General features: G+C 41.0%; 2 protein-coding genes and 1 pseudogene across 4 annotated transcripts; all 3 read right to left on the minus strand.

Moving 5' to 3' along the window:
* Positions 1–18640: 18640 nt before the first annotated feature.
* Positions 18641–19493, minus strand: LOC307054731 (nucleophosmin-like; annotated as a pseudogene). The gene has a single exon. The product of its transcript is annotated as a nucleophosmin-like (transcript).
* A 10471-nt stretch (positions 19494–29964) lies between these two features.
* Positions 29965–41870, minus strand: TRMO (tRNA methyltransferase O; the record flags this gene model as incomplete). The annotated part of the gene is made up of 5 exons (XM_079707100.1): positions 29965–30280; positions 31540–32193; positions 35583–35740; positions 36557–36731; positions 41795–41870. 5 exons carry the CDS (start codon positions 41868–41870, stop codon positions 30021–30023), a joined length of 1323 nt encoding a protein of 440 aa, XP_079563226.1. The 3' UTR covers positions 29965–30020.
* A 7523-nt stretch (positions 41871–49393) lies between these two features.
* HEMGN (hemogen) lies at positions 49394–56504 on the minus strand (the record flags this gene model as incomplete). Of its 2 annotated transcripts, none has more annotated exons than XM_079706352.1 (3): positions 56379–56504; positions 54538–54631; positions 49394–50453 (listed from the first exon to the last, which is right to left on the minus strand). In XM_079706352.1, the coding sequence occupies exons 1-3, from the start codon at positions 56455–56457 to the stop codon at positions 49394–49396; spliced, it is 1233 nt and encodes a 410-aa protein (XP_079562478.1). In that variant the 5' UTR covers positions 56458–56504. The 2 variants fall into 2 exon arrangements, with proteins under 2 accessions (XP_079562478.1, XP_079562479.1); XM_079706353.1 differs by having other exon boundaries at positions 49394–50451; positions 54533–54631; positions 56379–56484.
* Positions 56505–60948: the final 4444 nt, after the last annotated feature.

Raw genomic sequence — 60948 nt, forward strand, 5'->3', positions numbered from 1 at the left:
TTAAGTTAAGAATCTTGAAATGGGGAGATTATCTTGGATTTTCCAGGTAGGTCCTAAACGTAATCACCAATGTCCTTATAAGAGAAGGGGAGAGGGAGATTTAACACAGAAATAGGAGATGTGACGAGAGCATGAGATCGGAATGATGTGGCCATGAGCCAAGGAATACTAGCAGCCTCTAGAAGTTGGAAGAGACAAAGAACAGATTCTCTCCTGGAGTCTCAAGAAGGTGCTAGCCTTGCCAACACCTTGATTTTAGCCCAGTGAAACTGATTTTGGACTTCTGACCTCCAGAACTGTGAGAGAATAAATATGTGGTGTTTTAGGTCAGCAAGTTTGTGGTAATTTGGTTTAGCAGCTATAGGAAGTTAATATAGCTATCTATCAGAAACTTACTTCTAATATAGCAATATAGGCAAGTTGAAAGTAAAAAGATCAAAAATATATATCATAACAACATTAATCAAACAAAACAGGAGGGTTATATTAATATCAGGTAAAGTAGACTTCAGAACAAAGAAAATTCCTAGGAACAGAGAAGGACTTTACCTAATGACAAAAGGGTAAACCCACCAACAACACTTAGCAATTCTAAATGTGTATGCACCAAACAACCGAGCTACAAAATATGTGAAGAAAACTGATAGAACTGAAATGAGAAAGAAACAAATTCACAATTATAATTGGAGACTTCAACAACCCTCTCTCAATAATTGATAGAACAAGTAGACAGAAAATTGGCAAAGATATAGAACAACTCAGTGATACCATCATACAAGAGGATGTAGTCAATATTTGTAGAACACTCCACCCAATAACAGCAGAATACACATGCTTTTCAAATGCCTATGGAAGATGTGCCAGAATAGACCATCTCCTGGGCCATAAAAACAAACCTCAATAAATTTTTTTTTTTTTTTTTTTTTTAATTAATTAATTAATTTATTTGTTTTTGGCTGTGTTGGGTCTTCGTTTCTGTGCGAGGGCTTTCTCTAGTTGTGGCAAGCAGGGGTCGCTCTTCATCGCGGTGCGCGGGCCTCTCACTATCGTGGCCTCTCTTGTTGCGGAGCACAGGCTCCAGACGCGCAGGCTCAGTAATTGTGGCTCACGGGCCTAGTTGCTCCGTGGCATGTGGGATGTTCCCAGACCAGGGCTCGAACCCGTGTCCCCTGCATTGGCAGGCAGATTCTCAACCACTGCGCCACCAGGGAAGCCCCAAACCTCAATAAATTTAAGAGAATTGATATCATACAGAGTTAGCTCTCCAAAGTTCTCTGAGAGAGATAACAAGAAGATCTCCAAATACTTGGAAACTACACAGCACATTTCTAAATAGTCCATGGGTAAAAGAGAAAGTCTCAGGGAAAAAAAAAATTTAACAATGGAAGTGAATGAAAATGAAAATACAACATGTCAAAACTTGTGGGAAATAGCAAAAGAACTGCTAAGAGGGAAATTTATATCACTAAAGGCATACATTAGAAAAAAGGAAAAATCTCAAATCAATGACCTAAGCTTCCACCTCAAGAAAACAGAAAAAAATAATATCATCAATAATATTATAACTCTGTATGGTGACAGATGGTAACTAGTCTTATCATGGTCATCATTTTGCAATACATAGAAATATCAAATCACTATGCTATACGCCTGGAACTAACATACTGTTGCAGGTCAATCATAGTGTAAGGAAGGAACGAAGGAAGGCAGGCAGGGAGGGAGGGAATAATAAAGAACTGAAATAATTGAAACTGAAAACAGGAAAACAATAGAGGAAGTCAAGGAAATAAAGAGCTGGTTCTTTGAAAGGATGAATAATATGAACAAACTTCTAGCAAAACTGATCAAGGAAAAAAGAGAGAAGACACAAATCACCAATATCAGGGATGAAACGGAAGATATCACTATTTACCCTACAGACACCAAAGGATAATAAGAGAATTCTATAAACAGCTAAAAACACATAAATCTGACAACTTAGATAAAATAGACCAATTCCTCAAAAAACAAAAAATACCACAACTTACCCATTATGAAGTAGATAATTTGAATAGCCTTATAAGTATGAAGGAAATCGAATTCATAATTTTTTAAAACTCCCAAAAAGAAATGTCCAGGCCCAGATGATTTCCCTGGAAAATACTACCAGTATTTTAAAGAATTAAAACCAATGACACAATCTCTTAGAAAAAATAGAAGAGGAAGGAATATGTTTAATTCATTTTATGAAGCTAGTATTACTCTGATGACAAAATCAGATAAAGGCCACACGAAACAACAACAACCATAAACCAGTATTCCTCATAAATATAGACAGAAAAGTCTTTAATAAAATATTAGTGAATAGAATTCAGCAATATTTGAAAATAATTATACAACATGACCAACCAGAGTTTATTTCAGAGATGTGAGGCTAGTTCAATAGTCAAAAATTAATCATTGTAATCCACCATATTGACAGGCTAAAGAAGAAAAAAATCACATAATCATATCAATCAATGCATAAAAAGAATTTGACAAAATTAACACCTATTCATGACAAAAACTCTTAAAAATATAGAAACAGAGGGGATCTTCCTCAATGAGACAAGGAATATCTACCAAAAATCTACAGCTAACATTATACTTAAGACTGAATATTTTTCCCAAAGATAAGCTCAAGGCAAGGATGTCCACTCTCATCACTCTTATTCAACATAGTACTGGAAGTTCTACCCAGTACAAAAAAAAAAAAAAGGCAAGAAAATAAGAGGCATACAGAATGGAAAAGAAGAAATAAAACTGTCCCTATTTTCAGATGACATGATTATCTACATTGAAAATCCCAAAGACTCTACAGAAAAAAAAAAAAAACTCCTAGAACTAATAAGTGAGTCCAGCAAGGTCTACAGGCTACAAGACAAGCATACCAAAAAATTATACTTCTATGTACTAACAATGAAATTGTGTACATCAAAATTAAAAATACAATAGCATTTACAGTCACTCAAAAAAAAGACTTAGGTGGTAAATCTAACAAAACATGTACAGAACTTGTATGCTGAAAAGTATAAAATACTGATCAAAGAAATCCAAGAAAGTCTAAATAAACAGAGAAACAGACCATATTCATGGTTGGTAAGCTCAACATATGAAGATGTCAATTCTCCCCAAAGTGACATACAGGTTTAATGTAATTCCTATCAAAATCCCAGCAAGAGTTTTTGTTGATACGGACAAGATTACTCTAAAACTTATGTAAAGGCAATGGAACTAGAGTAGTTAAAACAAGTTTGAAAAAAGAATAAAGTACATTTCAGTCAGTTTGGGCTGCTATAACAAAATATCATAGACTTGGGGGCTTATAAACAATAAAAATTTATTTCTCACAATTCTAGAAACTAGAAATCTGAGATCAGGGTGCCAGCATGGCCAAGTTCTGGTGAGAGCCCTCTTCCAGATGCAGACTTCCGACTTTTTGTATTCTCACATGGTGGAAAGAGGACAAGAGAGTTCCCTGGGGTCCTTTTATAAGGACACTAATTTCATTCATGAGGGCTCTACCCTCATGACCTAATTACCTCCCAAAGGCTCTATCTCCTAATACTCTCACATTGGGAATTAGGATTTCAACATCTGAATTTTGAAGGGACACAAACATTTAGTCCATTGCAGTGAGGGGAATCATTTACCCAATTTTGAGACTTCTTATATATACTATAGTAATCAAGACAGTATGGTATTGGTAGAGGGACAGACACACAGATCCATAAGAAAGAACAGAGAACCCCAAAATAGACCCACACATAAATAACCAACTAATTTTTGACAAAGGTGCAAAAGCAATCCAACAGAGGAAAGATACCCTTTTCAACAAATGGTGCTGGAGCAACTGGACATCCACAGTCAAAAAACAAAACAAAACAAAAAACAAACAAAAAAATCCCTCAACCTAAACCTCATACTTCATGCAAAAATTAACTTTAAATGGATAATGGACTTAAACATAAAATGTAAAACTACAGAATTTTTAGAAAAAAAAACATGGGAGAAAATCTTTGGGATGTAGGACTAGGCAAGCAAAAAGTTCTTAGACTTGACATCAAAGCACAATGCATAAGAGAAAAAAATTGCTAAATAGGACTTTGTTAAAGTTAAAAACATTTGTCTAGGAAAGATCCTGTTAAAAGGAAGAAAAGACAAGCCACAAACCAGAAGAAAATATTTTCAAATCACATATTTGACAAAAGATTCATATATAGAATATATAGACAGTTAACTCTCAAACTCAACAGTAAAAAAACAAACAATCCAACTAGAAAATGGACAAAAGAGATATTGCACCAAAGAGGATACATAGATGGCAAATAAACACATGAAAAGATGTTCAACATCATTAGTCATTAGGGAAATGCAAATTAAAACCACAATAAAGTATCACTGCATACCTATAACAACAACTATAATAAAAAAAAAAACAGGGCTTCCCTGGTGGCGCAGTGGTTGAGAGTCCGCCTGCCAATGCAGGGGACACGGGTTCGTGCCCCGGTCCGGGAGGATCCCACATGCCGCGGAGCAGCTGGGCCCGTGAGCCATGGCCGCTGAGCCTGCGTGTCTGGAGCCTGTGCTCTGCAACGGGAGAGGCCACAACAGTGAGAGGCCCACGTACCGCAAAAAAACAAACAAACAAAAAAAAACCCAGCGACAACACCAAATGCTGGCAAGGAGTCAAAGAAACTGGATCATTCATAAAATGCTGACAGGAAAGTAAAATAGTACTGCCACTCTAGAAAACAGTTTGGCAGTTTCTTTTTTTTTTTTTTTTTTTTTTTTTTTTTTTTTTTGCATTACGTGGGCTTCTCACTGCTGTGGCCTCTCCCGTTGCGGAGCACAGGCTCCGGACGCACAGGCCCAGCAGCCATGGCTCACGGGCCCAGCCGCTCCGCGGCATGTGGGATCCTCCCAGACCGGGGCACGAACCCGTGTCCCCTGCATCGGCAGGCGGACTCTCAACCACTGCGCCACCAGGGAAGCCCCGGCAGTTTCTTATAAAGCTAAACAAGTAACAACCATGTGACTCAGCAATTGCATTCCTGGGCATTTATTCCAGAGAAATAAAGATTATGTTCACACTAAAACCTGTACATTAATGTTTATAGCAGCTTATTTGTAATAGCGAAACTTCTGGAAAAAAAAAAACAGATGTCTTTCAATGGGTAAATAGTTAAACTTTGGTACACCTGTATCGTGGAATAATACCTAGCAATAAAAAGGAATAAATTACCAATACACACAACAACTTGGAATAACCTCCAGAGAATTATGCTGAGTGAAAAAAGCCAATTCCAATAGGTAACATGCTTTATGATTCCATTTATATAACATTCTTGAAATGAAAAAATTATAGTAATGGAGAACAACAGGTCAGAGATTGCCAAGGGTTAAGGAGAGGGTGCAGTTGGGAGTGAAGTGGGTGTGAATATAAAAGGAAACAGGAGAGATCCTCATGGTGATTGGAATGTTCTGTATCTTGAGTATAAGAACATTGCTATCCTAGTTGTGTTATTATACTATTGTTTTATAAGATGTTACTATTGAGGGAAATTGAGTAAAGGGTACATAGGATCTCTCTTATTTCTTTTTTCTTTGTCTTTTTTTTTTTTTTTTTTGGCTGTGCCATGCGCCTTGTGGGATCTTAGTTCCCCAACCAGGGAATTCTGTATTTCTTAAAAGTGAATCTACAATTATTTAGAAGTATTAAGTTTTGACATAAAAATAAATCAGGTTAGGGAGTTCTCTGGTGGTCCAGTGGTTAGGACTCCATGCTTTCACTGCCATGGCCCCAGGTTCAATCCCTGGTTGGGGAACTAATATCCCATAAGCCACAGTGAGAGACAAAAAAAAAAAATCAGGTTAATAAAATAAATGCTGTGTAGCTGTGATAATATCAGACAAAATCTTTTATGGCCCAAAACAAACAAACAAACAAACCAAACCTCACTAGAGATAACGTGGGTCACTTTATAATTATAATAATAACACTTTCAGTTCACCAAGAACATAATAACATTCTATACTTGTCTGCACCTAACAACTTCGTTTTAAAATATACAGAGCAAGGAATCCAAATTGGAAAAGAAGAAGTAAAACTGTCACTGTTTGCAGATGACATGATACTATACATAGTAAATCCTGAAGATGTCACCAGAAAACTACTAGAGCTAATCAATGAATTTAGTAAAGTTGCAGTATACAAAATTAATACACAGAAATCTTTTGCATTCCTATATACTAGCAATGAAAGATCAGAAAGGGAAATTAAGGAAACAACCCCATTTACCATTGCAACAAAAAGAGTAAAATACCTAGGAATAAACCCACCTATGGAGTCAAAAGAAAGTTTTCTGTATCCAGAAAACTATAAAGAACTGACGAAAGAAATCAAAGACGACAGAAATCAAAGACGACACATAGAGTTGGAGAGATATACCATGTTCTTGGATTAGCGGAATCAATACTGTGAAAATGACTATTCTATCCAAAGCAATCTACAGATTCAATGCAATCCCTATCAAATTACCAATGGCATTTTTCACAGAATTAGAATAAAAAGTTTTACAATTTGTATGGAAACACAAAAGACGCTGAATAGCCAAAGCAATCTTGAGAAAGAAAAACGGAGCTGGAGGAATCAGGCTCCCTGACTTCAGACTATACTACAAAGCTACAGTAATCAAGACAGTATGGTACTGGCACAAAAACAGAAATATAGATCAATGGAACAGCATAGAAAGCCCAGAGATAAACCCATGCACCTATGGTCAACTAATCTATGACAAAGGAGGCAAGGATATACAATGGAGAAAAGACAGCCTCTTCAATGAATGGTGATGGGAAAACTGGACAGCTACTTGTAAAAGAATGAAATTAGAACACTCCCTAACACCATACACAAAAATAAACTCAAAATGGATTAAAGACCTAAATGTAAGGCCAGACACTATAAAACTCTTCGAGGAAAACATAGGCAGAACACTCTTTGACATAAATCGCAGCAAGATCTTTTTTGACCCACCTCCTAGAGTAATGAAAATAAAAACAAAAATAAACAAATGGGACCTGATGAAATTTAAAAGTTTTTGCACAGCAAAGGAAACCATAAACAAGATGAAAAGACAACCCTCAGAATGGGAGAAAATATTTGTAAATGAAGCAACTGACAAGGGATTAATCTCCAAAATACACAAACAGCTCATGCAGCTCAATGTCAAAAAAAAAAAAAACCAACCCAACCCAAAAATGGGCAGGAGACGTAAATAGACACTTCTCCAAAGAAGACATACAGATGGCCAAGAGGCACATGAAAAGATGCTCAACATCACTAATTATTAGAAAAATGCAAATCAAAACTACAATGAGGTATCACCTCACACCAGTCATAATGGCCATCATCAAAAAAATCTACAAACAATTAATGCTGGAGAGGGTGTATAGAAAAGGGAACCCTCTTACACTGTTGGTGGGAATGTAAATTGATACAGCCACTATGGAGAACAGTATGGAGGTTCCTTAAAAAACTAAAAATAGAACTATCATATGACCCAGCAATTCCACTACTGGTCATTCACCCAGAGAAAACCATAATTTAAAAAGATATATGCACCCCAATGTTCATTGCAGCTCTGTTTACAATAGCCAGGACATGGAAGCAACCTAAATGTCCATCAACAGAGGAATGGATAAAGAAGATGTAGTACATATATACAATGGTATATTACTCAGCCATAAAAAGGAATGAACTTTTGTCATTTGCAGAGACATGGATAGACCTAGGTACTGTCATACAGAGTGAAGTCAGAAAGAGAAAAACAAATATCATATATTAACGCATATATGTGGAATCTAGAAAAATGGTATAGATTATCTTATTTGCAAAGCAGAAATAGAGACACAGACATAGAGAACAAACGTATGGATACCAAGGGGGAAAGGGCAGGGGTGGGATGAATTGGGAGATTGTGATTGACATATATACACTAGTATGTATAAAATAGATAACTAATGAGAACTTACTGTATAGCACAGGGAACTCTACTCCGTGCTCTGTGGTGACCTAAATAGGAAGGAAATCCAAAAAAGAGGGGATATATGTATACATATGGCTGATTCACTTTGCTGTATAGCAGAAACTGACACAGCAGTGCAAAGCAACTATACTCCTATAAAAAAATATATATACAGAATAAAAGTTGGCAGAATTAAAATACACCATCAGAACCCTCCTACACTGTTGGTGGGAATGTCAGTTGGTGCAGCCACTGTGGAAAACAGTATGGCGGTTCCTCAGAAAACTAAAAATAGAATTACCCTATGATTCAGCAATCCCACTCCTGGGTATATATCCAGACAAAACTATAATTCAAAAAGATACATGTACTCCAATGTTCATAGCAGCATTATTCACAATAGCCAAGACATGAAAACAACCTAAATGTCCATCGACAGATGAATGGATGAAGAAGATGTAGTATGTATATATATATATATACACACACACACACACACACACAACGGAACATTTCTCAGCCATAAAAAACAACGAAATGATGCTATTTGAAGCAACATGGATGCAACTAGAGGTTATCACACTAAGCGAAGTAAGTCAGGAAGAGAAAGACAAATACCATATGATATCATGTATATGTGGAATCTAAAGTATGACACAAATGAAACTATCTATGAAACAAACAGAATCAGGGACATAGAGAATAGACTGGTGATTGCCAAGGGGGAGGGGGTGGGAAAGGGTTGGATAGGGAATTTGGAATTAGCAGACGCAAACTTGTTTATATAGAATGGATAAACAACACTGTCCTACTGTATAGCACAGGGAACTATACTCAATATCCTGTGATAAACCATAATGGAAAAGAATATTAAAATGAATGTGTGTGTATATATATATATATATATGTATAACTGAGTCACTTTGCTGTACAGCAGTAATTAACACAGCATTGTAATTCAACTATACTTCGATAATAAATAAATAAATAATAAAATAAAATACACCATCACAGTAAACACATCTCTCTCAACAATAATAGATCAAACAAAAATATCAATAAGCATAGGGAATATTTGAACAGCTCAATTAACAAGCCTAAGGTCATTCAAGGAATAGGGAACCCAGCAATAGAAGAAAACATTCTTTGTTAGCACACATGGAACATCTGTAAGTATTGACCAGGTGCTAACCCATAAAACAAGCCTGAAAAGATTGGTGTCAGACCATAAACTCTGACCATGCACTTAAGTCAACAATAACAACAACAACAAAAATAACTAAAGATAAAAAAAAGAAAACTAAAGAACCCTACATGTTTGGAAAATTTAAAACAATTCTAAACAACTCAAAGAAGAAGTCTTAATAGAAATAGTAAGATATTTAAGATCAAACCATAAATAAAATATGGGATATCAAACCAGAGGGAGAGAGCTAAAGTGCTATTTAGAGGGAAAATTATAGCCTTAATATTTACCTTAAAAAGAACATTTTCAAAATTAATTAGCTAAGCAATCTAACATAAGAAATTAGAAATTGTAACAATAATAAATCCAAAGAAAGGAGAAGATAATAAAGATAAGAGAAAGAATTAATAAAGCATAAAAATACAATATAGAGATATCAACAAAGTAAAATCTGTATTTTTGAAAAGCTTAATAAAATAGACAAACTTCTGATGAGATTAACCAAAAGGGAAAGAGATTGAGAGAGAAGGCTCAAATAAATACAATTAATTATGGAAAAAGAGGACATAAACATAGATGCAGCACATCTTGCCATTGTACACCAGAAGATATGTACAAGAATTTTCACAACAGTGTGTTCATAATTGTAAATAACTGAAAAAAACCCCACAAATGTCTATCAACATCAGAGTGCATAAATAAATTGTGTTCTATTCATACAATGCAATACTACTTGGAAGTGAAAATGAATGAACTACAGCTACAAACATCAACATGGGTGAATCTCAAAAACAAAATATTTAACATAAAAAAAAGAAAAGTCACAGAGGAATATATGCCTTATTATTTCAGTCATAGAAAGTGCTAAGTGGATGAAACTAAACAATACCTTTTTTGTTTAGGGATCTATACATATAGGAGTGATATTAGAAATATTTGCTGACTATTCAGCCAGGCACCAACCGATCAGAGTGGATGCCCAGCCAACCAAAACAGACACCAGCTGTAAACAATGGGAAATACTATACCTGAACAACTGGCTGAATGTCAGTCCTCTATACCATCACGGTGTAACTAAAGAAATACATGGGGATGATTAGCACAAAATTATGTTAGTGATTATCCTGGGTGGGGAGGAATTAGGAAGCAAAAGGGGAGAGGAACCTAAGGGGTCTATGACAATATTCTGATCTCTTAAGCTGGGTGGTGGCTTCAAGGATGCTCATTTGATGATGACAATGATGTGCAGTGCATCAATTCCTTCTTTTATATGGATGATATATTTCACCAAAAACTTTTTTTTTTTTTTTTTTTTTTGCAGTACGCGGGCCTCTCACTGTTGTGGCCTCTCCCGTTGCGGAGCACAGCCTCCGGATGCGCAGGCTCAGCGGCCATGGCTCACGGGCCTAGCCGCTCCGTGGCATGTGGGATCTTCCCAGACCAGGGCACGAACCCGTGTCCCCTGCATCAGCAGGCGGACTCTCAACCACTGCGCCACCAGGGAAGCCCAAAAAACATTTTTTAAAGATGACTGGACTTGGATTCAGAAGTCTTAGATCCACATCTATATAAATTTCTTACTAACTGAAGCTCAGAGAGATTGTGATCTAACCACCTATGGTAACAGTCTCAAAACTAGCCTCCTGACTTCTAGTCGAGTGCTCATTCCTCTACACCCAGTTCCATGGCAGAGCTTCGTTTAAGTTCCATTCTCTTGAGCATGAATTGTTTGTTAAATGTTACACGTAAAAGTTGTTGAACCCAGGGCTGTCAGGATATGCAACTCCAGGGTCACCATGCACACAATAAGATACTGTCAGCACACATCTTAGATGTCTGCTTTCACCCTCAGAACGTCCCCTTCACAGCACCCTGACATCCAGGCCAACTAACCATGCCTCTGACATAGCCAAGAAGGAGAAGAGTAGGGAGACTCTCGTCTACAATGGGTTCTCGAGTCAGCATGTCCACCCCATTCCTTCCACCCTTTGCCATTAGACAAATGGCAAAACCAAGAAAGGAGGAAGGACCTACTCAAGATTACCCACCAGGTCAGGGGCAGTACAGGACTCTGAGCTGCCTGCACTAGGCTGGCAGCAGTGGGGCCCATCCACCCACCTTCCAAGGAAGCAACCCAGGTAATTAGTACTGATGCTAATGCCCCACACTGGAGTTCCTAACACTTCGTCTTGGATCTAGGCCCTTTCAAAAGGAGCATTTCAAATAGGAGCCATCAACACTTACAGAGGGTGGGTCTTAATCCATAGAGGATCATTAGCTTCACCCAAGTGATGGGACATCCATCAGCACCTCCCATTCTTCCACCAATTATCTATCTACTAATTATCTGGGATTAAGAATTGAAAAGGAGCGACATGGTCATTAACCACATATTTGCATGGCTCATTCATGTTAGTGGGGCTGCTCAGTCTCACCGAGTCTAATTGGACACGCCCACAATGCTGCACAACACATTTACATCTGCTCGGCTGTCAGCAGCCAATAAAGGACAGCAGGATGTACTTACTTGCAAAGGGACTTGGCTCTTGGCAAAAGCTTTTTGCAGGCAAGCTGGATGTCTTGGCTTTCTGGCAGCGAGGCTTAACTCAGAGCATGCATTCAATATTCGTTAGCTCAAGCACTGTAGCAAGCACAGCACTGACTCCAGGAAATTTTACAAAGGTGAAGGAGACACTGTTCCTACTACCTCGGAGGTTTACCACCAGTCAAGGAAACACATGTAAGCAGAGAGAGCTAAGGGCCCTGAGAGAGGGAAAAGCAGCATGCTATGGGAATGCAAGCCCAGGAGAGATGTTTGGCCTGAGAAATCAAGGGAGGCCTCGCAGAGATGGCACTTGCAGCATAGGGACAGATAGAGAGAGGAATTCCAGGCTGAAGGAACTACAAAAGCAAGGGCACAGAGATGTGCAAGAAGAATGGGGCGTGACCTAGTGTAGATGGCACACATGCCATAGACGGGAAAAGAGGGACAAAGGGACCAGCCACGAGGCCACGCAATAAAACCCAGGAAAGAGATAATGAAATCAGTGGCAACAGAACTGGAATAAAAAAGGCTGATAAAAAGAGGCACTATAGGGTGGAACACATAGGCTGTGGACACAAGGGAGAAGTGGACTTGAGAGGGAGGTGGAGGAAGGTTCCTGTATGGGATGGCTGGCTCGGTGAGGGTTGTCATATTTGAAGGCAGGAGAAAACATCTTAGTTTGGGACACATCGAGTTTGAGATGTAGGACAGACGATATGAAGATGTCCAATAAATTGCTGGTTACGTGGGTCTGTTCGCTAACGGATGAGGTCAAGGCTGGAGACACAGCATTGGAATTATCATCTCAGAGGCAGGGGTTGAAGCCAAGGGTGTGGCTTCAACCAGGGGGGTTGTGTGGAATCAAGGAGAGGAGGGCTGAAGACCAGCCGCCCACCTTGAGGGGATGAGCTGAGGAAGAGGAACGAGAGACAACACTGCTTCCCTCTGAAGCGCTGGCAGGGGCTGTGAGGTGTGAGTCAGGCCCTTGAAGCCCAAGCAGCAGCCTGGGGTCCATCTCACCAGCCACGTTTTCTATTCAATGAACTTGCATCACTAACCTCAAAGCTGCATTGCAAAATCTGCATCAGACTGCATACCTCTGGCAGCATCCTAGGGACAATGGGCACCAGAGACTCATAGCATCTTGAGGGCTGGGAGCCCTCTTCCTCACCTCCACACATCTCTGCCAAGATGGTATCCAGCACCCCAGGCAGGGAACTCAAACTCCCCATGGCGGCCCATTCCACTGTTGAGCAAGTGAGGCTACAAGAAAACCTTTCCTTACAAATGCAGTCTCACGATGTTGGAAGTCAAAGGAAGAGAAAAAAGCGACCCTCCAATGGTGATGACCCTGGATAGAGTAAGATGCAAGGGCTCTGCATTCTGGAAAATCTGTTTCTACTAACGTAGCCACAAGCATCTTCCTGTTGGGGTCATGGCACTTGACCCCTCACAGGAAGTGGCAGTGATTTCACTACCGTTCGCACCCTGGCTGGGGACGTGCTCATCTGCTGCAGGCATTCCTCTGGCTTCATCAAGCAGTGAGTCCTGCCCTGGAATGTGGCCAGGCTCTCAGGACTGAGGCAGTGCATGCCACGGCACAGATCCACCAGGCTGGACACGCGGAAAGAACGAGCAGCGGCTGGCTGAGAGCGAGCCCACTGCTAGTAAGGCGGGCACGATGCCATGCGATTCAACGTCTTTTTCTAAATATTTACCTGCACCCGCCCTTTGTGGATCTCTGCAGAAGAAGAAGGAAGACAGATATGATTAAGAAATGGCTCGCCCCCACTCCCTGCCTTGGGGAGATTTGTGAAAGAAACGGGCATACAAGAAGGAAAGGTAGTAGCTGAAACTTTTTTTTTGGCTTTGTTTTTAGCAATTTCCAAAACACCCACCTATGTAGCCTCTGCATGATCTGAAATATGGAGGTTTGATATCTGGGAAAGGCATCAGAGGAAAACTGCCCTTGAGCCTCAACAGAAAGGGTCTCATCAGCCACTATTAATAATTGACATAGCATGAAACTCCGAAGTGTTAATCCTTGGATACGTGTTTGCCAACTGAAAAGACATACATCACATTCTCTGGACTACAAGTCATCCATTCCATTAGACCTCAGACTGAGGATTCTTAGGAACTTCCCAAAATTTGCAGACTTCGGAAGTAGTTAGCTTCTATCCAAGATGACAGAACAAAATTAACTTTCTGGTTCTACAGAATCCTTTTTCTTTCCCTTTGCTTTACCACTCATCTTGCCTATTATTGTACACCGACACCCTCTATTTTCTCAAGACGATTCCCATGATCTTCATCCTATTACTTTTGACCCCCTATGGTCATGAGACTTGCCCAATTCATAGGCATGGAATCCCACCAAGCACAGCATATGACCAGTAAACAAGGTATGGGAATAGCTCATGGTTGTGGGATGCACAGCTTGATATCACATAATGCACCTGGAGGCGGCCAGCCTCACAGAATGCTGAAATGCCCTTCTAAAGGCACAACCAATGTACTAGGCACTCTGTCAGAATAGAGTGCCATTCTTCAGGATGCAATGCATTTGTTAAATCTGAGACCCCCTATAGGTGTGTGTGCCGCAGCAGGAAGGACAGATGGCCTGGGAACCAAGGGGTGGAAGCAGCAGTGGCCCCACTAACCGTCAGTCCCAATGTCCACTGTATAACTTTGTGCTTCCCATCTCTGCACCTCTGGCCTCTGCAGGGTCACACCTGCTCAAGCTCATATGAATCCACCAGTATGGGAATATATACTATGGCTTATCAGTTGGACTTCTTGACTGGAACTTACTTGTTTTATAGAAAATTGGTTGATTTCCTCAACTTCTTGATTGTTGTGGTGGTTTCACTGGTATATTTATACATCAAAACTCATCAAATTGTACATTTTAAACAACTGTACCTCAGTAAAGCTGTAAAAAAATAGAGAATTTGAAAAGTTACATGAAATGCCTGATCTGAAATGAAAAAAAAATACTGAGATTTCAATAGTTTGGTAGAAATATAAAAAGTAGATAGAAAAATCAAGAAATCCTTCATAGAAGAAGTAACCATAGGCATGATTCAAAATTAATAAAGTATATTTTCATATATAACTCCAACTGCTCTCTTTAAAAGCTGGAATAGCTTAAAGAGAAGGCCTCTCCTACTCTTCAAACCAGGATGGGTTTGAATGTGCAGGTTGGGGCAGGGCTTTAGGAGAGGAGAATTGCTCTGCGTAATGAAGGAGAAGCATTATACTGCTGGGGAAAGGGGAGGCGCCTGGGAGACAGGAGAGAGGAACAAGGATCAGCAGGGTGCGACACTGCAGGGGTGAATTAGGGAGAGCTGAGAGCCCTTAGGGGCAGAGCAACACAAAAGGGACTTTGGGAGAAAAGGAATTAATCAGAGAGGATTTTTAAGTTGTTTACCATGGTGTATGCCATGGGCCTCTCTCCCTCGGGTCACTCCCACACTATCTTTTTTTTTTTTTTTTTTGCGGTATGTGGGCCTCTCACTGTTGTGGTCTCTCCCGTTGCGAAGCACAGGCTCCGGACGCGCAGGCTCAGCAGCCATGGCTCACGGGCCCAGCCGCTCCGCGGCATGTGGGATCTTCCCGGACTGGGGCACGAACCCGTGTCCCCTGCATCGGCAGGCAGACTCTCAACCACTGCGCCACCAGGGAAGCCCATCCCACGCTATCTTTTAAAAAGGCTGCATTGCTCACTAATTCTTTAATATGAAAATGGATTTTTCTGGAAATGTTGAAGGGGACAGGGATGAGTTGTATGTCCGTGTTGATGCAAGGCAAAGACAGATTATGCAGAGACGCTGGAGTTAAAGACTTCAGCGTAAATCCCTGGAAATGAACAAAAAATTACAGGAGAACTTCAGAGTTTCAAAAGCTGTGGAACTGGTGAGATTGAAGTTGAGATCTCCCAGGGGTAAAGAAGGACCCAGTTAATATCTAGGTTTTAGGTGGAAGAAACAGGAAATAGCATAAGATATATATGTGATATGATGAAAAGATGGAGTAGAGAATAAAAAAGGCCCAGAGAAGGGTAGAGGGATTTAGAAAGCATTGAGGGACCTACTAGGCTGAGAGGCTATAGTTCACCTATACTCTTTGTCCCCCCAGCCCCCCAACCACCACCCTAGAGAAACTGAAGATGAGCCCCCAGCAGTAACTGAGTTTTATTTTTTTCCTGTCCCTCTTCCCAGTTTTCTAAATTAAGTTATGTTGGCCCAGAGAGACAACTGAGATGGGAACTCTGAGGAAAGAAGAGAATATCATCTTTGTGGGCAGGGAGGGGCTAAAGCATAGCGTCTAAGGCCTTTATCCAATACCCACAGACCATCTGTTTGGTGTTGTAGCAAGGTCTGGGAAAAAAAAAAACCCAATCACGCAATTCAGGGGCCATGGATTGGATTATTAAGAGAGTTCAGAAAAACTGAAGAAGAACGGAGTCCTCAACACTGGTTCATCAGTCATTCCCCAGCCCCACCCCCCATCCAGCTGTCTTGGCCAAGCCTTTCCTCTGTGTCAGGGCTGATCTGAAGAGCAATGCTGAGCCTCTGAAAGCTTCTAATCAGATGCTGGGGCCCCAGTGCTGTCCTCAGGGAGCAGAACCTCACCTTCTGGAGCAAATCCTATCTGAGATTTTGTCCCCTTCCTCAGGAGAGGTCAGTCTACTAACTGAAGAAAATCAACTGTGGATCCCACACAGAAGACCTTTCTGTAAGGTTTTCAAGAAAATAATATTTTTATCCACTTTATAAATGAATAAAAGAGAACTGGAACTCTGTTAATGCAAAGCAGATTTATTCGTGAATTATGATCTGCCTAAAGAGAGGAGAATAAGAATTGAGGCCAAGCCCCTCATTCCTTTTTTGTTTTGCAGCATCAGTGCAGGGAAGAGGAGCAAAGAGGGAGCATTTGGTAGGTAAGGTTCTGCCTATTCAGTCCACAGCTCTCAAGGGTTAACCTTTATCTCTCCTTTCCGTAAGACCCAGGTCCACATCCACAGTCTCTAAGGATGTTAGCTGCTAGAGCTCATCCTTCTTAGAAAACAAAGCTCTCAGCAGGGAGAGTCATAGGAAGGAGTCAGAACCAAGAACACTTCTCCAGTTCCCTGCCAGGTCCATCCATGGGAATGGAAAAATGGTGGAGCGGGCCTGTGGGTCTTGCCCACTAGGTGGCAGTGTGAGACACGGTGGAACGGATATCTGGAGGCAGACCTTTCGGGTCCTGATTTGGGACAAATTGTTTAATTTTCCTAAGGCTCAGATTCCTCCTTGAGATACACTTGACCTTCATCCCTCATAGCGTGGTTATGAGGATCAGATGGGATAAAGTATAAAATGCTATTCCATCCTTGAGCCTGTCTATTGTTGTCACTGACTGTTTGACTTTGTGTACTAATGCTTGGGGCTCTTGGAGTCTAGTCTCCCAAGAGCCTCCCCCAGAGGACAGTTTTGCTCAGCCTCCTATAAGATCCTTTGCTCCTACCTTAACTGCATGTGACCAAGTCTCTTTCTTTCCCAGCTTGGAGAGTTTGCCAGAAAGGAGCACACATGGGACCTGTTGACTCTTTGAAAAAGCAGGTATTGATGAAGCTCTTCTTCTTTCCTGCCCCCTCTTCCTAGCATGGCCTCTGTGACTGCAGGGCCCCCGTGCAGCCGAGGTTGACATGAGAGGGTAATCCTATAGGGAAGGGAATGTGAAAGAAATCCCTCATTGAGGAATAAAAGAAGCATCTTGAAGTCAGTGACGTGGGGAATGTGACTTCTGCCAAGCCTCCTGGGCCCTCCTATCCTCATTCTGCTCCCAGCTGCAGCACACATCCTATCTTTTGCAGCCATCTGGGCAAGCTTCTTGATGATAACAGTTTGCGGCAAGATCCCTGCTGGGAGGATCATGATAGAGTGACTGTAGAAGCTGATTTTCTGATGTCTGGGGAGGTTGAGGAGGCTGCTGCTTCCTCTGTGTCCCTTTGTCTTCCACAGCTCCTCCGCCTGAGCCCTCCCCTCCCTCAGAGGCCTGTCTCTGGGGGACTTGGCAAGCAGGTGCGCTGAGGAGGTAGCTTCTCTTCCTCAGCCCTGATCTGCAGGAGCTCCAGGAGATCCAAGTCACAAAAAGAGTGCATTTCCAAATTATGGAGCAGAGAGAAAAGGAGGAGGGACACTTCCTAAGCAACTGAGGCAGACTACCAATGAAATCTTCTAGAACTTTTTTTACTTTATTAAAATACTGAGTTTATTTCACATGTATATTTTTGTCTCCCCACCATTTCCATTTGTCTGACCACCACTACTACTATGTCCTATCATAACATTCTAGACATACTTAAAACCAAGCAAAGGGTGGAGTTCCATCTTTAAAAACTAAACATGCATTTTGGACAACACATTCTTGGCAAAGAAACCTGGACAATATTTATCAGACATGGTAGGGAAAGTTCTCACTCTTCATTATAAAAAGGACAGCCAGATATCAACTATTTTCTATCTATCTATCTATCTATTTTTGGCTGCGTTGGGTCTTTGTTGCTGTGCGCGGGCTTTCTCTAGTTGTCATGAGCGTGGGCTACTCTTCATTGCGGAGCGTGGGTTTCTCATTGTGATGGCTTCTCTTGTTGCAGAGCATGAGCTCTAGGCGCATGGGCTTCAGTAGTTGAGGCACGCAGGCTCAGTAGTTGTGGCTAGCAGGCTCTAGAGCACAAGCTCAATAGTTGTGGCGCATGGGCTTAGTTGCTCCGCGGCATGTAGGATCTTCCCGAACCAAGGCTTGAACCCATGTCCCCTGCACTGGCAGGTGGATTCTTAACCACTGTACCACCAGGGAAGTCCCTAAACTATTTTCTTAAAGAGACTTCCTCCACTGCCAGAGATCTTGAATACCCATCCGGAAACAATTCTTCACGTAACTGATGAACTTGGCTTCCACTTTGGGAAGGGAACCACCTTTTTCTATACTTGCTTGCATTTTTGCTTTAATGTCTTCTACAGAGCTAGGTCCTTTCTGTGTTTTAGCAGTCTTTTCCTGTTTTTTGAAGGATTCTTGACCTTTTGATCTTGGTGTTGATGGTTTTGAGTCTTTTCCATTCTGGTTTGACTTTTGTGCATTTTTGGCTGGAGTATCTTGTACAGATTTCTTTACTGGAGATTTTTCTTCAGCTTCCTCATCATCAAAGTCATCATCATTGTCATCTGCATCATCATCGTCATCTTCATCAGCAGCAAGTTTTACTTTTTTCCGTGGAAACTTGCTACCACTTCCAGGGGCAGAACACTTTCCAGATATACTTAGGGGTGTCACATCCTCCTCCTCTTCATCTTCTGACTCTGCATTTTCCTCCACGGCTACTAAGTGCTGTCCACTAATAATGCACAGGCCTTGAACCACATTTCAACCGTCAGACCACAGGTGGTGTTATTTCAAAGCCCCCAAGGGAAACCATTGGCTGTACAGACATCTTTGAAGTTGCCAGTGTTACTTAAATTGGACTGCCTTCATAATTCACCGCCTCTGCTCCAACAATGTGCAATTCATCCTTTGTGCCAGCCCCTAAACTGAGCATTCTTAAAGATAACTGGTGCTCATTTTCATCATTATCCACCTTAAAGTGATAACCTTTGTTGGCCTTTAGTTCACAACCGAAAAGATAGTTCTGGGGCCTCAGGGGGCTCATGTCCATGTCCATTGAATCTTCCATGGGTTGGTGGCATGCACTTAGGTGGGAGAGAAAGCGGACGGAGATAAACGACTACTGTTCCGGAGAATAGCCGCGAAGGATGGAATCACACCAGGGCTGGGACTACTTTAGTCTCTTGCAGACACACAGGACACCGCAGGCTCCCAAGACTTGTGGAGCATCATAGACAAACCAGAGCAGCTGCAGTCCTTGGCAGTTGCCAAACCCCAAAACTTGAGGGGACTCTTTGCAGCAGAAGTGGAGCCAGCTCTTCCAGGGTGCCCCCTCTCTGCATAGTGAGTCCCTGGGGCTACTGTCCTGGTCTTGGGTGACTGACCCCCACTAGTGTCTCCCTTTGCCTTATTCAGTGGATTCCCTAATGGGCCCAGTCCATATTCAGGCTAAAATATCCCCATTGCAGCCCCAGCCCCCTCTGATCTTGAACCCTGCCCCAATCCCAGCCCCTAACTCAGGCCCACCTTCAATCTCTCTCCCATTCTGTCACCCCAGATAGGGCCTGTGGAGTGTCCTTCTCTGAACCCCAGGATGAAGTACAGTCTCTCATCCCAAAAGAAATTCAACCCTGAGACTGGCACTTATTCCAGAAGCAGCTGGAACTCTTTCCAGTCCAAAGAGCTCAGGAAACCTTTCATCCTCTAGCTCCCAACGTTCCTCAGTGCAACATGGCCTCTCTGTCCTAAGTACCAGGCTCCATCCTTGCTAGAGAATTTCCTATTATCAATGAGATCTGGCGGCAGCTGGAGCACCACCTTTGAAGGAGCTTCATCCAACACTGGGCCCACCTGGCACAGATACAGCCTCAGGGAAAACTAGTAGGGAATTCTTGGCCAAAGGGCAAACATGAACCTTCACAGCCCTCTGTGGTAGGGGCCAAAGCAGCAAGGAAGAATCTAGGCCACATGACGTTGAGGCAATCAGGAAATTTCCATGTGAAGGGACAGGCAAGGTGACCCACAAAGAGTCTGGTGCATACCCTGAGGAAGAGCCCCCAAATAACCCAGGTATTTAGAAAGCTATCCTGGGAGGAGTCTAGGGTCTGACTCTGAGGAGACAGAAAGTGACCTGGTATGTCACTCAGGGGGCTCAACAGAGAACCTAGACCAGAGGCAACTGGAAAACACCCTAAAGATTCATTTGGACAAGAACTTGGGTAGATGTCTCCAGCGGGACCCCTGTAGGTGTGTGTAGTTCATGGCTTGTTGCCACCTATACACTGTCCCCTCCTGAGGAGTCTTATGGCCACTTGGAAACTGGAAATTCAGCACCTTCAATCAATCAGGAACACCGCCTGAATACCTCTTGGAAGCTTTCCTTCCTTAATCTAGGCATTAGACAAGCACTAGAAGCCCAGATTATATGGTTTGTGGTGCAGCAAAGGTAGAGCTTACCTCTCAAGCTCCTTGAATCCATAAAACCGTTTAGCTGATAGAGACTCAATCATGGCCCCTTCCTCAGTCCACCTTCCTCTCTCAGCCACCCATGTTTCAGGGATGGCTAAGCCGAGGTTGCTTAGCTCTTTGAAAGAAACCCTTTGGCAGGTCAGGAGAGAAGCTCATCACAAAAGTTCAGTCCCCATCTTAGACAGTCCTCTTCCGGTTCCTCAGCTGTAAACAAGGAAGGCCAGACAGCCCTGAGTTGTTGGTTATTGTTCACACAGGACCTTCAGAGAAGAACAGACAAACTTTTTAGCTCCTCACACCCATCATCATGGACAAACTGTGGCAAAGTGGGAATGTATGGGGGACAAAAGAGGCAGTCCAGAGTCACTCCAAGTCAAACAATAACAGGACATGACCCAAGGGATGAGAGTGGAGTCATGTCCCAACAGACTCCAGTCACAGAGGAGCAGTACCCCAGAGGCAGAGAACAGGGAGGAGAGGGTCTGGAGGCGAGCATCTTCTTTCCACTTTAGGAAAAGGATGTTGGGATTAATTTAGGGATTCCTTCAAAGGCCAAAAAGTCCAGGGAAGAAGTTCAAGACAACTGCAGCTCCTGAGCCACAACTGGAAGATGTTCTGAGAGCCTGTGAGCTGGAAGATGCACAGAAACCAAATGGCTGTCTGAGCGCTCAAGGGGTCCAGTGACCAAGGAATCTCCCTCCCCCGCTGAGGAGTGTTGGTTGCCCAAGATCTGCAATGGCCAAGCCTTAAAGAGCAGCTTGCTCATGGACTGAGGCTCATACTGGAGGTAGAGATGCAGATCCAGCCTCAGGATTTTCCCACTGAAGTGCTCCTTGCCTCAGAGAGTCCACCTACTCCATTTCCTTAAATCTATACATCAATTTGAGGAGAGTTGACATCTTAATAACACCATGCCCTTCAATTCACAACATTGTAGATCTCTCCATGTACTTAGAGCTTCTTCAATTTCCCTTGGCAATGTTCTTTAATCTTCCTTGTACAGCTATATCTTGATAAATTTATCTTGATTTATCTTGATAAATTTATCTTGATAAATTTCTTGATAAACATATCCTGATAAATTTTATCCCTATTTCATATTTTTACATGAATGCTATTTTTAAGTTTCCAATTGTTCATTGCTAATATATAGAGATAAAATTAATTTTTGTTTTTTGACCTTATATTCCATAACTTTGTTAAACTTATTAGTTCGAGTGGCTTTTTCTGTTGACTCTTTAGGATTTTCTACATAGATGTGTCATCTGTAAATAAGGAAAATTATATGTCTCCCTTTCCAATCCATGTGCTTTTTCTTTCTTTTTCTTGCCTTACTGCATTAGCTAGTACCTCCTGTACAATATTGAATAGAAATGGTACATGTAGACATCCTTGTCTTGTTCTTGATCTTAGGTTGGAAAGTATTCAGTCTTTCACCACTAAATATGATGCTGGCTGTAGGTTTTTTTGTAGATGGCCTTTATCAGATTGAGAAAGTTCCCTTCTATTCCTGGTTTTGAGGGGTTTTTTTTATTACCAGGAATGGGTATTATATTTGGTCAAATGCTTTCTCAGCATCTATTGAAATGAACGTAGAGTTTTTCTTTTTCAGTTTGTAAATATGATGAATTATGTTGATTTATTTAATGTGAAACCAACTCCATACTCCTGGGATAAATCATACTTGGTCATGATATATTATCCTTTAATATGTTGTTGGATTAAACTTCCTAAATTTTTCTTTAGAATTTTTGCAAATAAGAGATACTGGTCTGTAGTTTTCTTTCTTGTGATATTTTTGTCTGGTTTTGGTATCATGGTAATGTTGCGATCATAAAATGAGCTAGAAAGTATTCCCTCCTTTTCAATATTTTAAGAGTTTATTTAGAATTCTTTTTTCTTCCTTGTTTGACAGAATTCACCAGGGAAGCCATTTGTACCTGAAGTTTTCTGTGAGAGAAGGTTTTTAACTACAATTCCAATTTCTTTAATAAAGGCTCTTCAAGTTATTTACTTCTTCTTTAGTGACTTCTGGTAATTTGTATATTCATATTTTTTATTCATCTAAGTTTTTAAAATTTATTGACACAAAGTTGTTCATAATATTACTTTTAAATATCAGTGTAATTAATAGAGGTATCACCTCTCTTCCCTGATACTGTTAATTTGTTTTTTCTTTTTTTCTAATCAGTCTGGCCAGAAGTTTATCAAGTTAATCTGAAATAACCAGCTTTTGGTTTTATTGATTTATTTAAAATTTTCTGTTTCATTGATTCCTGCTTTGGGTTTAATTTGCTCTTTTTGCTGCAATTTATTGGGATTTTAGCAAGCAACAGAAACAAATGCATGGTTTCACTCCATGTTTATCCAGAAATCAGAGATGTGATTTGAGGGGAACTCAGTTCCCCCTCAGTTCCCTGGTCAACTCAGTTTTAGTTCCATTTCATGGCTCTTCCATTTGAATTTATGGAATAGCCATTTGTAGGTTCTCCTAGGCTGGAAACCCCAGAGTTATTAGCGTTTAAGAATGTTGGTTCTGGGACTTCCCTGGTGGCGCAGTGGATAAGACTCCGTGCTCCCAATGCAGGGGGCCCGGGTTCAATCTCCGTCAGGGAACTAGAGCCCACATGCATGCTGCAACTAACAGTTCACATGCCACAACTAAGGAGCCTGCGAGCTGCAACTAAGGAGCCCGCCTGCAGCAATGAAGACCCAGCGCAACCAATAAATAATTTTTTTAATCCCCCTTTCTAACCATGAGAACTTGTAGAGTAATTTAATGTCCTTGATCCTCAGCTTCTTAACTGTATAATGGAAATAACAGTATCCTTCCTCATAATGAGATATTCCATGTTAATGAAAACTCTTAGCTCCGTACCTAACCTGAAATGCTTAATAAATGTTAGCTATTATTTATTACTATTTTTTCATGACTTTCATCACAAAAATCCATCCTGCCCTAAAAATCCCTTTATCATTTAAGGATTTTGTCATGTTAACCCCTCCTATTAAATAAACTCACTTTCCACTGCTCAAGAGTGTGGTAGCTAAATGTATAAGCTAGCTTTTGTTTTATAGCAAATCATCCCAAAATTAGTGGCTTAAAATAAACATTTTTTTTCCCCTCATGATTCTTTGTGTTGGCTGGTCATCTAGGCCAACACAGATATAGCTGGATGATACAGGATGGCTTCACTTATATGTCTGGTGACTGGTTCAGTGTCAGCTGAGCCATGATCTCAAGCAGGCTAACTCAGGCTTGTTTGTGTGGTAGTAGGATTCCCAAGAAGAAGAGAGGGCAAGCTCTGATGACCAAGCTCCTCCCACCTGAGGACCTAGCGGATATTTTGTGCATGGCTTCACTAATCAATCCATTTTATGTCACTTGATTTCTCCTTGCCTTGTCGTTTGCAAGCACTTCTTACTCATGTTGCCCTCCTAGATTGAAGGTATCTTTGAATGTGACCTTTTATCTTGGCAAAGATAGGATATTGGGCAAAGAACTAAGGAAGAGAAATCTCCAGCTCTGATATGAGGGGGTCCCTGACTTGAAGTCCCTGAGGACCCTGGATAACCAGCCTAACCCCTCTGGGACTCGGTCCTGCCTTGGCTCTGCCAGTTCTCTGACCGCGACTCCTCCCCAACCCAGGCAGAGCCTGAGCCTCCAATCTGTTGACAACCCTATTCCACCGCCAACGCAGGCTCAACTCTGCCACCTGCGACCGTGCCAGCCTGCCCTTCTTCCTAGTCTGCCCCACCTCAATCTCAGCACAGTCCCCTGACTCAGTGGGAATAGTCGATCCCCAGCTCCGAGCCTCTCCTTTCCTGCTGACTGAGCTCAGAGTTCCCATTGTGACAGTGGGTAAGGGCCAGCCCTGGGGATCCAGGGAGAGCAATCCCCAGCAGTCAAAAGGCCTGTGAGCTCACTAAATGCAAGCAGACAGAGAACCAGTGGGAGGAGCTGACGAGTGAAATGATCCTGCAAGCAGAGACCCATCCCTTTGTCTGGCCTGGACGAACTGCACAGGTTTGGCAAGTACGGAGCTAAGGCGCTCTCAGCAGCTCAGCCCCCTACCAGCAACACCATCCTGCACAGGCGCCTGTCTTCTGCCTGGAGGCCCAATGCCTTATCCAAAACCCTGTCTGGGAAGAACAGAAAAAGTCAGTGCATCCTCGGGGACAAGCTGCCCAGGCCCAGCCAGTTTACCTGCTCCAAACTGGCTCAGCTCCACAGCTGATGTGTGACCTGGGTGATTTCTGTTTCTGTGATCCACATGTGATGCTCCAGGAAAAAATGTCTCTAACTATATTTACCAGATTTGGGGGGGCGGGGCGCACGAGGACAAAGTTACATATTTATATAAATCGACCTTACTCAAGTTAGGACATTTAACTCTCCTTATGTTCCACCTATAAAAATAACATGTGCTCATGATTAGAAAAAAATCCACAGTATACTGAAGAGAATAAAGTGAAAAGTTCCCTTCCCCAATAAGCCCCCACCCCCAAGCAACCATTGTTAGCATACTTGTATTTATCCTTCTAGAAGTTTTCTACATATGTATAAACATGGATTTGTATATCCTCATTTGACATGTATGAATAGAACATTATAACACATACTTTACTATTTATGTTGTATTGGTGAGTTTTCTCACATGGCTACATGACTAAATCCTTTCAAAAGGATTTAGAGAGTCCATGACTTAAAAGCATGCAATAACCCAAAAACCTATTTTGTAAATAAGCTTTCTGGAACTCATAACACCTTTTCAGAGAAATAATGTTCTAAATCAGGGTCCATAAATGTCTTCTGTAAAGGGCCAGATGGTAAAATCTTCAGCTTTGCATGCCATATTCTGTCACTGGTTCAGCTTTGGGGGCTGTTTGCTTTTGTTTACAATCTTTTAAAAATATAAAGACCAATCTTAGCTCCTAGGTGACACAAAAACAGGCTGTGGGCCAAACCTGGCCTTCAGACTATAGTCTGCTGAGCCCTGTTCTAAATAGCGGTTAGGTTCCCAGCTTAGTGCCCAGAAGCAAAATCCACCCAAAATGTTGCTAAGATACCAAATGAGTCAACATATTTTAAATGGCTTTGTAAACTATAACATCTATACCGCTGTGAAGAATTATTAGACTTCTTCAGTGTTTAGCATGTGGTGATTTTTACAAATAAAATTAGTTAACACTGAATAAAAAAGTTTTACACATCTTGAACTGCATGAAGAATTAGTGAAGAATCTGAATAGACTTCTCAAGTTATCTACAAGGTAGAAAAAGTAGGAAACCCTGTATTACATCCAACCCTACCGTTTTTGTCAGCACAACATAAACATACATTGACTCAAAGTTGATTGGTCTGTGTGGCTTGAGTTCGTAGGCCAAGTACCACCCTCCATCACAAAACAGAGAGGGTACTACTGAGTTTTTGCCCCCCACCCCCTGCCGTCACTGTGGGTACTGGAAAGGCTTTTCTTGTGCTTGTCACTCACAGTCACATGCACTGACCTAAACCTTGAGTCCTCTGTGAGTCCCACTTCCTGGAACCCACAGAGGCAGAGAGGGGGCAGAGAGCAGATCAGAGAGGATGCTGGAGAGTCGTTTGGTGGCTACCCAGATGAGGAACCTTATTTTTAACAATGACCAAAAATCCCTATTATATTTCATTGAGCTTTTTTAATTCTTACAACTTGCCTCTTCTCTGTCACAGAGGTAGAACTTACCTTAATAATTTCACATCATGATTAATTCTATTTTCTTATAAAAGAAATGCAAAAAAAAAAAAAGGCTAAACAAATAAAAGAAATGCAGACTACCCTGAAATATCTGGGCTGGAATCAGGAAAGAAGGTGAGAGAGAAAGGGTACTAAAGAGGATCGTGCGTGAGAAAGGGACTGAGCTGGGGACTGTGTGCATGGGCAGTGAAGGTGGTTCCTGGTACATGTGCAACCTCAGGAGGGAAAGCGGCGGGGGGGCAGGTGGCAAAATGTCAACTGGGTCCTTAAGGTGGGGCTCTTTGTGACAGCTCCCTTAGCAAAACGTCCTGTAACTTGCTAAAAGAAGTTCTTTTTTTAAAAAAATTCTGTAATGATAATAAAACAAGACCTTCCATACACTGGATTTTAGGGACCCCTTCATTCTCCTGAGTCTGCTTGTCCAGCCAGGTAAGCCAGAGCAGAGTGACAGAGAAAGGGTGTTGATGATGACAGGCACAATAAAAAAAATGACCTAAGTTACAGACCATGGAAGAGTTTAGAAAATACTTTCCCAAGCATTATCCTTGTAACAACAACTCTGTAAGGTCACGGAGGTGGAGATGGGCTCAGTGACTCGCCCACGGGCACACAGCAAGCACAGGGCAGAGCAGAAAGAGTGCTTGAAATTTCTGAGGCCAGCCTCAGTGCTCTCCACATCTCCCATGTTGCTTCCCAGGAGGTTCCAAGCAGATCTAGTGGGAATGGACATCTCCGCCCTTATTCCTCTCCCTATTCTTCGTTTAGTGATTAGATTTCCATCAGCATCGCTCTAAGTGAAGCACGCTGTGCTTAGGAAGCATATGGAGCTGCTTCAAATAAAGCAGCGTGGTTGGCTGAGCATCTGCACCTGCACTGGGGGAGGCAGGAGCACCAAGCTAAGAAGGGAGCCAACTCTGGGACCAGGCAGGTGGGCTGAAATCCTTGATGCTTGGCTGACCAGCTCTGTGAGCCTGAACACGTCGCTTAACCTCCGGTCAATGTAGGGAGAGCATGTAGCCCAGTGCCCAGGGTGTGCTAAAAGTTCAGTAATTGATGCACATTTCATTATTACTGAGTCCTCATCTGCCTCCTTTGGGACTGTATCATAAAAAGAAAACTACCAACAAGAGCTTGACAAACACATGGCTCATGGGTTTAGCTAATGAGTCTATCTGGTTGTGCACAGCCTCCACATGTTGGAATAATTCATCCCCCTCCTTAAGCCAGGCTACAATTTTAAAATGTAATAAAGGGCACTCATCCTTCTAATCTCTTCCTATATGTGACTGACAAATATCAGTGTTTCTTGTGGAAGTTACTGTTCTGGAAAGCTGGGGCAGGTGGGCCAAAAGCCAGAATTACCTAAACAGCTTGAACTCCTGGAGTTTATCTCCAAGCTAGTGAAAATAATCAGCTATCAGGGCTCCCCAAACAGGCACCAAAAAGCAAAGGCTAAACTCTAAGGTGGATGTCATTTGTGTCCCTTTCTTTTGAAAAAGTTTCCAAGATGAAAAGGAATAGCAGATTTACTTCAAATGATTTCTCTTGCTGAGGGATGGAAGTTCATAACCCAGAGATACAAATTTCCTCACAATACGACACTTGCCTAGAGACAAAAGTTCACATGGGGGACTCAAGGATTGAGGGTGGGGTGAGGCTCAAGAATACGTTATATGAGAAACAGCTGAAGAAAACATGGGAGCCTCATCAGCTTTACCCTATGTGGCCTGGCCAGAGGATGGAGTTATCAGAGAACAGATCTGATCTCATATAAAGGAAGAACACTTTAATAACGAGCTACACAGGGCAGGCGTGAAGGGTCATCACCGAGGGGTTTAACCAGGCGGAGAGGGCCAAACACTGGGTATAATGAAAAGACTGGTGAGCTGGCAGAGAACTAAGCTGGATTATATTTAGGATTTTAGTTTTAAAATCCTGAGAATGTATATTAAAACCCCAAACAACAGAACAGTCCTCTTGCTAGAAGGCTGGTTGGTATGGTCCTGAGAGTTATTTTTTCCATATTAAATATCAACATTTTGTGCTTCAAGACCTGACTCAGTCTCAAAGTAATTTTAAAAGAATTCAAAATCAAAATAAAGGGTGGATGGTACCAATGTCAACTTCCTAGTTTTAACATCATACCATAGTTATGTAAGCTGTTACCATGGGAAGAAGCTAGGTAAAGGGTACATGGGACCTTTGCCCTATTTTTTGCAACTTCCTATGAATCTGTAATTATCTAGAAATAAAAAGCTTTTTAAAAGTCGAATTAAATATACCTCCCCAAGAGGTTCTAAGTAAACTCAAATAAAACCCAGTTTGTTTCAGGAGTGCAGTGTCATCAGCCACAAATGACTCTGTGCAAGTATCCACAGGCAGCAGGGCTCATTTCAAAACCATGATCAAGCAGCTATTAAGATCTACAGTTGCGATTAGGAAAGCCTACGTCATGTTGACAGGTGCCTAATTTGGTTACACTGACATAAATCTTCAGTTATCTGGGATCACATCTTTAAAGTCACCTATAGGCAATATATTCTTACAACTGCTTCTCGTGTGGTGCTTACACAGGAATCATGTATGGACTTAATTACTCTATCTAACTGTAATACAACAATGTGTTTGTGTCTTCTTCCTCCACAACTATGACCTGCAAGAAGAACTGCATCCTGTTCATCTCATTCTATCACCAAAACCTAACTCACAATAGTTCTCAGTAAACAGTCATAGAATAAATAAGAAATAAACCAGTAATTAAGTTATTTTCTTGGACTTCTCAGAGTGACTTTCTTTTCTGATACAAAGGCATCCAAAGAAACCTTAGAGTCTCTAATTTTGGAATCAGGATTAACTATTACACATACGTGTGTGTGCGTGTGTGCATGCGTGTATGTGTGGCAAAGTCTCTGAAACACAGGGGTTTAATCTCTAAAGATCTTTATAACTACTTGGTTTTGATTTGTTAGTTTCTTAAGATATCATAACTCAGTTTGATTTAGAATAAAACAGAGAGGTCAGGCTTTTTCAGACAAAAAAACCAACATGAATTGTTCAACACATCCCCCCAGCTTCTGCCCAGTTTTATCAAGTGCCAAGAAGAATTGACTTCTTTCAGAAAACACTGATAAAGCATCACCTTTGGATTCTTCAATATTAACTGATCAAAAATGATCATGATATGGCAATTTCTCCAAATTCTGTATCTCTTAGTTTATTAAAATACATGTTTTTCAAATAAATATTCTGAACAACCCAAATCAATCAGGGCAGTGAGATCACAAAGTGTTGCTTCTTTCTGCAAAGAAGGCACATCATTAGCTTGTACAGAAAATCCAACAGCCATACCGAAGTCAATTAGGCTATCTTAAAGACTCGATGGAAGCTACTCACGATCCCAGAGACACCAAGGACTCCGCAGGGTCACTCATCTGAACAGGCTCAGAAGCCGGCTTGATCCTTAAGACCTCTGCAAAGCCATCACCAAACCAGCACGTGACATGTGCTATGTCTACTGTAAAGTAGAAAAGACGATCCTGGCAGAGTTTCCGTCGATATACAGACCGAGGGTCGGCTGACAGCACAGCCTCGATGGCACACCTTGCTTCCTCCGCTGACTGAAAATATTTAAATGAAGCCTGACCAATACCTGCAATAAGAAGAACACAACTTGGGGATTCCCCTGGTGGTCCAGTGGCGACGACTCCACGCTTTCACTGCTGAGGCCAAGGGTTCAATCCCTGGTCGGTGAACTAAGATCCCACAAGCCATGTGGGATGCATCCCACTCCCCACAAAAAAAAAAAAAACTGACCTTCCTCTTCCCATGAACTGTACACAGTGATTAAACAACTTTCATAAACAAAACTTTAAAAATAAAGAGATTGATTTAAAAGTCAAATGTTCTGTTTAAACATAAAGCCTTAGGAAAGAATGAGTAGAACCACCATCCAGGGGCAGGTGAAATCTGACATCTTGGCAACTAACTGGCTACTTCTTACAGGAATCACCGCACCCACTTTTTAATGGGCCTCTCCTTCACTCTGGACAGCTGCTTGGAATCTGCCTGTGGGCTGGAAAAACCAGATAACAATGTTTGTTAACAACCATGTGTTAGAGTAAACAGGCTCCAAGTTAAAAGCCCTGTGGCCTTTCTCTTCTGCAGTGAAGTGCATGCCTCTAGTGCTGGGACTTTATGCGGACAATTTCTGTGCTAAGACACTCTTTCCTTCTTACTCCTGGGCTCTGTGACAGAGGTCGAGCTATCCATCACCCAATAGGTAAAACAAGATGAGACATTTCTCTACTCAGATAGTGAAACAGATGAAAAAACTCAATCTACATAGGTACAGAGCAAGCACAATTTAGCTTCCGAATGCTGTTTGAGAACTCCAAGAGCTACTGCCACACGCAAACAAGAGGCCCAATTCCTGGGCAGCAGCCGTTCTCAGTGAACACTTGACTGAGTGCCCGGCACTCACTGTGCTGAACAAACAGTTGTTGATGGAAAGCCATCAGATGATGACGTTGCCCAAGTATGATTTTATACGTCTACATTTCTTTACAAGTCATCATCACAAATACTCTATATAAAACTGCCCTCAGAGGGCTTCCCTGGTGGCGCAGTGGTTGAGAGTCCACCTGCCGATGCAGGGGACGCGGGTTCGTGCCCCGGTCCAGGAAGATCCCACATGCCGCGGAGCGGCTAGGCCCGTGAGCCATGGCCGCTGAGCCTGCGTGTCCAGAGCCTGCGCTCCACAACGGGAGAGGCCACAACAGTGAGAGGCCCGCGTACGGCAACAAAAAAAAAAAAAAAAGAACTGCCCTCAGAAATAGCAAGTTTGCCTAAACCTCCAAGTAAAAGCTCATTTCTCATTCAGAAACAAGAAATGGAAAGTACCTGGTTCACCTGAGCTGAGGTGCTCAAGGTCCATCTCCGCGTGAGGAGTAAACCGGACTCCCAAGGTGGCCACGGGAGCCTCTCTCACCCAGGTGGGGACCGCACTGCGGTGGGCTGCACCAGCCGCCCTGGAAGGGCAGGGAAGAGCCTCGGGCGGCATCTCCGTGCTGTGTTCTTGTGCCACCACCGCTGCTTCCCCTCTCCTCAGCCTGCTGTCTGCTTGTTCCTCTGAAAAGCTCTTCTCCAGGCAACATGGGCCACTTTGCTCTTCTGCTACCCTAGGACTCAGACCACTTCCTGATTCTTCACCCAAATCTGCTGCTCTCTCCCTGGGCTCAGGTGAGCTTTGCTGGGTTTTTGCTGAGTTGTCGTGTTTTGCGTTGTTTTCTCCCCAAGTTCTATCTTCAGGACATTTAGGTTTCTCCTTAGTGCAACTGTAGAGCTGTGGTTCCTCGTACCCTGAGAGCTGTTGCTGGTCACAGCTATCAGTCTTGCCATCACACTGGGACACGGTTTTTGGTTTACATTGGTTATTCTGTAAATTAAAGTCCCCTAAAGGCTCAATCAAATTTTGTGGCGAGTCATAATCAGCTATGTAGGGCTTTATGTCTAGTACAGGTGTGCCATGAATCATGTCAATTCCAGAAAGGTATATGGCTCCACCTATAATGTGAAAAACATCCTCTTAGAAATATTAACAATGAAAAACAGTGCAAACAACTGGAGAATCAACAACGTCTGCTTAAACCCCACCAAGCTTACTCACAATTCTCTTACGCACCAGGCCCTCTTATACCTGGTGCCAACATACAGTTTTCTTTCTACCTAGAAACCCATTCTCTTCTTTATCTGTTAAACTCCTAATTGCTCTTCAAGGCTCTCACGTAACACCTCCTTTACAGAGCCTTTCTGGCTCTTCCAGACATAAGCATTCTTTCCTCTGGGTTCCGCAGAGGTACCTGTGCCTGAACCTCTCCTGGAGGCCTCGTCACATGGTCTAGCAATGACCTGCTTAGAGTCTCTCCCCCTAGACAGTAAGTAGGTCCTCGAGCACTAGGTGGGGCCATCTCACCTTTGCATCACTGGAGGCTTCTAACTCTGTTCCAGACACATCAGAGTCCTCAATATATCTCTGTGGGACTGATGATGGTTTCCAATGTGTCAAACAGAGTCTAAGGTGGCCCCATGATGTCACCTCCTGGTGTATAATCCCCTCTTCTTGAGTATGACTTGATATCACTTCAGTGACTACATTATGTTATCTAAGACTCCTGTGTTTGCTGGCAGATTCACTTGAGAGACTCTCCCTGTGGGCTTGAAGAAGCAAGCGGCCTTGCTGGGAAAGCCCGTGTGGCAAGGCACTGCGAGAGGTCTCTAGGCGCTGGGGGCCACCTCTAGGAGCTGGGGGCAGCCACCAGCCAACAACCAGCAAGAGGCCAGGACCCTCAGAACCACAACTGCAAGGAAGTGAATTCTGCCTATGACCAGAGTAGGCTTGGAAATGGATTCTTCTACAGTCAAACCTCCAGGAAAGAACTCATTCCACTTCACTGCAGCTTGGTGAGACTCTTAAGTGAGGACCCAGCTAAGCTGTGCCCATACTCCTAACCTATAGAAACATTGTAATGTTTTAAACACATAATAAATGTGTGCTGTTTAAACTGATAGTGCATGGTAATTTGTTACACAGCAATAGAAATCTAATACTCCACTGAATAATTAAACACGGCACTTCCCTGTGACACAGTGGTTAAGAACCCGCCTGCAAATGCAGGGGACACGGGTTTGATCCCTGGTCGGGGAAGATCCCACATGCTGCTGATCAACTAAGCCTGTGTGCCACAACTACTGAGCCTACGCTCTAGAACCCACGAGCCATAACTACTGAGCCCATGCGCCACAACTACTGAAGCCCACGTGCCCTAGAGCCCATATGCCACAACTACTGAGCCCACACGCCACAACTACTGAAGCCCACATGCTCTAGAGCCCACGTGCCGCAACTACTGAGCCCACGTGCTACAACTACTGAAGCCCGCATGCCTAGAGCCCATGATCCACAACATGAGAGGCAATGAGAAACCCCGCTCATCGCAACTACAGAAAGCCCACGCACAGCAACAAAGACCCAACGCAGCCAAAAAAAAAAAAAAAATTAAACAGAACATAAGTCACCATTACCAAATATTAAGGAAAAGTCCCCAGTTGTCCCACTTATACAGCTGCTGTTCAGTTCCTTCTACTGGGGCAAAGTCTACTAACTTGATCCTTGGAATAGTGGCCCGGTGAGAATCAAAAACTGCATGTGATCACATTTGATCCTATCTCCGTTTGAGAAAAACATGACTAACAAAGGACTCTGATTTCTAAAACATGCTTACTGTGAATGAACCTGGAACTTTGGAAAGAAGATTTTGGACTTTCTAAGTGATAGATTATGCCTAATAATGTCTGCAAAAGAAAGAAAAGCACTGGGGCACAGGTGAGAGTTCATGGGATTTGAAGTCAGACAACCCCCTGGCTGGATGCTACTGGGTAAATTATCAAACATCAAAGAGCCTCAGTGCCCTCACCCATAACACGGAGACTGTTACCTTATCAAGCCCACGAGCCACTGTGAGATACCATACATGAACACTCTTTATAAACTGCAAAGCACCACACAAACACTAGTCATCCTCATAACGCTTATTTATAAGAGTGTCTACAGCGCTACTGTGTTTGCCTTTCACCTTTCTGATTTGATCTTCCCCATTAGAATGCTAAGATCCTCTGTAAGGATGGGATTTTTATCTAATCTGCTTGCCACTATATTCCCAGCACCTAGAACAATGGTTGGCACATATTCAGGGCTCAGAAAATACGTGTGGTTGCGCGAACGATCATAAAACATTCCAGTACTGTTACCCAAGTTGTGTGTTACCCAGCACACCCAAATGTGCTGATCAGGTCCAAGGCATTCAAGAATGGGAGGCTTTGGGCTTCCCTGGTTGCGCAGTGGTTGAGGGTCTGCCTGCTGATGCAGGGGACATGGGTTCGTGCCCCGGTCCGGAAGGATCCCACGTGCTGCGGAGCGGCTGGGCCCGTGAGCCATGGCCTCTGAGCCTGCGCGTCTGGAGCCTGTGCTCCGCAAGGGGAGAGGCCACAGCAGTGAGAGGCCTGCGTACCGCCAAAAAAAAAAAAAAAAAAAAAGAATGGGAGGCTTTCAAAAATGAACGGCTCAGTAACGTGTTTATATATGAACACATAGTTAAATCTAATCTGGTATTCTACACAGGTTCTCCCACAATCTGACAGATGTTCAACCTATGGTGTATTCATCCCAGACCCTCTGCCTCACATCACAGTGGACAGCGGCACAGCAGACACGATGTATGTTCATTTCCTCAGGGGTGCAAGGAAGAAATGATCCACCACACTGTGGTCAGATGTGCTGACCATATATGCACATGCAACCAGTTACTGTGTGTTAAATTTTGAGAGTGTCCAGTTATTTATTTACTTATTTTTTTTGCGGTATGCGGGCCTCTCACTGTTGTGGCTTCTCCCGTTGCAGAGCACAGGCTCCGGACGCGCAGGCTCAGCGGCCATGGCTCACGGGCCTAGCCACTCCGCGGCATGTGGGATCTTCCCGGACCGGGGCACGAACCCGGGTCCCCTGCATCGGCAGGTGGACTCTCAACCACTGCGCCACCAGGGAAGCCCCAAGAGTGTCCAGTTATTTTTAGATCATTTTATATTTACTGCATTCCAAGTCAGAAAAAATTTGGTTACTAATTTAATGATTATAAAATCTTAAGAGTTACTTTTAAATAATTTAATAACTTCTGATAAATATAATGACATAAACTAACTCTGAGCATCCTATGAGAGCTTATTCCAAAGTGTTTCAATGCTGACATTCTTTTAATCGTTTCATTTTCTTCAATGTCTGGTGGTTCACAGGGGCTAACACCATTGGTACTTGTCTCAATAACAGCCAGTGCTGAACACTATGTTGATTTTATAAGACTTCTTTTGGTTAAGGAAAAAATGGTAAAAGTACAAATTACCTTCTACCTTTTCCAGTTTGGCTAGGGTCAGTCCTATCGCATTGGGACGATGTGGGCTCCTTGTAGAGAAAACGCCAGTCTTCACACCATTCAGCCTAGGAGGCTGCACTTTTGCCTTACAGCTCAAATGACCATTTTTGTGAAAAACAAACAAAATCCTATTGAAAATAAACCAAACCACTGAGTAAGAAAAGAACACAGTTAATCTATCATAATGATTTGAGGAAGAAAAAAGCCTTTAATCCCCACAAATTAAAACAGAAAGAGTGCTTCTAATGGTACTAAAATGTAATCAGTGGGGGAAAAAAGAATAATATCATTCCCATTTTTTGAAAGAAGACAGTCTTATCTCTATATCCACTGCCCGTAACACAATAACTGGCACATGCTAGGACCTTAACAGGCTTTTGTCAAGTACCTGAATAAACAATACTTCATGGGTCTAGAGCAGGGTCCACAAACTTTTTCTGTAAAGGACCAGGTGGTAAATATTTTAGGGTTTGCAGGTCAATGAGTCTCTGCTATAAATAATTCAACTCTGCTGTTGTAACACAAAAGCAGCCATGGCCAACACATAAATGAATGCACGTGGTTATGTTCCCAAAAACTTACTTACAAAAACAGAAGATGCGATGGGTTTGGTCCACAGGCCATAGCTGGCTGACCCGTGGTCTAGAGGACAGAATAATGTCCCATGGACAGAATCGAGAAGGTCTACAGATTTCAGCTCAACAGAAGTCATTCAACAAAACTGGAACCAACTGCAGATGGAATGCGCCCCTCAGTGGATCCCAAGCTTCCCCGAGGGTGTCCAAGTTACGCAGACAATCATATGCATGAATACAGTACAAAAATCCCATGCAATAGACAAGGGTGGTCTGGATGGCAGTCTCCAGGGTTGCCTCCAACTGGAGTACTTTACTCAAGGGCAAGTTATGGTCCAAAGTACCATTTCTAACTATAAAACAACTTACCAAACATGAGAAAACTGTTCTAAGCCCATCAAGGAATGTTCAGGATTATTAAAGATGCTTTTTCTAATCCTCAAACAAGCCCGTGAATGGCTACAAATGGATGGCTGCCTTGGAGTACCATTCTTGGCCAAGAAACAGGATTCCAAGTAACCAATTGGCTCAGTTAAAAGATTCCCTACAGAAGAAAATTAGATAAGAAATCATTAATGAAAAGGTCAAGCAAAGATGTAGGAAGACATGTTTTCTTTAATGCATCGATTTCATAGTTTTAAAATCTATTAGATGTTATGCAACTATAAAATAAGATTCTTATAGCAATCAAAAATACATATAAATATCCTTATCATTACATATATCATTGTTATCAATACATCCCTTTAGATAATAAACTGGAAAGAGTATTGGTCTAAGAAAGAAAGAATGAAAGGAAAAATTCATTTTTAGAAGACCTACTATGACTATAATTCAAATTCCATGCAATCATTACTATGTTATGTGACCTTGGTTAGGGCTAAGAGGGTATTTCAAACAGAGGGAATAAGCTGCACAAAGTTAAGTGAGAAATTTTATAGCATAAGCAGGGAACAAGCCATTTTGATTGGCTGGAGTGTGAAAATACAAGGAAAAGAATGAAAGATAAGGAGACAGAGACTGTATATAGGTTAAAATGCTTTCAATTGAAAACAACAGAACACACGAAACAAACTAGTTTAATTAAGCAATAAAGGGAGTGTATGGGATCACAGTACTAAAATATCTAGAGGCAGTATAGATTTCAGGTTAGGCTTGCTCCAGCAGCTCTCTGCCCCACTAGAATGTAAACTCCATGTGGGCAGGAGTTTTTATGTCTTACTGACTGCTATGTTCTCATTGTCCAGTACTTGCCTACAAGAGGATAGGTACTTTAAAAATTCATGCTACACGGAGAAAAGGATTATGTAAGTCTAAACTGATTAAAATGGAAAGTGAAAAAGTGAAAGAAGAATGTGTGTAACATAATCCTATTTATGAAAATTTTATATATTTACCTAACTAAACATGTACATACGTATGTCTAGAAAGCCATCTAGAAGGATATTCACCGAAATTTTAACACTGGTTAAAACTGGTGGAGACTTTAAATTGTGTTCTTTTCTGTTTAGGCTGGTTGTAATCCCTCTGATATTGGTATCATTGCACCATACAGGCAACAGTAAAAAGTCATCAATAATTTATTGGCACATTCTTCTATCGGGATGGTCGAAGTTAATACAGTAGACAAATACCAAGGAAGAGACAAAAGTATCATTCTAGTATCTTTTGTTAGAAGTAATAAAGATGGAACTGTGAGTTAAAACAAACAAACAAACTGGGGCTTCCCTGGTGGCACAGTGGTTGACAGTCCGCCTGCTGATGCAGGGAACGCGGGTTCATGCCCTGGTCCAGGAGGATCCCACATGCCGCGGAGCGGCTAGGCCCGTGAGCCATGGCCGCTGGGCCTGCGCGTCCGGAGCCTGTGCTCCGCAATGGGAGAGGCCACAACAGTGAGAGGCCCGCGTACCACACACACAAAAAAAAACTGGTATCTTCTCAGACTTGCTTTCTCTCTCTCAATATTATGATTCTAAGATCCATCGACACTGTGTACATTTTTGATGACTTTAAATTTTTTTCCAACTACATTTACAGGCACTCTTTTTTTTAAACCTTCACCTATGCTCTGTGGAATTGATATAGTAAACATCTTAATGATGAAGGAACTGAAGTCAAACAATTCTCTGGTGTTCATAAAAATATCATGAAGAAAAATGGCCAAAAAGGGCTCCTACCCTAGTCAGTTATGTTCTGCTTTATTTAACAAACACTTTCCAAGTGTCTACAATTGCCAGACATTGTGCTAAGTTTGGGGAAAAAATACAAAACAAGAACTCTTATCACAGTGGAGTTAACGGTTGATTGAGAGAAACTCACAATATGCTTCAATATCATGGGAAATGTCATATCTGTAGTAATGATCAAAGACTTTTGCCTTTGACTGATTGGGGGTCTAAAGTTTATAACTAACTTGAGCTATCACTTCATTGAATCAGTCTATACCTGTTTTTCACAGGCTATACATATGCTATGATAAATATAAGTTGTAACCAATTAGATTTATTCCAACCCTGTTTGTTCACCTCTATAAGAACATAAGCAAGATAATACTGGGTAAGCAATGAACTGAACGAGCTACATTGGAAGGAGTCCCTCAGCTATGTCACTCTCAAATGTTTGGGACCACTCTCAACATATCAACTATCCATCTAATAAACGTCGGAACTTAACCATATTCTAATACGTCTGGAACTTATTTATTCTCTGTGCCCCGGTTCTTGGGATATTAAATGCTATGAAATATAAATGCTCAATGATTTCCAAATATAAATTCTGCTTGAATGCTCTCCTTGAAGTGGAGGCCTGAGAACATCCACCCAAGGGATTTCTGATCTTCTTCCTCTTGCCTCATATCTCAAAAAACAAACAAAAAGAAAACATTAAGCACTGTGCTGAGTGCCTGGGAACAGGCATAAACAAGAACCAGTTCTCACCATCAAGGTGTGCAGTACATTGACAGAGTGGACAAGTAAATCAACAATTACATCAAACTGCCTTACATACATGCAGAATAGGGAGAGCACAGGTATGTCAGAGGAGTACTGGCATGAGAACCACATGGAAAGAGGGAGAAGTTTCCCTGGGGCCTATGGCTGGTATGAAAAGAGAAAAAGGACGAAAACAACACAGGGCCGTAACACTAGCTGTATGACCTTGGGCAAAACTGCTTACCTCTCTAAATCCAGTTTTCTCAGCTATAAAACAAGGATAATCATCCTATCTTGGAAAGATGACTAAAATATGTAAAGTATCTAGTACAACAGAAGGTGCTCAGTAAGGAGAGATTTTTAAAGCCCTTACACAGGCTCTTCCCTCAATTTAACAATATTACAACTGTACTAACCATATAATTTAAAAAACCCAACAAGTTATTAATGCAGAGGCTTTCTGTACACAAGTCTTATCAACAAGTCTTGTGCAGACAGAAATGTCCAGGTCCTTTTCACCTCTTGCCCGGACTATTAAATTACCCTTGTTATAATTAGTCTTCCCTTTGCCAGTCCCTCCCCTCCTCAAAACACACTACACCAGTCCTCCGGATTCTGAGTTCCTTATGTCTCGCTACTCTCTGAACTTTTTGTTTCCCACTATTAACAGCTGTCATATTTCTTTTTTTAAATTTTTATTATTTATTTATTTAACTATTTATTTATTTTGGGCTGGGTTGGGTCTTCGTTGCTGCGCACAGGCTTTTCTCTAGCTCTGGCAAGTGGGGGCTACTCTTCCTTGTGTTTGTTTATTTATTTATTTATTATTTGGCTGTGCCGGGTCTTAGTTGTGGCATGTGGGATCTTTGTTGCCACGTGCGGGATCTTAGTCGGGGCATGCATGTGGGATCTAGTTCCCTGGCCAGGGATCGAACCCTGGCCCCCTGCACTGGGACCACAGAATCTTAACCAATGGACCACCAGGGAAGTCCCCCATCCAACACTTCTGACTTACAGCTCCCAGACCCCATGCTCTGTAGACCTTTGAGCCCTGCTCTTTCCTGCCTGTCAAAATATCAGACCTGGGGCTTCCCTGGTGGCTCAGTGATTAAGAACCTGCCTGCCAATGCAGGGGTACGGGCTCCAGCCCTGGTCTGGGAAGATCCCACATGCCGCAGAGCAACTAAGCCCATGTGCCACAACTACTAAGCCTGAGTGACACAACTACTGAAGCCCGCGTGCCTAGAGCCTGTGCTCTGCAACAAGAGAAGCCATCGCAATGAGGAGTCCACGCACCACAACAAAGAGTAGCCCACTCACCACAACTAGAGAAAGCCCACGTGCAACAACAAAGACCCAAAGCAGCCCAAAATATAAATAATGAATTAATTTTAAAAAAACTATCAAACCTATAATCTGGCAGTATGCAACAATTTTTTTTAACAGGCACAACCGTTGACCATGTAACAATACCTTTTAGAAATTCAAGTTAAACATTTAGAACATACACAAAGACTTTAGTTTCAAAACTTTCATTTAGAACAATGAAAACCAGCAATAACCTAAATGCCCAACAATAGGGAACTGGTTAAATAAGAGCACATCTATAAAATAAAATAGTGTGCAACTTCTCAAAATTAACATTATTAATTGCCATGGAAAGATTTTCATGAACCTTAAGTTTTGTTTTGTTTTTAATAAATGTAGAGCTGGGATTCAAATCAAAGTTTTGTTTTATTGTTTTAAATTTATTTATTTACTTTTGGCTGCGTTGGGTCTTCGCTGCTGCAAGCGGGGGCAACTCTTCATTGCGGTGCACAGGCTTCTCGTTGCGGGGGCTTCTCTTGCTGTGGAGCATGGGCTCTAGGCGCGAGGGCTTCAGTAGTTGTGGCTCGCAGGCTCTAGAGCGCAGGCTCAGTAGTTGTGGTGCACGGGCTTAGTTGCTCTGCAACATGTAGGAATCTGCCAGGACCAGGGCTCGAACCCGTGTCCCCTGCACTGGCAGGTGGATTCTTAACCACTGCGCCACCAAGGAAGTCCTTAAGGTTTTTTTTGAAGTTATAAAACAATGGTGTCGCATATCACCTCATGTTTCTAGTGTGTAGGCACTGAAACTATTATGGAAAGTAGACACCAAAAATTAACAGTGGTTTTCTCTGGGTAATGGCCGATTACTTTCATCTTTTTTCCATTTGCTTCCTCGGATTTCTAAAGTTAATATATTCTGCCCTAAAAATAGGGGTGAAAATAAAGAGAAACAAACTCATGCCATCTTTCAATACCCAGTTTAAAACTATTTCCTACGCTTCCTGCAGCACAGGTTGCTTCTCTCTTGTGGCATTAATCCCGAATCGGCAGAACACCTGCTGTATATATCCTATCTCTCATTTATGGGTGAGAACTCCCCAAGACAAAGGCCACTACACTGCACGTAGCTGTTCTGCCAAGACCAGGCCACCTTAGCTACCAAGAACAGAACAGGAGAGATGATGTCATCCCGCTCGCCTAAGACACATCACGTGGTCTCCTAAGCACATGACCCGTGCCTTCCAATAATCAGGAAAAACGACCCACGTCCATTCTAGGTCTCGCATTTGCCGTCCCTCCCTGCAGTGAAGTCGGCTCCCTGCACTTAGGGCTCTTCGGAGTGCGGAACCTTCAGCCTCTTAGAAGTTACCTGTCTCCAGAGCCGGCTTCACGCACCCGCACGAGGTCACTGTGGGTCGAGGGCCGGGCTCCTCCAAGTCGCGCATGGCTAGTGGTCTCACAGGTGCCCACCCAACGCGTTCAAGCCTTCCGCTTCCGGTCTCCATGCATGGCGCCTGCGCAGTGCGGGAGAAGTGCGGCGCGCGGCGGGCGGCGCCGGAGGCCACCGCTAGGTGGCGATTAGGGCCTGGATCCCTCGTTCTGCTTCTGAACGTGTGTCTGCTGTATCCCGCGGATCCCTTGCAGTTGCCCGCCCTTTCAGGGCAGTCAGAAGCTCCAAGTTACCACCCTTTCCAAGGGGGGCACGTCGATGAAGATTTATGCATAAAGATGTCTCTCTCGAAATAATAATCAACCTACATATCCAGTGCATGACGCTAATTTTTAAATAAAAGTAGTATGTATATACAATTATCACATAGCAAGATGATCGGATGTTATTAAACGTTAATTCTTCTTGAATGGTGGGAATACACAGATGGTCATTTATACTTCTCTGTATGCTCCCATTTTTCCACAAGAAAAACGATGTTTTGTCAGAAAGGAACCCCAAGTAAACCTTATTTCAAATCTAATGGATGGGTAGCCCCACACCAAATTAATGGGTAAGAAGTGGGGACTGTTCCTTGTGCTCCATACCTCACAAGAAATGAAGCGAGAATGAAACTGAGTCAACATGCCATACACATTGAGGGGATTGTAGTCGTTGTTTCTGGGCAGCTCTAAAAAGTTGAGGGCCAACAAGAGTCAGTTTTCATCCCATGCAATGACCAGTTATCCCTGCACCACTAGCCTGGCCTTTTACCCACTTACTTGTAACGTCATCTCTCACCTGTGTATTTATCAAGTTTCTCTGTATATATAATTCTACTTCTGAGCATTTTATCCTGTTGCTTCATGGGGAGAGGGGGGACATACTGCCTGCAAAATAAATTATTCAAAACCATAAAACTCCACAGATTGAAAAGCTTCAACAACCATGAAAAGCTGTTCCTAAACCTGTTCATTTGTCATGAACTAATAGACCACTAGCAGAAAGTAACCATCAGAAGGAGCCAAAGATTTAAAGAGAAGATTATAGGGTTTTGTTTTTTGTTTTGACATTTTGCGAAATTCAGCAAACATTTTAATTTATACATGAGAAAAGGAAGTGTTCAAAAGGGTATGCATTTCAAGTTATTGCAGGTTATTTGTGAGAGAATTTCTGTAGGTAAAACATGTTTAAATTTAACCAACAGCGTGTCCGTGTATTTAAAATCATGACAAAAATAGAGAAGATTGTGGGTTTTAAAACAAAAACTTTAAAAATTGATAAAATTCATACACCTACGTGTTCTCTGATAGTTTTTTTCCACGTGAAAATTTGGAAAAGAATACCATTATTCTTTTTCGAGGAGGGAACAATTCTGGGCAGCTGATGAAACAAGAACAAGTTTGAGAACCACTGAGCTACTATACACGTTGTAAAACTGAGGCCGTAATAGCTGCAAATTGCCACTAGATGGAGGTGTTGCTAAAAGTGATAGTCTTGCTTAATTTGTGGACAGACTCCTGTAGAAAATGAGGTATTTTCCCTCCTTGCTTTAGATAACATATATAATGATAATCACACCAAAAATATATTACCAAGTGTGACAAGTTCTGAAATGCAAAGCAGAATTGGAGACACTGATGAAGTAGATTGCTACTTCATTTAAAGGAAAAATTTCTCTTTATGGAAAACAGGAACTTAAATATGTAGCCCTTTCATTATATGATTTGAAATTTCTGTTATCCTGTCTAGAGGATATATGATTATATAAATAACTATTATATACGATTATCTGTAGTTTATGAGACAACCCTTTCTCTGGAGCTAGGACCTAGGAATCTGCCTTAAAAAAACCCGAATGATTCAAGGCAGGTGGTCATCTGTCTACACTTCGAGAAACACTTCTCAGTGTAATGATTCTTAATCTTTCATTTGAGTGAAGGATCCCTTTGAATATCAATTAAAGCTTTGGATCTTCTCACACATCATATTAGATTTAATATCATAAGATTCATGGATTTTAAAGAACAACCATTCTACCCACGAGTGGAGGGCAGCACAAAGTAGGGCTAGATGGATTCTTGCAAAACTTTAATTCTATGACATGAAGGCTCTAAGCCAAGAAGAAAACTGGAACATTTTTAGATACACACTGGTGTTTGAATGAGAATAGTGAGAAAGCAGAGTCTGTATGTCTATATAGGGAGTGGGATAAGAAAGTAAGCAGAAAGGGTCCTAAAAGGTAGAAAGAGAAGACCCCTCTTCCTCTAATGTACTATATTTCTTCATATCATCTACTTCCTTATCTCTTTCACCTTTGTGCCCCTGTACATTGTACATATGCAAATCTCATAAGATTCATCTTAATGAAACACTTTTAGAACTTGAGGTTTCAGTTTACTCTTTCTCTAATCTTGACCCACCCTGGCAGGTAAAATTGAGACAAGATTTCCAAAGATTGAAAACCATCACAAAGAACACTGAGGAAGTTAGATGAGACTTTGGGTGAGTACTCATCCTTTCTGCAGTTACCCCCTCATCTGTAAAATGGGAATGATAATCACTGCCCAGCCTATTTCAAAGATTCTTGTGCAGATCAAATTTTAAAAAATGTATTTGAAAGTACAAGTTCTGAAGTGCCATCCAGATGTAAGGGACTATCATATGGTGTGCTGTCCTCAATATTTACTGTTACTTGAGTAATACAATGGGATATGAGTAATCATTGTTCAATTAATATATGCTGAGGGGGGAAATTTTATTGTGGGAGAGGGTGTGGCAAATAGGAGGGAAATAGCATTGTAACCTCCCACCATACCAGTGGTCCTCAACCCTAGCTGCACATTAGAATCATTTGGAGAGCCATTAAAATACTCTAAATCAGGGGTCCCCAATCCCCAGGCCATGGACCGGTACTGGTCCTCAGCCTGTTGGGAACCAGGCCGCACAGCAGGAGGTGAGCAGCGGGCAGGCGAGCCAGTGAAGCTTCATCTGCAGCTCCCCAATCGCTCCCCACTGCTCCCATTACCTCCTGAACCATCCCCCACCCTCCGTGGAAAAATTGTCTTCCATGAAACCCATCCCTGGTGCCAAAAAGGTTGGGGACCACTGCTCTAAATGCAATGTTGTAGCCTAGATTGCATCCAGAAGCAGAAAAAAGACATTAGCAGAAAAACTAATGAAATCCCAATAATATATGTAGTTTAGTTAATGGTAATGTAACACTCTTAGCTTCTTAAGTTTTGATAAATGGACCGTGGTTATATGAGATATTAACATTAGGGTAAACTGGGTGAGAGCTATATAGGAACTTCTGTACTATCTTTACAACTTTTATATAATTCTAAAATTATTCCTCAAAAATTATTTAGAGCAAAAAACAATGTAAAAAATAAATATGTCTTGATGTCACCCTAGATAGGTGAATCAGAATCCCTGGGGAGGTGCCTGGGCAACTGTGATTTTGAAATCTTCCCCAGTGGTTCTAATATATGGTGAGGGTTGAGAACCACTGTTCTACACCATGAATGCTTGAGAGACTGGGATCCTGTCTTGTTCTTCACTCTAGCCTAGTACCTAGAACAGTGCCTATATGGAGAGCTTGCATAGTTGTGCCCTTGCTGAACCATTTGCAGAAATCTCCTTTATTTTGAGTCCTCTGTAATAACAGAAGGAAAACTGAAAACAAACCTCTTCCCCTCAAAAATATTGGATTGGCCAAAAAGTTCGTTCTGGTTTTTCCGTAACATCTTACTGGGGAAGATTTTCAGACATCTTCCTGCCCAGAATAGTTTCTACTCCTGCCCCCAGTCTCTCGTCATTTTCAGTTAATCCTGACCATTATCACCAGATAAATATTCCTGAAATAAGAAAACTGCCATCTCTTTGTTCAAAAGTCTTACTTAGTTCCCCATTACCCAAGTAAATAATATACTTCTTAGTTAGGCAAGCAAAATTCCATACACTCCAATAATACAATAATTTTCAGCCTGCTAGCCTGCTATTCCACACGGCCCCTGCATTAACTGTAGATTGCATGCAGTTCTCTTGAACATGTCTTTAATTCACCCTTCTCTGTGTCACATACAATAATGCTGCTATCCTCACCTATATTACAAATCCTCTCCATCTTTCAAGGCTCCACTCATGTGTAATTTTTTCGGGTCACTCCAGCAAAAAAGTGAGCATTCCCTCTGTTGTATCTTCTAATTCAAATGGCACTAGCATTACTATTTTCTTTTGTAATTATTTGTTTTCTGTTTTATTCCCCCACGAGACTAGATTAAACTCCTAGTGGGCAAGGACTATGTGTTATTAGGTCTTCTAACCCTCACAGTGCTTACCATGATGCTGTCCACACAAACATGTGATAATGATTTAATGTACATTTTTCACAATTGCAATGTATAAAAAGTAAAAATAGAAAATCAAAATTCAAATACACAACTACATTCATCACTCCAAAATATCTTTGAAGGAGTCCCAGAATAAGAATTGTTAAAATTGTTAAATTGTTAAAAGCCATCTGAAGGCTGAATAAGATTTTGATGTTATTGTTACATTAGTAATTGAACAAAGTTTATAAGAAAACTATATATTTCCTCAAATTTTAATTGTTCAGACTTAAAAATGGGAAAAGGGAGGGCTCAGTAATTTTCCCCTGAAAACAAACATTTATTTGACTAATTCTTAAGGGCAGGACTAATTCTTAAGTCTATTTGACTAATTCTTATTTGACTTATTATTTGACTAATTCTTAAGGGCAGGACTAATTCTTAAGTCTGTTCCCACCACTATCCTCTCCCTAATATACCTACACATACACACGCGTGCGCACGCGTGGTTGTGCACACAGACACACACACACTAGCAGGATGTTGTCTATGTGGTAGAGCCTGAAAAATCACATTAGTTCTCTCTTTCAGATGTGATCTATATATGGGGGGAAACCACTGTTAAAATATTAATGAATATTGTAGAGATTTCTACCATATTTTGAGAAAAATCACACATATAATGTACTAAGATGTGAATTTTGTTGGACAGCTATGATGGTTGCACATTGTTAAAGCAAAACAACTATAAATTTCATTTTCTGGGTGAATCTCTTGAGGAACGTTCGGAATTGCTGGTATCTCTGGTTCTTCTGCTTTGGGTTTTTCCTTCATTTCTGTAAAATAAAATAAAATACAAAAATACATTTAATAAATGGTATTGGGATGATTGGCTAGCCACTTGGAGAAAAAAAACTCTACCTAACACTTTGCACAAAAACAAATCTCAGATGAATTAAAGATTTAAATATTAAGATACAGTAAATGTTGTAGAAACAATAGAATATTCCTTTAATCTTAAGGTTATAAAGGCCTTTCTAAGCAGACCACAAGCCATAAGGGAAAAGACTGACAGGTTTGAATCATTAAGAATTAAAATCGTGACAGGTTTGAATAACTAAAAATTAACATTAAAATTTTGTCATATAGAATGCCAAACTACTATAAACAAAGTTAAACCACAAGCAACAACTAGAAAAATATTTACAACTTATATGTAGGTAAAGATTTAATAACTATTATTTAAAGAGATTTTTAAAATCAATCAAAAAGGTAGATATCCCAAATATAAAATGGAACAAGGATTCAAACAGGCAATTCTCAAAAGAAAAAAACTGAATTCATAATAATCATAAAAACATGCCTAGCAGCATTAGTCATAAAAAAGTGGGAATTAAAACAATTAGGTTTTTTTTTTAACCTAGCATAATAGGCATAGATTTTTAAAACAATCATGTGCAGTGTTGTCAAGGGCATGGGCAACAGGCACTTACATAAATTCTTGGTTTCTGTGTATTGCTACAACATTTTTGGAGGCTAGTCTGACAGAATATATCCAGACTTTAAATGCTGGTACCCTTTGGCCCAGGAATTCAACTTCTAGGGATTTGTCCAAAGGAAGTAATCAGACCAACTTAAGCTTCCAGTGCCTTAGTTTCCTTATCTATAAAATAAGGATAATATTATTCATCCACTAGGGTTTTTAACACTGAATAAAGTGATTCACATGAAATGTTTAATACAGTGTCTGGCAGATAGAAAGTGCCAAATAAATGTTATTTAAATAAATGTTACTTCCAATGATGTTCATTGAACATTGCTGTAATAGCAAAACTTGGCAGTAATCTAAGTGTTCATCATTATAGGGATTGGTTGAATAAATTATTGTACGTATAATACTGTACAATTGTTACAAAAGATGTCATTAAGATGGCCACAATATATATTGTATGTGAAAAAAAGCAGGTTATAAAATGGAATGTATTGTATTGATACCATCTCATTTGTTAAAACAAAACAAAAACTTATCCTTGGGATCAGAGATAGGAGATGGTATTATAGGGGACTTTTACTCTACAGTCACTTATATATTGCTTTAATTTATTATAATAAACATTTATAATTTATTATTATGACAATTTTATAATCAGCAAAAAGGTAGGTATTTCCACTTGTTTGGTAAGACAAAGCCCAAAACAAAATAAGCATTAATTAATTGCCCATCTTAACCTTGCTGGGTTTAAAATGAAACTCTTAGAATTGGGCACTGTGTTTATTAGAGCTGCTTCTCCATCAGGGGACTCCTGTCAGTACAAGGAGTGCTTCAGATGTCTGCTTTTACTGTAATTTTTTAAAAGGTATTTCCTCAAAACCTGTATTACTTGGAATACAATAACCCCAGGTTTTTGTTGCACTCATATTTTAGGAGAAAGAGAAAATAAGCTACCAAAGGGATTTCTTTAGAACACAATTCCCTGGGGATAGCTATGGTCTGCTAGACAGCCCATTTCTTATACTGTGTACAGTATTGCACAAAGAGAATCAAGGCTCTCAGTTATGTCCCCGAGACAAGTCAAACTGAAGAAAGGTCACATTATTTCTTAAATGCTATGCAGAGGAGAAAGCTTTTCAGGAGCAAATATTTAAATAGAAAGGGTTTGGGGTAAGCCTGGTAAGCCCTACAAGAATGAGTTCCCTATTACCAGGATCATATTTTATGTCTTTGTATCTCCCTCGGTAGCTTGTACCATGAATTTACTTACCTTTAGTTTGCCAGGAAATTTTAATTTTCTAGAGAAAACTTTATTCACCAAGTTTTCTTGTTAATCTAAATGTAATTGTCCTTTAAAATATTTTGCACATAACTCACTCTATGTGGGGTTCATTCTTCTACACTGGCTAAAGCTTCCCAAAATGGATAGTATGTACAAGTACCCACTATACACACTTATAGTTTCAATGATTTTCTTTTAATTATATGGTAATATACCAACAGATATTGGTTGAATGAAAAACATTTTTCACTTGAAACTAGCCAAAGACGTTGATGATACCCACTGAGATAAGTGGGATAACCCAGGATTGTCAAAGAAAGCAATAAATCACCGCTGCAAGGGAGATAAACCTATCTGGTACTCTGATTATGAACAGGGAACACAAATAAGTGGCATGTCACTAGCTTGACCCCAATTAAAAAAAACCTACCTCAAGGAAAAATATAAACATCCTTAGCATCTTCTTGGTGTGCTTTAGGATCCTGGTCTTGGGGCCCACCTCTTTCTTGGTACAGTCCTGGAAAACATTCTTCAGGCACATCCTTATCTTTATATGTCTTAGTAGAGAGGTCTTCAGGCCCAGGTGCTTCTTGGTATATTTCAGGTGCATAGTCTTCAGGCCCAGCTGTTTCTTGGTATATTTCAGGTGAATATTCTTCAGACCCAGGTGTTTCTTGGTATACTTCAGGTGAATATTTTTCAGACCCAGGTGTTTCTTGGATTGTTATATGAGAGGGGGCTTTAGACCCAGCAATTTCTTTATATGTTTTATGAGAAAAGTGTTCAGGTTCAACTGTTTCTTGGTATGTTTTTATAGAAAGCTCCTTAGGCACAGCTATTTCTTGTGCTTTAGGAACAAAATTTTCAGTCTCAGCTATTCCTTGACCTAGTTCAGAATTGTGTTCCTCAGGTTCAGCTCTTTTTTGGTATGTTTCAAGAGTGTAGCCTTTAGGCACGTCTGGTTTGGGGTATGCTTTAAGAGGGCATCCTTCCAGGTCAGCTATATCTTCAGATGTTTTAGAAGAAAGGGCTTTGGCTGCAGCGGTTTCTTGGCACATTTTAAGAGAGAGGTCTTCAGGTTGAGCCATATCATGGCGCATTTTGGAAAGATGGTCTTGAAATACAGCTATTGCTTGGCACATTTTAGGAGAGAGGTCTTCAGATTCAGCCACATCTTGGAGTATTTCAGAAGGGTGGTTTTGTACTGCTGTTTCTTGGTATTCAGAAGAATTTTCCTGATGGATAATGCTTTCTTGACCTATTTCAGAAAAATCTTTCTTGGGCACAACTCTTTGCATGGAGGCTACCGGAAGGAGAGCTTCGGTCACACTCCTGGGTGGTTCAGTTTCTTTCTCTGTAGGTGTTGGTGCTTTCTCCATCATTTCCTTTTCTAATTGTGACAGAGGCTCCACCTTCGTTTCTCTATTTTGTTGTCTCTTTCTGCCTCTTTCACTTCTTTTTCCTGTTCTCTGCCGCTTGCGTTTTTTCTCTCTATAGAGAAATCAGAATTAGTGTCAGCAACAGGGTTCCAGAATTCAAATAAACATTTGGTAATAACAGTCTCAGGACTCCCACTGCCTTGTTGCACGACCTTGAACAAGTCACTTAATCTCTCTCTGGGCCTCAGTCTCCTTGTTTGTAAAATGAAGAAGCAGTTCTAGATGCTCTCAATTGTCGGGAGAGGAAATGACCCTCAGGACTTTTTGTCTTTGATGCCTTCCTCAACAGGAACCTTCTTGGTGAGTGTAGCATGTGTGTGTGTGTGTGTGTGTGTGTTTGCATGCATTTGAGAACATACATTTAAAGTTTGGTTATGGAAAATGTATTGTTGATGTTATACATTAATAGACTGGCATTCTTGTTTATATACTAGTCTCTTTGGGTTTAGTCTATGTGAATTCATTTCTCTATACCCTGGGTAAACTGATATGATTGTGTTCCTAGATCTGCAATGCAGGCCTGCTCCTCATCTGCGCAGCCTGCAGGTGAATGATGTATATGGCTTGCTTATCTAATACAGTGCCTTGTGTAAAGCAGGCTAAGTGGCCAAAGCTGAGTCCAAAGCTCCAAAGCTGCAAAAACACTTCCTTGAGGTAAAGCAGCTTGGTGGAAAGGCATGAGTGGTCATATTATACATACTCTGAACCAATAGATAAAGATCTAGAAGATGAAAGGATATGCATGGGTATTGCAGCCAATGACAAATTGTTAGGTACTGCAAATATAACCAGATACAGATGGCTAATATAGATGGACTTGGGGGAAGAAAAAGATACTATAAATAAGCATTTCATCATTTTTCTAAACCTATTGAAATTCTGTTTCATGCTACCTGCCCCGTGGAGCCTTCTCCAACAGACCACAGGGCTGAAATGCTCTCCTGCTTACCACTCCTATAGGATTTATTATGAGGATTATGCTTAAGGTAAAGAACATAGGCTGCCTCATCCTGTAGTTATTTCTGGAGAAACCCTATTTCTTTTAGTAAACAAGACAGTCTTTGGAGATAAAACCCGTGTTTTTTACACCTATGCAATGCTTGCAGTTCCTTGTACACTTAAAACATGTATACCCTATTCTACTTTTGTGTGTTTGAAAATTTCCATAATTAAATTTTTTTAAAGGTTGTCTCGTCAAAACCAGTTTGAAGTCAATATAAAAAAGGTACATATTGTAATAGTACAGTTTAAAATAAATATTAAAAATAATATAGAAGGTAAAAATGATACGGTACCTCAGCATTTGGAAGTTTAATTCCAAGTAACCAAGGTAACAAGATAAATTATAAAGTCCTTATTGTCAGATTTTAAAAAGATGATGTATGTGAATTCTTCAGGCAACATTATTATCCTAGAAATTAAATCCTAAATAATTTGCTATGTAGATCTCTATATGAGGGAAATCTGAGTAATGTTCCATGTTCTTCCTGGTAGTTTCTCAAAAGATACAAATATATCTGTGTGGCCTAAAATTTAATCTGTACTCGGTCACTTATCAGCTATGTGATCATGGGCAAGTCACTTAAACTCTCTATGCCTTGATTTCTTCACAGGTAAAATGGAGTAAATAGTATCTGCCCAACCTCATGTGGTTGTTCTAAGAATTGCATGTAATAACTTATATGAATGAATCATCCAGATAGAAACTAGTACTCTTATATAAATATCAGAAATATACATATACATATATATGGCGCTTCCTATATGCCAGGCACTGTTTTAAGTAATTTACTTATTCTGTTATCTCATATAGTCTTCACATCAACTTATGTGGTAGATACTATTATTATCTCCATTTTGTAGATGAAAAACTGAAGCACAGAGAGGTTGAATAACTTGCCCAAGGTGAAATGGCTAAGAAGTAAGGGAGCCACTCTTCAAATCTAGTCATTTAGCCATCTGGCTTTAGCAGCCAGGCTCTTAACTATTACACTCTACCGCTTCTCTCTGGAACTAGGGTTTCACTGTGTAGAATGTTGTAGTGAGGACAGCCCTCAGTAGTACAGATATGTGTCACAACAGCAAGGCCAGCCAGCTGCCAAGAGGCTCACCAAGGTTCCACCTACTCCAGTGACTTCTTCAGCCTTGCCCCCCTCAAACCAATGAGCACAGAAGCCCAATTCTATAGGCATACTGAAACCAGCTCCATTTCTAGGGTCAGAGCTCATCAACCAGCTCTAAGAGATTGATATGTAAACTTAAAGACCAATTTTTAAATGAACAGTGAGAAACGCAAAGACTTGGGAAGGCAAGAAATGATCAGAAGGTTGCTGGGTGAGTAAGGAATTAGGGGAACTAATTGTGTGTTCTTCAACAGAGTCACCTGCCAGAGGACTTGAGTACAGAAGTTTCTGCTATAACATATATGCATTCCTGAAAAACCTCACTTTCTGCAAAATCATGCACTAAAAGTGACAGTGCTTATGGGGAAAAAATAAAGTTGGGGCAAATGACTCAAATCCTATGCAACTTTTTAGCACTAGCATAAACAGTAATTGGGACAAGGTAGAGATAACTTGGATAGTCCAGACAGGCAGCTTACTATGGCTGGAGGCTGCCTCAGGGATGGTAAAAATGCACAAAAGCAACAATGTAAATGCAGGCTTTCAGTGCTGAGATCATGCAAATAAGGGTGCTCTGAGCCAGCAGGGCTGCCACTAAGTTGAGCACAGGAGGAAGTGCAACCTTCTATGTGTGGAGATCATTGCAAGGCTACTAATGTCCTTCTCTGGGGAAGAAGCCCCGGATGAAGGCTGAAAAGGACCCTGTCTATACAGCAGCCAAGCTTTTTCCTTTCCTGCGAAGGTTTTAACTCTATTCCCACTATTCTGGCTTCTTCCGAGTAGGAAAAATTATGAACTAACACAATTTCCACATTATACTGACATCATTCTCCTATTTACCAATCACATGTGAGCTAACTGGTGTTGTAGAAACATGTGTTGTTGCAGAACAGACGATACTCAGTCCACAGTGGGAATAGGTACTTAAAACATCTGCACTGTATGTTTTTTAAAAAAATGATGCCTAGAAAAATGTATACCTATGTTTTTTTGTTTTTTTTTCACAAAGCAGAGCCCGGCCCTGTGAAAAATGTATACCTATGTTATTTTTGCCATTGAAGGAAACATTTTTACAGTAAAGAAGAAATACACATCTAAATCTTAAAAAATTTTTAAAGAAGAAGAGTGCTTAGATCAGTGGTTCTCAACTGGGAGCATTTTACCTCCTCTCCCCTGACCCCAGGAGACATTTAACAAGGTCTGGAGACATTTTTGGTTGTCACAATGGGGAGGGGAGAGTCCTGTGGGTTTCTAGAGGCTAGTGATGCTGCGAAACATCTTCAACGCACAGGACAGCCTCCCACACAAAGAAGTCGCCTACCCACAGCATTAATACCACCAGCGTTGAGAAACCCTGGCTCAGATGGATGCTGTACTTTGGCTCCTTGGGCTCCCCTTTTTTATTTCCAAGCAGGCAATACCTCTGTTTTCACAGTTATATTCTAAATGGTGCAGTTAGATGCTGCCTAATTTATAGTCATGTTCATGTACTCCCTTCCTGAGATTACATACAGCTGACTTTGGACACTTAGGAACTCTCAAAGTCTTCCATCACTCATTTACAGACAGTGCTTTGGTTTACTCCATGGAGAGTTAACTACACTCATTCAAGAAGAATTTCACTAATAGAAAGCTTGGAGAACAAGCTTGGGGGTCTTCTCAATGGTGTCTCCCGCTCCCAAAAGATACTTCTATGGTTATATTACTAGGGTGGTTGAACACCAGGCCTCTCTACAATATACATAATTTGATCACCTGGTACTGTAATTAAAAGAGACCATAAATAAGATTCTGTTCCCATCACTTTACTAGATGGGTGACTTTAGGCAAGAGATTTAACCTTCAGAGACTTGGTTTCTTTTTTTTTTTTTTTTGTAAAATAAGGATAACAGCTCCCAATTTATGGGATTTTTGGAAAGATGAAATATAGTGCGTAAAAGTGCTCAGCACCACTTGACAAGTAGCATATGCTAGATAAATATCAGTTCCTTTCCCCTTGCAGCAATACCATACCCAAATTGCCATTGTGAAGTTTGCTTTTCTTGCACTTCAGCTTTTCTTTTTCTGAGTTGCTCTCTGTTTCTTAAACTCCAAGTTCCAATGACTTCTGTAGGATCAAAATGAAAGTTATGGGAGATAATGATGAATTGTGGCATTAACAGGAAAAGAGTCCTATAGAAAAATGGTAGAATCCCCTTACTGGGTGTGTAAGTTTTTCCTCCTAGCCTTTTGAGGACAAGAACTATATCTTATTTATTCTTGTATCTCTGAAGAATGCCTGGGAGCAAACATTCGGTCAACATTTTTTAAACGAAAAGGTCAGTATTTGTACATAAGTGTGCTACCAACCTATTAATTTTTTCAAAATAGTGTACATATTGTACAAACATAAAAGAAAAAAATCAGCCATGTTCTGCCATCCTATAACCTGTTTTCATTTTATTCCTTGTATTCATCTAGTCCCTATATTAAACAAAGTTGCAATGATGGCATACCACAGTTTTATCATTTATTAACCTGATACATCAAAAATATATTCCATCATCTTGTCCTCATAATTATAACTTTAGCAGTTACATGATACTTAATTGAGTTGATGTATTCTCATTTATCCACTCACTCCACTCGTATTGAGCATTTAGGTTGTTGCCAGTTATTTTTTTTTGCCATTGTAGATCAAATTATAATAAATACTTCATGTACACATGAATATTTTTCTTTTTTTTCTTTTGTATATTTTTCCTTTGGATGATGTTTCTCCAAGTTCTTTGGAATATTAAAGTTAATATCAAGAAAGGTTCTGTTGCCATCCAAGTTTGTGAAAAGTTAACTTGGTCTTTGATGTAGAACTTCTTAGAGACTATAGAATGATTTCAAATTTGCACCAGGACCCCCAAAAGAGAAAATGCCCCTTGGACCATGGCACCTTTTGTTTTTAGGACAGAAGTCCTTAATGGTGAACTTGGATGGGGGAAAATTATACTTTTATTTTTACCAATCTTTAATTTAAATGACCATTTCCTTCAATTATGAATGTAGGTAACAAACCACGGTAGTTTTAGCAGTGTGTGATTTTGTCACAAAAAGAAATTACAGATTTTCTTCATATAACATGACAGTTATTGCAGATACCTTAAAATATCATTTATTTGAGATGATATATTTGATTTGATACAGTGGTAATTAGATCCACCACTAGATCTTGTTATTTAATGCATCTATAAATAAGCACATATATTATTATATCATAGTTTTTTATTTTGATAACTTATCTTAATATAATTGTTTCCTTTATAATCCTATGTATTTAATTTTATGTGTTTAGACTTCTTAGTCTAAGAAGGGGTCTAGAGGTTCATCAGAATGCCAAAGGGATCCATGGCATTAAAAAGTTTTAAATCACTGCCTCAAGGCCTAGGGTTCTGCAAAAGCAGCAGAAATGCTGCTTTAGGATAGATCCAAAGACTAAGATTAGTGAGTCAAAAGAATAAACACTATTATCGTTCTTGCTACTTATTGCCAGATCCCGTTCCAAAAGTTTCACTATACTTACACTACCAAAGAAGTATATGGTTGTATCTGTTTTACCACAACTATCTGGTATTGGGTATTTTCGTTATCTTTCATTTATATATATTATTAATAATTTATTTATTATTTCCTTGTGTTTCTCTGGCTTATTAGAATCTCAGTGCTAGAAGGCACCTCAGAAAGTTATATAGCCCCAATTCTTCCATTCTAATATATGAACGTATCCAATTATGCCCCTTTTTTGCCAGAGCCATAAAAAGAGGAAAATAATCATAGTCCAATCCTTCCCAACAGCCACTACCTCTTAAGGTCTCTTTCATTACCTGGAACATGGGTCTCTTCCTGATGAGGATCAGGTGTCTGATGGAGCATCAAGTGAGACTGGTCCTTTCCCAAATCCATCTTGCTGCAATACCTTCCTGCTGTTTGGTCTGACTTCCACAAGAACCCTTTTTTAAAATGTCAAAAGTAACTAACAGTTAAAAACACACACATACCCAAGTTCACTTGTCACTTGACTTCCTGCCTAAAAGTTTTATCTAGTTGGACCACAGCTGCTGGCTACTTCTACTTTCTTTATCATACTGCACAGGTGTGAGCAGGGGCACAGCTGGTGCTATGTCCTCCTCCACCATAGTGGCTAGTTATACAGGCAGCCCTGCAGCCACAGGCTGGTACGTCACAGCCACCGGTATGGCAGTCATTTGGGTCTGCTAAGAAGTACCTGAGTCCGATGTTCCTTTTTACATACAGAGGTGGCATAGTATAGGAAGAACACCAAGTCTAGCACCTAACCAGCTCAATGTCCTTGAACAAATCACTTCCCCTTTCGTGACTATCCTTCCTCATTTGCAAAGTGGGTGAATAATTCCTGACTTGCCCACTTCACACAGTTCTTGTGAAAGTGAATATTATGAATGTGAAAACTATGAAGATGTGAAATTAATCTTATATTGTTTTCCTGCATGTGGCATTTTTTCATCTTAACCTGATGCAAAGTAATGGAAAGTCTTGCTGTTAGACTTAGATACTAGACATAAAGAACTAAATTGGGAATTCAAAGCAAATTTGAACCCTCTTCTGCTCACCTAATCATTCACAAGTGACTCAAGATAACTAGTGAAATCCACTGTGACTCATCCAGGGAAAGTAAAAAAGCATTTCTTAATGAAAATATCAGCATATTATGTCACAGAAATTAAGTTGAAACCAAAGGAATCACCCATCTTCAATCGGTCACCCGATTTGTGAAGGCAAAGAGGCACAGAGGATCAGGATTGTTCACCAAGGAAAGGAACACTGACCACCTCCTATTACAGGCAAACAGTCTGTGAGATGCAGGGTTAACACTGTATCTGGAGTCAGATATTGAAGTGAAGAGAGTTTGAATTCCAGGGTTGCCACATTCCCTAATTCAGTCACCTTAGGCCACTTAGTCTTGGAGCCAGTTTACCTACCTACAAAATGGGACAATATTGGTATGTACCTCATGAGGTTATTGGGATGACTGAATCAAATAATGCATTTCATATGTGCCTGTCATATTGAATACATGGTGCCTAGCATATTCAACCTGCTTAGTAAGTGTTAGTTGCTGTTATTAGTAATAAAAATATAGTGACAAGATTTTGGTAAGTCAAGTCACAGTTTAAATGCACTAAAGAACTCAGAGAAAACCTGAAGGGAATCCTTTATAACGAGAGAACCTTTATAATATGAGTAGATGCCCTCTACTTCCATAGACTCTTAAGGCATTAGCATCTCTTCCTAAACCATCTAGTCCCTCCCCCTATTTATACACAGAGAAATTGAGAACCAAGGAGGGGGAAGATTTACCTGCCCCAAATTTTCTTACTTACTGGTGGCACCACATCTTACTGATTATAAGATGGGTCATCTTGTTATGCTTCATCTTACCTGGGTATGAAAATGTATGTGTGATGTGAACATATGAGAGAAGCAGGTTTTTCAAACACACTGAAAAATATTGAGAATTATATAACAAGCACTCAAGGGCTTACCACCAAAACTTAATGTGGTATTTAATTACTAGATCCTAAGCTCTAGCTTTAAGTTTCTCGGTTCCCCAGTCTTTCTCATAAGTTAATCTCTACCTAAAAATTCAGATAACTCCAGGGAGTCCCTATTCCAAGAAGTCCTATAAGGAATGGAAAGTGTAACTTGTAATTTATCTCATGATAATTTTTGGATTTTCAGATACAGGGTTTTAAAAACTCAAATACAAACTAAAGTAGCTTTGAAAATTATAAAACAAGAGTGTTTTATAACTTAAACTGGCATTTTAAATTAGTCGCTTTATTTGATATGTTTTAATTCTTACTGATTAGGTTATTTCTTATGATAATGAAATAAGATAACCTTTTAGAATACTTCTAGGACGTCTTACAGAAGATACAGAATTACTTCTTAAATACAATTATTCTTAAAGCTTGTAAGACCCAGTTCAACGATTCAGCAAACCTTCCTGAATGCCTCCTCTGTGCCATGTACTGAGCAAGGCTGTCAGACTACAAAGGTGGACGAAGGTGGACCGATGTTAGTCCCTGAGTTCTGGGTACTGTACGCCCATAGAGATATGCACATCTTTATTGGAGGAAAATAATATTTAGACCCTTTTCACCCTGCTGCAGCCTGCCTAAGTTGATTCCACCCCATGTTCTGATATCTAGGAGCAGAATGTGGAGGGACTGTATGAGGGTGGGGTCTCAAGTTAACAGTAATTAGAGAGCAATACTGGGTGGAGGGGGCAGGTGGAGGGAGTTTGGAGCAAACTAGATTGGAAGTTAGGCAAGGTGTCTCTGTTGTGATAAGCAGGCCACAGCAGGAACTTGTCTGGGACAAAAATAGCCAGTCAGTAAATTCACAAGCCATAGTTCATTGTCCTTTCCCTCTGTAGTGAAGTCTAGAGTCGTTAGCAGTATGTGAGATGTTAGGCATTCAAGGCCAGATATTTTTAACAAAAGCTGCCTTGTTCTAGAGTTATTTGCATATATACATAGTACCTCTCTCTAGGCCACAAACTCTTTGAGGGTGGTTACCACTCCTGATTCACCTTTCTATCCCCACAGTATAATCTAGTAGGAGGCTTAGCCCAGAGCAGTCCCCATAAATGCCCTCACTCCTGTATGCAGGGCCAGCCTCATGGGTGTGCAGCCTGTGAAAGTACTTTATACGCTCAGAGGGGCTGATGCTGCTGTTACTTAGTAATACCATCATCTGTTCCAGAGCTCTTTCTACTGTCATTCACTGGCACTGACCTCTGTGCTGAAGATATAGCAGTTAGGATTTCCCTGGTGGCGCAGTGGTTAAGAATCCTCCTGCCAATGCAGGGAACATGGGTTTGAACCCTGGTCCAGGAAGATCCCACATGCTGCGGAGCAACTAAGCCCGTGCGCCACAACTACTGAGTCTGCGCTCTAGAGCCTGCGAGCCACAACTACTGAGCCCACGTGCCACAACTACTGAAGCCCACGTGCCTACAGCCTGTGCTCCGCAACAAGAGAAGCTACTGCAACGAGAAGCCCACGCACCACAACAAAGAGCAGCCCCGGCTCACCGCAACTAGAGAAAGACCGCGCAGCAATGAAGACCCAGTGCAGCCAAAAATAAATAAATTAATTAATTTTTTGAAAAGAAGAAAGAAAAGTGAGCATGGAATGATAGGATAAGGAACAAGGGAGGAAAGTTGATGGTGGTTGCTATTTTAAACAGGGTGACAGTTGTTCGGGACTGAAGGAGGTGAGGGGCCTGCCAGGCTGCCATCTGGGAGGGCACTGTAGGCAGAGAGGCACTGGCAAATGGCCTGAGGTGAGGGAGTGGTAGGAGGTGGGTTCAGAGAGATAGCTTATTGCCCCTTGTAGGGATGTCTACTCTGATTGAGATGGATAGTCATGGGATGGTTTTGAACAGAGGATGGATGCCATCTGACTTTTTCTTTTTTAATTTTTGGCAACGCTGCTTGGCATGCGGGATCTTAGTTCCCCAACCAGGGATCAAACCTGCGCCCGCTGCAGTGGAAGCATGAAGTCTTAACCACTGGACCTCCAAGGAAGTCCCTGGCATATTTCTCAAGGATTATTCTATGTAAAGAACAGACCATGGGGACAGGGGAGGAGGTGGAAGCAGGGAGACCAGTTAGAAGGATCCTGCAGAATCCAGATGATTAAGGCTTGGACTGTGATGGGAGTGATGAAGAAGTGGTCAGGCTTTGGAGTAGCTTACAAACTGGATATGCAGTGAGTGATAAAGAATCAAAGAGTATGACAAGGGTTTTGGTCTGAGCAACTGGAAAGATGGAGATACCATTAACAGACAAAGAAGACTGGGGGGAGCAGGCTTGCAGGAGATGATCAGGAGTTTAGTTTTGGACATGCTAATAGATTAGGGAAAAAACAGCAAAGGAGCAGCCAGTGAGGCAGAGAATAACCAGGAAAGTGTAGTGTTCTGGAAGTCAAGTGGAAAAAATGTTTCAAGGAGGAGGGAGTGATCAACCTGTCAAATTTTGCTACTAGGTAGATAGAAGGAGGATTGAGAATTTTCCTAACAATTTCTTTCCTAAGAATTTAATTAATTATGGACTGGAGCCCAGAAAGGTTAAGTGACTTGGCCAAGGACATACAGGCAGGACCAGCAACATAATTTGCAGGGCCCAGTCCAAAATGAAAATACAGAGCTCCTCCTTCAAAAACTATTAAGAATTTCAAGGCAGCTACAGCAGAGTATCAGAATGTCAAACCCATCACAGGGCCACTTTCACAAGTGCTTCCCTGAATCTTTGTGGCAAACTTATAAAATAGCTATTAGTATCCTCATTTTTCAGATCAAGGCACTGGTGCTCAGAGTGTAAAGTGATTTTACTAGGGTCACAGAGCT

This window comes from Hyperoodon ampullatus, assembly GCF_949752795.1.
Source record: "Hyperoodon ampullatus genome assembly, chromosome: 6".
NCBI lineage: Eukaryota > Metazoa > Chordata > Mammalia > Artiodactyla > Ziphiidae > Hyperoodon > Hyperoodon ampullatus.